Genomic DNA, 72089 nt, shown 5'->3' on the forward strand with positions numbered 1-72089 from the left:
CTTTTAGTTATGTCACTTCATTACATTGATGGAAATGCCATTTATTGAGTACATACCAAAACGACTTCTGAAAAAATTGTTGTGCGACGACTTTTAGCTCAGTCGGTGCCGTACTACAGACTCTCATAACTGGGTAAGAAAATTTTTGGTAAAAAAATTAAATACTCAGGACTAGTTTCAAACTTCAAGAAACGTGAAAATTTTTGCCGCCATATTCGTGATGGTCAAAAAAACGCTGGGTGATTTTTTCTAGCATAACGCTAATCGTTGTATTGTTTAATACACTGAATTACTTCTTTGCCCCTTTTGCCTCAACTGATATTTTTGGCCAATATTTTGGTGTGTTTATGAAGTTGTTTGTGGTTTTAGCCATTTCATTCTGAATGAATGTAAGAATATTTATTATGTGTGATCATTTATTTTTGTGCTGCAAGTCAGTGCCTCTAACAAGGCCTATTAGGAGTCTTGAAATAAATAAATTGATTGTGCTTGCACTGTTTTTTGCTCTGTACTCGTCTGGTGGGGTTGTGCTGACAATATGTTTTTCCTCTTTTTCAGAAAAGAAGTCTGCACAATACTGTTACGATAGGAAAACAAAACTGGTGCTTTGGGTATCTGGAAGTTGTGATATTCCTTCTCCGCATTTAAATTCCAGATACAAAGCCACTGAAACAAAATAAATTTTCTGACCATTTTCGTTCACACAATTTGTAGCATATCTGTGCTGTATTTTGTTTTATGATCACGGGAAAATAAAATTCAATTTCAGTGAATAGGAAACTTGTCCTCGTTGGTTTTTAATCATTTGAGTTCACTTCGTAAATTTTTTAGCATGTGCAGGTGGAGTCAAATGTTCCCAGGTGACGCTGCTACAGGACCAGTTGGAATAGTGGCCTGGGAAATTTTGATTGACCTTGTACTTCCAGAAGAAAAATATGCTGATTGCGTATGCCTCATGTTGAATCTTATTAAAACCCGTTTGTTATTTACGGGCATGTAGCAATGAATATTGTGCGAGAAATGGCCCTACAGAGCAGGTGTTCCGTAGCAGCCATTACTTCATTTCTTCATTGCGGAGATCCCCATGAAAGTTGAACGGGCTGTACGTTCTACGTGTTCTATGTGATCTCTGGTGTACAATTTTGTTTTTATAGAAGTGGTTGGCAGCATGTTACCTACGCCTTTTTACGTAATCAAGAGAAAATATTTTTTGCAGTGTAGAGCACAGATCTATACAAAAGTAGGTTTTAAGTACCTGCAATGGCAGAGTGGACACATCGGCTTTGCCTGCCGGATGCTGTTCTACCCTTTAGCTGGCCGGCATTCACTATGCTATTTTTCGTCATTCTACTGAGAAGCGCTGTATCCGCTAAACACTTGCAAAGAATTTCATGCCAATTTTTCCTGCAGTGGCTGACGACTACGAGGAATTGTGGATGAAGTGGGTATGCGCCGCAGAAAATAGGAAAAGAATAGTGAGACGATGCGTGATATGGCAGTGGCGCCGATCACGACAATCAGAAGTGATGACCACCCGATTTCAATTTCGTGTCCCCTCATTAAACGCACCAACTCTTCTTGTCCTCATCATCATCCTTCATCCCTCTTTTCTTCCCCTTTCCCTTATCCCCTTTGTAGAGTATAAGGCTAGGGCGACTAGCTCAGGCTGAGCTCTCTGCCTTCTAATAAATTCTCACTCACTAATCCATTGAAATTTGACTGGTACAGGGATGGTCTGACGGTATCACTCCTCTGCCAATTCTGCAGATAACTGGAAAATATCGCATATTACTTTTTGTCATGTGCAAGATACTAACATATCATAACTCGATTTCTAATTACTCCTTTTACGAAAAGAGGCTTGACCTTACTTAAGGGAAATATTTTAACCTTCGGTGCCTCAGGTTTGGGAAACTGCCACAAGAAGGCCTTTGATGCGGTGTTTAATTTCATTAAAAATGAACAACGAGTACCACTCTGATTTGGTATTTAAAATTTTTCGTCATATCGTTAGGTTAAAACTTTTTTTTTTCAAAAGTATTCCCGTCAGGTTATTACGGCAGTCTAGAATACACGCTCACAATCATATTACTTGTAGTAAATTGAATATTTTACGTAATAATGCCATTTAATTTTTATCCTTGGTTTTAAATTTTATAGCCTAACTAAAACAATATTTAAGTCTCTACGTTGCATCCTTGGCCACTCGGCCAAAGTGGGCACTTGCCATGTGTCTGGGAAAGCAAAGCAAAGCAAAGTGATACGGCACTAAAATGTTTAGACATTGTTTACTAGCACAATTTAAATTTGCAACAACAAATAGAATTAAACACCTGTAAAACAAAAAGCGCCCTAGGGTTGCTACTTCTTTTTTGCAGCAAGAATTCAGGAATGCGCAGGGATACGTTACTTATGATATACAAACTTTACGTACGCCCAATTGTAGAGCTTGGTTGCGTTCTGTTTTCCGGAAGTGCTGAGTACAAATTAAGACCTCTTATAATGCTAGAAAAGCAAGCTCTGCGGCTGTGTCTCGGGCTACCTATAGGTGTGTTGCGAATAGCGTGCTTTATAAAAAGCTCGAATCATTTCACTTGAAGCAAAATTTTCACAGCTTACCGAGCAAACATTTTTAAAACTCTAATATGCGCCTCTCTCGCGTTCACAGGCAGTTTTTATCAAATCTCCCGTTTCTTTCTTTAAGCGCCCGTGGTGTCGTTATCAAAGACACCAAGTCATTTTCGTTGAGTCTCTGTTATCAAATCTTCACGTTTTCCTCTAGCATCTGAATTCCCAAACCCTATGCTCAATGCCAGATGAATGAGTTTTCGATGACATTTTTCTAAAAATCGCTACGTTTCTTCCAAAGCATGTTCTTGAGGGCCTCCTTCAAGACCATGTCAGTCATTTTTCTAATTACGTAGTAGTTTCGATGTATGCAACACAAAATCTTCAGAAGGCCGGAGAAGGTACTTTTTCACGTCAGCTTAATTTGTTTTTTTTTTTTTGCGCTCTGATTGCCTGACATCACGCCAATTTATCTCGCAAATTCCTGGCTATTACATTGGCTCTTCGAAAACTATGTCCTCGGCAGTCAAAAGCTATTATTGTTTTGGATGCTTTGTCTGTTTGTAAACACTTACGTCCTCAAAGCAGGCTCCTCTTCTCAAGATATTTTGGTGTCTCATACCGCGTAGCCTATCAGAAGTTTGGTTTCTTTGAGTCCCCGGGCATGCTGGAATTGCACTAAATGAAACTGCTGACTCGCTGGTTTCGGCACCTTTAATTTTCCTAGTGGTGCTAGTAGCTCCACAGCTTTCTTTTATTACTGCCGAATGATTCAAACGCCTGTTAATCATAACATGCAACGAAACATTTATTCTACAGTCTGAAGAATTTCGGCCGTTGCAATTCACGTGGAACACCGCAAAACGGATTTCCCGTGAATGTGAGGTGACCCTTACAAGCTTTCGCTGTAAAGTTTCTCGTTTAAATTATTATCTCCACAAATCAAGATTTTCATTAACAAACCTATGTGCAGTATGCAATGAACCGGCAACAGTAGATCACTTTCTTTTCACATGCCGCCGCTTCGCCTCACTGTGCCGAATAATACTTGTGCGACCGATTGGTATGCTCGGATTGGCAATTAATACATGCACCCTTTTAACGTTTGGAGCCAGTTAGTTGGGTGTGTTCCACAGTGCTATTCTGTCAGCGCTACATAAATTCATTCAGGCAACCGGAAGGATACGCTGCTAGTGGTACTGCCAGACATAGCCAATTCTTTGTCCTTTTTCGTCATTTTTGCTCATTTGTTTTATACCTACTGGTTTCTCGAATTCTTCTGCCCTTTTCATTCTTTTAAAAAAAAGTTATTATTGTTCTTATCTAATTTCTTTATCTTTTAGCAAGCTCTGTTGAAAAGAAAATTACCATATAAGGTACAGTGCGGCCAATCCCGATTGCACAAAAGCACAAGCTTTTGTAATGTGTTTGAGCATCAGACGGCTCACTCGTTCCGCTGTTCGCATTGTGCGACGACTGGTTGTTCTGTCGCTGTTTTGAAACGCTTTATAAGTTGTAATAACACGATTGCTTTCCTGTATCAAGCCTGCCTAAGGCACGTTTGCCAACGTCACAAGCACTGGCGTATTTCAGTGCATGAATACTGGGCTGATACCCAGGAGACCCGGGTTTCGAGTGCCACAGTGTCCTTGGTGCTAGGTTTTTTTTTCTCTAATTTCGCGCGATGTGCTTACGGACATCGACGGCGTCGGCGGCAACACTTGCGCGCAACCCGAGTGGTGATATTTTAACAGCTGTCGCTGTGAAGAATACTTGCACATGCTGAGTAGCATGAGCTAATCATCTCTAAACTAAGGTATTTCAAAAATGAGAAGAGCTAAGCAATGGTTACACAAATTGCCACTGAACTGTTACAGCAAGTAAGTGTAAATTTGCAAATTTTTCTGTGCTTTAGGCATTGCAGAATAATTGAAACAGTGACGTCCATGCACTATCTCATAAAGCCTAAAGCGCGTTGTTTGCAGCGTTAATATGTAATTAGGCAAACACTAAAAAATGCGCTAAACTTTATATGTACACTGTCAACTTTTTTTTTTCAAGGAAACACGTAAACGCATGACTTGCACGCCTCAGCGGGAGCGAGGGCAAGCTTAGCCTCTTTTCGCGTCATCGACTTCGAAGTGAAACAAGCTGTCATTGTTCATATGGAACTAGTGGCTGGCTTGCCCTCTTGCGTAATCGCCTTGATTACGCAAGAGGCGGTTGCAATCTTGCCACCAGGTCGATATCACGAACGACTGGGTGTTTTGCTCGCCGCAAAGCAAGAAAAGGGTGTGGTTGCTTTAGCTCTCGCTAGAACGTGCTGCAATCAGCCGCTGAAGAACCCAGGCAACGCGCTTCCATCATAGAGAAGCATACTATATGAAGAGTGGCCACTCGACCCTTTTCGCGGCCCAGCAAAATAGGCTCTGACCAACCGCTAGATGGCACGCCCATGCTCGCTTCCACTCTTCTGTTACGGCATATAATAGCCACCTCAGAAGGTCAGTACAAACATAAGATTTGCACCAAATTTTTTAAAAGACAAAACTTTATTTATTTGTGCAATTTCCACATCCGCTTTACAACGTGTCCTACTGAGGACGTTGAATGCTTTACCACAAAAATCTGTAAAGTTTGAATAAAAAGTGTTGTTTTTCTGCATTTGTTTAGGCACAAAGGGTATAAATTGATATGGTTTAGATGTGCTGTAGATGTATTCCTTTCGTGCACGGATGTGTGTGTAGCCTAATGGTAAAGACACTCGTTTTCAGAGCATGAGGGTACGGCTGCAAATTACAGCATCAAAAAAATGAAATTCGTTATTTTGTTTATGCAAATGACATTATCGGGTCTGACCAGCCACTCGTGGCGCTTAAAGCAGCGTAGCAGCTGGGCCGCAGGGTCCTGCACGGGAGTGTCCTTTTTTTATGTAAATATGTTTCTCTAAGCATCGATGTTCTCTTTAAAAACTTTGACACTGTACAATCATAAGGATACAATAAGTGTAAACGCCAAAATAGTAATACTGCGATACATCAAATCACGCAAGTACAAATGCAAGTGTACGAATGTAGGAACTTGCGTATACTAGTGAAATGCAGTTGCTTGTAATTGGTAAAGCGAATTCAACATCATTATTTCTAATACTCGGCTTTTTCTTATTTCGGGTGTCCACGTAGAGGTATGCACATAGACTTCCACCATAGAACTGAAAAAAAAACCAGATTTGCTGAATCACACCATGTGTTCACGCTCACACACCTCACAGACCAATTACCACAGAATTAAAACTTAGGCTTGTTGGTTGTGCACGGTGTAACTGTGGTTCTAGCGTACAAAAAACACGAGAACAAAACGAACGCTTTTAAATCACTTCTTATGTGTTTTTTGTGTTTTTGTGTGCTATAACCACACCTGAACCTATGACCTGCACGCATAAGTCGGCAAATTCACGCATGAGTCAACTCTATTCGACTCAATCCGACTCAGATTTGGCCGTTAGTCTGAGTGTGAGCGAAACAGCGTAAGCACTATTATGGTGAGTCCGAGTGAGTCCGGCCGAAGAATCTTTTAGCAAATCGTAGTCTGAATGAGCCTTAAAAGCAGAATGTGTTTATTTTCGTGCTTCTGAGTGAGCTGCCCTTTTTCTTGCCCACCTACGATGCCCAAGTTTATACTCAAGTCACTTCACAGATATCTCAGCACGTTAGCGTTGAGGGACCATGTCTATATAGGTTGATCAGAGGTGTCAGTTATAAGACTCGCATCAAAGTGTTGGAAACTCTTTAATGCGATGTTTTTGATCTCGCGTAGGTCGTGTATTTCATAAAAATGGCCTTGCTGTATTCAAATAATCGATAAGCCGTATATGAAAATACAAGGTCGATATACGCATCCTAAGAGCATCAATGTTCTAACGTATATTAGCCTGATTGAGCATGCAGTCGCGCCATGATTGAAAAAGAAAAGGCTAATTTTATTTCGGTGGACACAGTAGTCGATCCCTGAGTTTGAGTGAGTCTTAAGAACAAAAGATTATCATTGAATCAGTCTGGGTGAGCTGCAACTTTTGCCGACTTATTGAGGCTATAAAGTCCTTTAATAGTAGGTCACGATAGCGCAAGCAGTTATCCTGTGCATCGCCTTTTGAACTGCTACCCTGCATTTGTTTTCGGTGCATGCCTCGACTCTGCCGTAAGGAAACGAGCCACAATGACCGTTTTGAAGTATCATTGAATGCCTATTGCAGGCACAGTTGTTAAGTGTCCACTACGTCATAAATTTTTCTTTGCGAATGAGTGAACGGCCCTCAACGCGTCCATAGGGCAACACGCGAATCTACGCAGCTGTTCCCTTTGTTGGTGGTTTTGCTGTGATGATAATAGAACGTGTCAAAGAGCTTGTAAGGGGTGGCATTTAAAACACTCACTTGCTACTGCATTCAAATGTTTGGAATTCTGATGCGAATCGCTTCTGTCGTGCTTTATATGATGGTTTAGGGAGACTCCGTCCACTATATGACATTCACATAAAGTGTTCTTTTTCAAAATGCTTTCAACAAACGTCTTACACTTTTTTGCCATAGTACAGTAATGGCAAACATTAGCTAAAAGGCCTTCTCTAGCATTGTCTACTTAATTGCTGCGCTCCCGTATCGTTTTCACTATCATTTACATCCTGAATTACTGTATTCTTTATGGAAAGAGCAACTTCAAGTTATTCGAAGAAATCTGTCACGTATCTCTGCAGCTTTTTTATCAGCGTTTGACTGGGGTTACTGCAACTTTGTTATTACTGTTTGTCTTTACAGATTCAGCCTGTATTGAGAACTTGGGTATGTCAAAAGTTGTTGCATGCTGCATTTTTACGAGCTGCAATGCAAAACTATTAGTGGTTCTCGTATGAAATATCAATTGACAGACTATAGGGTTAAGGGTCATTTCCATTGTTTTGCCAAATTATAAAGAGAACTAACAGATAATAATGCCAGACAAGTATTAAAGATGTTATTGGAAGCAATTAAATTGTAAATTTGAAGAAAAAAAGTGTATGAAAAGTTGACTTCCCGTGAGCAGGGACCAAACCTGTGATGTTGCAATAACTCTTTCGATTATCTACCAACTTAGCTAATGTGGCGCCTATCCCCCTGTTCAGCTAAAGGGGTATAAACGCGTCATAAACGTTGGTGCGTCAGTCAGCGCCGCCTCTTTCCATTGGCAGCTTTGGTTTCTGCCATCGGCAAGTTATCTTTAGTGCACAATTTATCCTCAAATTTAAATAGCAATTACTCCTGATAAAATCCCCTATACTTTCCCTGGGATTACCCTCTGCTAGTTCTCAATTATATGGTGCGCAACGAAAAACGAACCATTTAGGACGTTAAATTTCACAGGTCAATTAAATCCTTCTCACGGATAACTCTTGTTTAGATGTCATGGCAAGCCTGTGCCTCTTATCTTTAGGAATGTGTGGTGAACGAACTTGAGGAAGTGCAGCTTTCATGCAGTATCATGGTAGTGATCTTTATCGCAGCAAATCAGTGCCTCAAATATTTCGTTGTAAACTACATTGCATGGCTGCATGAATGCAAGTGAAATGCGTGATGGTACTATGTTTAGCAGCAGCGCAGAGCTGTGCAACTTTTCAACCAGCGCACTTGTTTTTGCTCAGTCATTATCACGGATAGCTGGACTGTTATTATAAGAGCCCTATAGTGATTCTGTTCAAATACAACCACTTACGGCCTTTTAACGTCACAGAAGCTATGTCAGCATTGCTGACATGATGCAATGAAATTAGCTCAGCCGTATTGTAGTTGAAGTAGGATTGAGGACACTTAATGAGGCAAAGAATTTCGCTCAACTGTATTGTAGTTAGCTATTTGCTTTCTCGGCATCTAAGTTGAACAATGTGATAGCATAAAACATTCATCAAGGGCTTCAACTCGGCAGTAAAATTTCCTGTAGATAAAATAGTCCTGTATTATGTACACAATATTCCTGCATATACCTGATAATGCTGAATGCAGAAGTCCAAATATAAAATAGAAAGCCGAAAAACATGTAAATATTTTAGCACTATCTTCTTTTTGCGTTCGACCATTCGCGCAATCGTTCGAAGCACTCTTCTGGTAATATGTTCGCAAAGCGTAGCAACACAGCCTGTTGTAACTTGAACACATAGGTGAAGTGCGCTCATTCAAAGAACATGTATCTTCAAGAAACCACCAATCTTGGAATTTTTGTTCACAACATAAGCCTCTTCTTGGCAACAAAGAACATTCTTATACAAAATTTTCAAAAGAATAACTTACAGAACAATGTACCCATTATTCAGAGAGGTCCAGAAACGTAAGTTCTGTGAAAAACACATAGAGCGAAAAGAATAAATGAGGTAATGTATGATGCACTTTGTAACGCCACAGCCTACCCTTCCGCACTATTCGAAGAAAGCTTAGCCATGCTAGTACGACAATTTGTGGCTGTGTTGAAGTTCCTTTGTTGCCTGGAGTACGGTTCGGGTAAGAGATTACATTTCGAGGTTGACGTTACTGCATGGAGCAATACCCTGTTTGAGATTTATCGCAAAATACTGGCAAAAAATCCAATATTCACCAACACTGTCACTTGGATGCACATCTATAAGCTCCGATAAGCATTTTATGCCGAAACGCTCAGCAGTGTGCTAAATTGCTGGATGGTCAATTCAAAAAGTAGACACACACACCGATGTTTGCAAATTAACTAAAAAAACTGAGGGCTATGCGAAGCACATACTCTCACTTCTTCCATCTTCGGTTTCTGTCAAATCAATTATATTTAATCTCGAGCTCTTATTTAAAGCAAAAGTTACCCAATCGACTGTATTCATTGCGGTAGGAAATGGCCAAACACAGAATGTTTCCATGCCACGTTTTAGCCCTTGAGCACTTTGGCTTTGAGAAGCGTGAGTGAATCGGGCAAAAAATAAATACGTCATATATATTCAGAATCTTAATCGCATATTACGTATTTCAATCATCGCATAATTTTTAAATACTATGAATAAGTACGCATTGATAGGGTAACGCCAACTTAAGGACACCTATGTTATTTTACTCATTAAACTGCCAGAAGAAATACACCTAAAGTTTGCGTGACAATTAATGCCCCATTTATTATCATCTAAAGGCTTTTTAAACAAAAATCTATTGTCACAGGAGCGATAGTGTCAATAATTCACCATCATTATCAGGACACTGAGGGCAATGTTAGCCGGACTATCAGTTAAAAATGGGAGCGCTAAGTAGGTGGCACAGTTATCTTGCTTTGATTTGTATTGAAAAGGGCGAATATTTGTTTTTTGTTCTAATTTTATATGTGTGCGTTCTCTCGCTGATGCACGTTTTAATGCGTCATGTGTTCTCTATGTTAGAAGACGGTACGATTCGGAGTTTTGGTACAACCTGTTTTCAAGTTCAAATCCGCGCAATCGACAGCGGAGGACCGGAGAGACGACACAAAGCGCTGAACATGCTCGCCTGCACACAAAACTTTGTGTTTTTTATGTCCTCTCTTGTCGGTTGCACTGATTGCAACCAGAATTACTATGTGAAATTTGTAGAGCAGCAGTCACTTACTGTGTTCATCTTGTCCAATGCTAACATAAAGCTTCAACTGAAGTGTTTTGTGTGTGTGAAATGGTGCGGCAGATAGGCTAATAAGCATTCATTTTAATCGGTTCTTAGAGCTAAAGTGAATGATGTAGCCATGGAGTAATTGAACTGAGGCTCACACACCTCCAAAAATTCTTTATATTACATGCCGTTATGTATGCGCACACGTAGCAAAGGGCACAGTCATAAATAAGAGTTGACTACCTAGCCCCTTTACAATAAACTTTTGGCAAATTTCAATGCATCGTGGGAGTGTAAATAACCCATTTCAATTGTTTTCTCAAGTATTGTGAATGAATGGCATCTGATTAAACATTGTGAAATTTTCGAGCCAGTTTTATTTTAGGCTTTCTTATATGAAAGCGCTTTTGACAGTGATGTCACTGTTGCATGCAAACCTCTAATAATGAAATGCCTCGGTTGCTCTATTCGCTTCTGTATAATAATTTACTTCGGATTAGAAGTTTGTGATAGTAGTGGTCGCCTAAAATTTTCCGTTAAAGTCAAGCTCAATAGCTTGAGAGAAAAATGTTTTATTCAATGAAACCACTCTGCGATTTTTTGCGTGTGGACAGTGTTTTTTTTACTATTTAGTATTTAAATAGAACAATTTCTACCTGCATTTGTATTTACATTTGGTTTGAAAGTTTTCTCTCCCAATTCTTCTGGTGCTTTCGTCGAAAGCGAAATATGTCTAATGTCAGATCGACAAAATACTTGGTCACTAATTTTTTTATATGTCAATACTGTTACGCTGCACCTTACAATAGATATTGAAGTCTCAAAATTAGTAGCACTTAATTATTGACAATTGAAATGCAGAAGGGCCTCATCATAGTCTTCGGGTATGACACTGCGCACAACTTTAGCCCCGCCGCGGTGGTCTAGTCGCTAAGGTACTCGGCTGCTGACCCGCAGGTCACGGAATCGAATCCTGGCTGTGGCGGCTGCATTTCCCATGGAGGCGGAAATGTTGTATGACCGTGTGCTCAGATTTGGGTGCACGTTAAAGAACCCCAGGTGGTTGAAAATTCTGGAACCCTCCCCTGCGGAGTCTCTCATAATCATATCATGGTTTTGGGACGTTAGACCCGAAAAGTCAATCAATCAATGTGCACAACTTTATTTTGACGAATGAAAACAGTTATTGTTATGTTTAGTTATACATGTTTGTCTTTACAGGAGCAGCACCCGAAGCGGAACGGGGTATGTGAGAATGCGGCACGTCATGTGGTATGGAGGCGTAGCGAGTAATAAAAAAAGACGTTTATCCAAATAGCTGTAAGTTAGGTATAATGTGGTCCTAGAGGGGCAGGAGGGGATTCGATTAGAAATTGGTTTCTCTGACAGGCTTTTATCAGGAAGCATAAGATAATTTTCCTTCTTTAAGGCGACAATAATGAGGACGCTCATGTGCAAATACGTGGCCACTAGACGCTTCAGAAATGGCTCCGCGAAGCACAAACAAGAATCTCTAAAATTATTACGTGGACAAGGCAGACTTTTTTTTTACTCAAGAAGACGTCAACACAAAATAAACGAGTATCACATTTCGGCAAAGATCCACATCAACAATAGGAAAGGAAACTCATCTATGGAAATAATGTGGTGCGTTACAATACATTAACTTCCTGGAGGAGAATGTATCACAGCACTCGTGGAATTTTCTGAGCAGTGATTTTGTAATGATTTTTATTGTCAAACATTTCGGAAATGTAAACACTACGGTTTACTATGGTAGGCTACGGCAGCTGCGTTACTCTGTGCGGCTGCATGAGGTACTAATATAGTGCCGTGGTACAACCTATTTTTAAACCAATTGCCTCAGTGACGTTATCAAACACAGTAATGGACCATTGTTCCGCGTCAGAACCCCAAAGCAGTGGCAGCAAGAACAGCTAAGCAAAATACATGTGAGAACTTACTTACGGTGATGACGTAGTAGTTAGAACACCCGCTTTGCACGCAAGAAGTCTGTGGTTTGAATCCCGGTGCCGCGCCGTTCCCCACCAGATTTTTAAGAATCCACATGGCGATATGAATGCATTAGGAGGCCTAGGGTAGGCCCTCACCGGTGTCCACCACGGTTAACGCACTCCCTCACCAGAGAAGGACCTTAGTGCAGTATCCGGCCACTACTACCCACATGCATACGTCAATTAACTCACGGCACTCAGTCCCAAACGACTGCGAAGCAACTTACCACGGTGGCGGTCAGATGTGCAATGCAGCAGAGGGTGCTAAGAATCTCTGGATTCGTACAGGCCGCCATGGAAACCTGAACTTTGCAACGTTTAACGCTGGAACCTTATCTAGTGAGGCAAGTCTAGCTGTACTATTTGAGGAGCGAGAGGGTGTCAAATAGGATATATTTGGGCTCAGTGAGGTTAGGAGGACATTTGAGACCTATACGATTCTACAGAATGGGCACGTCCTTTGCTATCAGGGATTAGCTCACAGAAGACAACTGTAAATGTAGTTCCTAATTCACAGAAACATAGTTAGCTACATACAGGAATACTATAGCATTGATAAAATAGAGGTAGGTATCGCAATTAAACCCAACAAGAGATACAGGATGAAGGTGGTACAGGCTTTGCGCCTACATCCAGCCAGGATGATGCATCAGTTGAAAGCTTCTATGAACACGTGGAATCGCCGATGAGTAAGTTAAAAACACAGTATACTATGCTGATGTGAGACTTCAATGCAAAGGTAGGGAAGAAGCAGGCTGGAGACCAGGCAGCAGGAACTTATGGCATCAGTAATAGAAATGCCAGAAGGGAGCTACCATTAGAATTCGCAGAAAGCAATTATTTACAGATTTTGAAAACCTTCTACCGAAAACGAAGGAACCGTAATTGGACCTGGAGGAGCCCTAAAGGCGAAAATAAGAATAAAGTAGAGTTTATATTAGGTGCACACCTAGGCAACCTGCAGGATATCGAAGTGCTTGACAAGGTATGATGCATTGAGCATAAAATGCTACTGTTTTGAATTCGCGTATACTTGAAGAAAGACCGACAGAAATTGATACGCAATGAGCTGATTATTGAGCTAGCACTGAAAGGGAAAGTACCGGAATTCAGAGTAACAATTCAGAACAGGCACTCGGCTCGTATTGAGGAAAGCCGCCTTAGCATTGACGCAATAAATGATAATCTGATGAATGTCATTACGGAGTGTGCAGTGGATGTTTGAGGTATGGTAGTTAGACAGAAGACTGGCGATCAGTCCAAGAAAACAAAAAAATCTTAATAAGAAACGTCAAAACCTAAAATCCTCAAGTACAACACACAAAATATTGGTGGTCGAGCTTTCGAAGTTGATTAATAAGCGTAAGGTATGCGATGTAGGAAGGTGTAGCACGGAGAGAATTGAGCAAGCTCAGATGAATGGACAAAGCGTCAAAGCAGTGAAGAGAAAACGTGGGATAGGTAAAAATCGAATGCATGCACTAAGAGATGAGGAAGGCAAAATAACAACCAACATGAATAGGATATCTAAAATAGCGGGGGAGTTTCAAAGAGACCTGAACAGTAGCCGACACAACCACGACCTTAAAACTATAAGAACTAGCAGTAACCCAGATGACACCCCACAAGGATTGATAGAAGAAGCCATTAAAGCCTTCGAGAGCACGCAAAGAGGCAAAACTGCAGGTGAGGATCAGGTACCATCAGATCTGCGAAATAATGAAGGAGAGATTGTGTTACAAAAACTACCCATGAAAGTAAATTTATTTATTTATATACAGGTTACTGCTAGCCTGGGTGCCAGGCTTTGAGCAGGTGTGGGCAATACAAAAGAAGAAAACAGGATAACATACAAGCATAACAATACACTTCTAAGGGTACACTTTGAACCGGAAAAAAACGGAACCGGAATATACTGTACAAGTGCAATCGGCAGGGTAACAACTACTATTGAAGACTAAATTATGCCGAATCCAACAGGGCACGAAGAAAGGATGACACATTAGAACATTGCACAACATTAGCAGGTAACAGATTCCACTTATGGCACGTACGGGGAAATATTCGACAGAAGTCTGTCTTGTTGGGTATGAAACTGGGAGATGTATTAGACTCCAACCAAAAGTTTTGAACAAAACCAACCTTTCGAAACCGACTTGGTTTTTCCTCAGGGGTCACTGCGGAGGCTACCTAGAAGCGTCGTCTTCAAAGCAATCGTGGGATGGCTCATGCACCCCCCCCCCTCTTTCTCTCTCTCTCTCGTTTTGCCGTGGAGCACAGTCCATGTGAATACTTTGAGGGAAGGGTTCCGAGGGAGCGGTTGATATTATGGGCTGTCCTCTGTAGGTGCCACGACTCGAGAAACAACCTTCTCCTTCAGTTCGGCTCGCTTTCAGAGATTGCCGCGGCTTAAAAATTTATTTTGTCATCCAATGTCTCAGCATGTTCGGCGACAGCACTGCGCTGTTTTTAGAACTTCCGCAAATCATTGGCGTGTTCCTTCAGTCGTTCCGGTAGGTTTTTTGTCTCCCCGATATGCGACAAAGGGCACTCGGCACACAGAATTTGGTAAACGACACCGGGGCGCCTGTCCACTGTTGGCCGGTCTTTCGGTCGGGGGAGGAGGTGGCCCAGCGTACACGAAGGCACGTGCGCGATGCGAACCCCTTCCTTCCTGAAGATCCGCGCTAATATCTCGCTGGTTCCCTGAACGTATGGAACCGGTATGCGTTTCTAGGGCTTGCCAATTGAGGTGGTATGGTGTTTTCGTATCTTCTGTTGCTCTGCGCGGCGGGTGGTCGCTCGAATGAAGTTTTTTGGGTATCCGTTTTTTTCTGAGGTCAGCAATTACGCGGGCCTCCTCTTTCTTTAGCTCGGTGTCATAGGAGCATAAGTTCTTAGCTCTCTGGAGTAGCATGGTGACAACCGAGGCCTTGTGAGAGGTGGGGTGGAAAGAATCAAATTGAAGGTAGCGGCCAGTGTGCATTGGCTTCCTATGAACAAAGAACTCCCGGCCATTACGCTTTCTTGTCACCTGGACGTCGAGAAAGGGAAGGCAGTGGTCGCTTTTACACTCGATCGTGAATTGTATGGCTGGGTGCAGAGTGTTTGGGTGTTGTCTGAAGTTTTCAACTTCAGCCGTCTTAGTGACGCAAAAGCAATCGTCTATATAACGCAGAAAAGCTTGGGTCACGGCGAGAAGGAGCTGAGTGCTTTCTCTTCTATTTACTCTATGGTCAGGTTTGCCATCATGACGGAGTTGGAAGCTCCCATCGCGGTTTCATTGTTCTGCCCGAAAATAGTTCTTTTGTGGGATAAATGCGTACTGAAGAGGCAGACCTCCTGTGGACGACAGAGCTCGTCAACCGCCAAAGGAGTCCTTTAACTCAAGCTTGCGTCCTCCTCAAGTGCAGCACCGGCAGCGGAGACAGCTAAGTGAAGCGGCACGTTGGTTTACAATGAAATGACGTCAAATGAGACCACGCTCTCATCATCGCCGATGCTCCCATTTCACGCTAGCTGCACGAAGTGGCTGGCGTCATGGACATGAGTTGGCGTCTTTCGGGTTAGTGGGGCGAAGACTTTGTGTACAAAATTCGAAAGGGCTCGGCATGGGGAGGAAGTCAAGTCTACAATCAGTCGGAGGGGGACGTCAGGCTTGTGAATTTTAGGTCGTCCATAAAAACTTGGTGCGGATCCGTTACAGCAGATTAGTCGCAGGTAAAGTGTTCTGAGATCCGGGTAATGCTCGTAAATTAGCGCGAGTAGCTTGTTTAGATGTGTGTGTGTTTGCTTCATTGGGTCCTTTACTGGCTGCGTGTATGCGTCCAAGAAATCGTGAAGGCGGCAAGAAAGCGTGACGGCCTGGAGTTCTCCGTTCATAAAAAGCCAACGACCACTGGCCACTACCTTTAATTCGATTCTTCCCACCGCGCCTGCCACAAGGCCTCGTTTTTAACCACGATACTCGAGAGAGCTAGGAACTTATGCTTTAATGACACCGAGCGAAAGAAAGAGGAGGCCCGCGTAATTGCTGACCTCAGAAAAAACGGATAACCAAAAAACTTCATTCGAGCCACCACCCGCCGCGCAGAGCAACAGAGGATACGAAAACACCAATCAACCTCAATTGACAGGCCCCAAAACGCATACCGGTTCCATACGTTCAGGGAACCAGCGAGATGTTAGCGCGGATCTTCAGCAAGGAAGGAGTTCGCATCGCGCACGTGCCTTCGTGTACGCTGGGCCGCCTTCTCCCCCGCCCGAAAGACCGGCCAACAATGGACACGTGCTGCGGTGTCGTTTACCTGATTCCGTGGGCCGAGTGCCCCTCGTAGTATATCGGCGAGACGAAAAGCCTGCCTGGACGACTAAAGCAACACGCCAACGATGTGCGGGTGTTCTACAAAGAGCGCAGCGCTGTCGCCGAACATGCTGAGACGTTGGATCACAAAATAAATTTTGAAGCGACGGCCATCCCTGATAGAGAGCCAAACTTGAGGAGAAGGTTGTTATACCCCTGTCACACGGGCACTCGTGAAGACCGTTTAACTTCCTCGTCCTTATGACAACGAAAATGCGGTCGGTGTCACACGGCCACCCTTACACAAACGAAGGTGAACGGAGCATTTCGTAAAGGACGTTCAACGATCTCCCTTCGCAGCGAAACGAGGTACTCTCGTCCTTAGCAGTCTAGAGGTCAGAGAAAAATTTCGAGCTATAAATGGCCGCAGTGGAAGAATAATACAATTTAGCAATATTAAACGTCCTTCCGTTGTAGTACTCATTCACAACGCGTGTTTGTTTACATATATTTACGCCCGCCAGAGTACACTTACTCTCAACACCGATGCCCTACACACCGTGCCTCGCGAGTCAGGCCGGCTGGCGCCAGATTATCAATGTCATTACAAGCGCAATATCGTACCACTTCCTCACGTCGTCCGCTGTGTCACTCATGGCTGAAGAACACAAAATGTGCGCTCACAAGGCAAGGAAGCATAAGAACTTTCGTACCGGGCATGTACACAGGCAACAAAACAACTAAAATCACAATGTGGCCAGCGTCACTAGCACCATTGCTACATTTAGCAAATGCCTTTTTCTTTGAAAATATTTTTAATAGTTTGTTAGTCGCATACCTACCTAATAGTGTTTTTTTGTGAAAACCGCATAACGAGCATTCACAAAAAATCTATAGGGATGAAATTAGAATACTTTTCCGAAAATCAAACAGCGCCAGCTGAGCCCCCTCACGGCAACTGTTACAACCTTGTCATTGCCGTGTGACACTGCAACAACTCCTTCTCCGTCGAACCCCCTAGGGGAGATTTACGTTGACGGTGTTCAACGGAGTTTGGTGGTGGCCGTGTGACAGGGGTAATACTCGAGCCGTGGCACATACAGAGGACAGCCCATTATATCAACCACTCCTTCGGAACCCTTCCCCCAGTGCATTCACACGGACTGCGCTCCACGGCAAAACGAGAGGGGGGGGGGGTCATGAGCCACCCCGCGAGTGCTTTGAATACGACGCTGCTACGTAGCTTCCGCAGTTTCACCTGAGGAATGAACCAATTCGGTTCTGAAACGTCTGGTTTCTTCAAAACTTTTGGTTGGAGTGTAAATGATCTCCCAAAAACTAGCCAGCCTGTTTACGAGGCGTCTCTTGATGAGAAGAGTACCAGAAAGTTGGAAGGATGGGAACATCATCCTAATACATAAGGAAGGATATGACAAGGACTTGATGAATTACAAGTTGATTACCCCGCTCTCCGTAGTATACAAGGTATTTATGAAGGTAATTGCTAAATGAGTTAGGAAAACATTAAGTTTAATCAATCAAAAGAACAAGTAGAATTTCGAACAGGCTACTCACAAAAGGAGCACATTCATACTATAAATCAAGCATTAGAAAAATGCTCAGAATATAGTCAACCAATATACGTAGCCTTGTGAGAAGGCGTTTGATTGAGTAGAAACATCAGCAGTTATGCAGACACTGCGCAATCAAGGCGTCGATGAAGCATATATAAACATCCTGGAAGAAATATACAGGGGATCAACTGCTGTCATAGTGCTTCATAAAGAAAGTAGCAGAATACCAATCAAGAAGGGTGTAAAGCAGGGAGATACAATCTCCCCAGCGCTATTTACCACGCACTTACAAAAGGTTAGCAGAGGCCTAGAATGGGAACAGTTAGAGATGAGAGTTAATGAAGAGTACCTTGGTAACCACGCTTCGCCGTTAAGATTGCATTGCTGAGTGACTCAGGGCACGAATCGAAACTCATGATTAGGGATATAGACAAGCAGAGCAGAAGTTATCCTGCAGAAAACGAAAGTATTGTAGACCACTTCAGAAGAGAGCAGCGCTTCGAGATAGGTGCTAGTGCACTGAAGTTCTAATATAGACTATGTCTACTTAGGACTGTTGTGTAGCCGAACCAGGGAATTGAAGTAACTAGAAAAATAAGAGTAGGGTTGATAACTTTTGGCACGAACTTTAAAATCATGACAGGTAGATTGCCACTATCTCCCAAGAGGAAGGTATATAACAGCTGAATCTTGCCGGTACTTAGCTAAGGAGCAGAAACCTGAAGACTTCCTAAGAGGGTTCAGCCTGAATTGAGGACGACGAGACGAGTGATGGAAAGAAAAATGGTAGGAATAAGCTTAAGAGACAAAAAGAGAGCAGAGTGGATTTGAGAACAAACAGGGGTTAAGGATATCACAGTTTAAATAAAGAAGAGGAAATAGACATGGGCCGGGCATGTAGCTGGTCATTAAGGGTGACTAACTCGATTCCCGGAGAAGGCAAGTGGGTTAGGGGGAAACAGATGGTTACGTGGGCAGATAAGATGAAGAAGTTCGCGGGTATAAATTGGCAGCAGCAACCACAGGATCGAATTGACTGGCGGAACATGCGAGAGGCCTTTGTTTCTGAGTGGACGTAGTCAGGCTTATGATAATGATGATGATGATGAACATCCTTGCATGAGGTCGTCGTAACGCCGTAGTTCACTAATATGTGCGAGGTCATAGCGCAGAAAAATATTGTACAGAAATTACCTGGTGAACATGGAGAGCAGCGTAGTCATTTCTTTTCGTGTTCTAGCACAGTGTATACAACTATGTGAGGTATCACCGTAGTAAAACCTTCTTTGCAACTTCCTATGGCACATCCTACTCGCTTGCCTGCATCACTATGCAAATAAGGAATTAAGTCCCGTGAATTCCTAAGCTGGCTACAACTCATGCGACATCACAACAATGAGTTGTAGTACGCCTAAATTGCTGGCAATATTATAGTTCCGGAATGTGAACTTGAAACACTTAATAATGCATGATATTGGAACAAATATACGTTATGAAGTCTAAAGATCATTTTACTAGGGGGTGCAGCTACGTGAAAGTAAATATCGAAGAAGGACCCTTATAATACAAATAAAGCGAAAAAGGATCAGCCTAGCAAACACTTGGTGCCCCGGGGCATGCTTTTCCGCGGCCGCTTTGCAGGCAGCCTTTGTACACACTCCATTGAACTACAGCACAACTACACTTTTCCGGAATTAGTTACCTATGTCCTAAAATGTCACACTCTGTTTTCTACGGCGCGGTTGGCTCATCTTTTTCAGGTGTAGGCATTCTGATCCCAATACGAGCATCTTCCCTGCAGAGGCATATGCGATCCTTCTTGATGATGCTCCGCCTTGAACTGCCACAAATCAGTGACGCCCCGTACCAACCTACATGCCGATTACAATGCAGAGACATTGTTCACCTGCTCTCCAAAACTGTGACGTACATCGAATTCCTGTGCTCACCAGCTGTGCCCAAAGGCGAACATTTCGCTACGCCTCTCACCGACGTATTCCTTGCGCACAATGTTGCAGCGCCCTACACGGTGCTCAGCATCACAGATAACAGAACTTGTATACCACTTGTATATTTTGGCTACATGATTCATGTGCTTCCACAACGCATTTCTGCGGCCCACCTGTGTCTGTTGCTCGATTCACAAACTGAAGTACTTGCCTTACACATCCTTGTTTCAACGCAGCGCACACCACTCGCAACACAATCGGGCAGCCGTCAAATTGTAGACATGACTGCCACTGATCTTCCGCCTCCGCAAGTTGAATGCCTACAGCATCTTCTCGAGGCCTACCAGTATGTTTTTGATTTTGGCGACCGACCTCTAGGGCAGACGTACTTTGTCCATCGTCGCATACACACAGGTGATGCCAACCCTGTTCCCCGCCGTCCCTACAGAGTGTCTGCTTTTGAGCGGATCATCATTCAGAAGGCGGTGAACAAGATGCTAGCGAAGGACATTATTGAACCATCCTCCAGTCCCTGGGCATCCCCTGTGGTATTAGTTAAAAAGAAGGACAAATCGTGGCGATTTTGTGTGGACTATCGCCACCTTAACAACATCAACAAGAAAGACGAATACCCTCTGCCCCGAATGGACGACGCCCTTGATTGCCTCCATGGTACCGCCTACTTTTCTTCCATCGATCTTCGTTCTGGTTATTGGCAGATTGCCGTGGACCCCATAGACCGAGAGAAGACGTGTTTTGCAACAACCGATGGCGTCTACCAATTCGAAGTCATGTCTTTCGGTTTATGTAATGCCGCCGCCACCTTTGAACAAATGATGGACTCTCTGCTCCGTGGATTCAAGTGGTCTACGTTCCTTTGTTATCTGGATGACGCGATTGTGTTTGCTCCCACTTTTGTAGCGTACCTTGAGAGACTGTTCAAAATTCTTCATTTATTCCGTTTCGCCGGCCTTCAGCTGAATTCATCCAAGTGCCGGTTTGGTCGCCGCCACATTACAATACTTGGACATACTGTTGATGCTTACGGCATACAGCCTGACCCAGAAAAAGTTCAAGCTGTGAAGGACTTTCTTGTGCCAAAAACAGCCAAAGATTTCCGCAGCTTTGTGGGGCTCTGATCCTACTTTCGGCGGTTCATCAAGAACTTCACGAAAATCGCTCGGCCCCTAACAGATTTACTCAAACCAGATGAGACGTTTACCTGGGGTCCCCCGCAAGCAGAAGCATTCTCCGACCTGACCACTTTGCTGACTTCCTCTCCTGTTCTGGCTCACTTCGACCCTACGGCACCGACTGAAGTCCGCACCGATGCCAGTGGGTACGGAATAAGCACTGTGTTAGCTCAGCGACAACGTAGGCAGTATCGCGAGATAGCTTATGGCAGCAGGCTGCTGTCCCCCTAGGAGCGTAATTATTCCATCACAGAGTGGGAATGCCTAGTGCTGGTGTGGGCAGTCGCGAAATTTCACCCTTACTTTTACGGCCGACACTTTATAGTTCTCACCGACCACCACGCTGTTTGCTGGCTCGCCTCCCTCAAAGATCCCACAGGTCGTCTCGCCCGCTGGGCACTCCGCATCCAAGAGTATTCTTACGCTGTTGTGTATAAATTAGGAAAACTGCACAGAGATGTGGATTGTCTGTCACGCTACACTGTGGCCGACTGTGATTCTACGAGCACTGATTCTTTCGGTTGCGTTCTTTCTATCTTTCAGCTGCTTCATATCGGAGACCAGCAGCGTCGCGATCCGAATATCAGCCGCCTAATACAACAGCTGAAATCTCCGGCGCAAGACGCTTAAGCTCGCATGTTTACCCTAAAGGCCCACACCTTATATCGGCGTAATTTATCGCCCAATGGTTACGACGTACTTCTAGTCATACCAAAGTACCTGGGCTCCACAGTCCTAAGCGAGCTCGATGACGCGCCAACCGTGGGTCACCTTGGTGTCTCTCTTACATATCACAGCGTGCGCCACCGCTTCTGCTGGCCTAGCCTTTCACGCTCTGTACGTCGTTATGTCAACTCTTGTGAAATTTGCCAGCGTCGCAAAAAGCCGTCGGGACTCCCGGGTATCTTCAGCCCATCGACATCCCATCGGAGCCAGTCTTTCGTGTTGGTTTGGACCTTCTCGGTCCCTTCCCAACAACCGCCTCCGGAAACAGGTGGGTTGCGGTTGCTACAGATTACGCGACAGGCTATGCAGTTACGCGAGCCATGCCAACAAGCTGCGCTGCAGATGTCGCGGATTTTCTACTACGCGTTCTCATTTTAGTGCATGGGGCCCCTCGTCAAGTGCTGACAGACCAAGGCCTTACGTTCCATTCGAAAGTGGTTGATAATATCCCACGTTCCTACTCTACCCAACATAAGCTCACGACATCGTACCATTCCCAGACAAACGGGCTTACAGAACGTTTAAACCGCACCCTGACAAACATGCTAACGAAATACGTCTCGGCCCACCATCGTGATTGGGACCTTGCACTACCCAACGGGACGTTCACATACAATTCCTTCCGGCATGACACTGCTCGGTACTCGCCATTTTACCTTCTGTTTGGACGCGCACAAACATTGCCGTTGGATACCTTCCTGCCAGCCGCTGCGCAGTCTACTTCTGAATATGCAAGTGACGCTATTACCCGAGCTGGCCATGCTCGTCAGCTTGACAGCAGCAGCTTGCCCCCAGCACTCCCAAGACTCGCAGAAGCATCGTTACGACGAGCGGCATCGCGACGAACACTTTCTGACTGGTTCCCTCTTTCTTCTTTGGTCCCCTAGGCGACTTACAGGCCTCTCAGAGACGCTTCTCTCTCGTTTCACGGGCCCATACCGCGTGCTTAGACGAGTGACTTACACTACATATGAAATTGTCCCTGATAATCCATCAGCCTCTTCTGCTCTGCTGTCCCGGGACATCGACCACGTATCAACGCTCAAGCGTTACCTCAGTGCTCCAGCTGTGGGCCCGTAAGCTCGCTGGGTCGGCGCTTTTGCCGCCGGGGGTTGTGTTACGTGATTGCGGCTGACAGAAACAGGGCATAGTGGGACATACCCAAGAAAGGTGCCTCAGACTAAGAGTGAAGAAGTGGACGTTGTCCGTGAGCTGCGTTGTGGCTGCGGACTCACTACTGTTATTTTCCACGTAAAAATATTAGCCATCAAACATATAAAAAATGGAAAACTGTCAAAAGGTGCCAAATACACTGGCTCTTTAAGCATGGTGACAGACATGAAAATGCTTAGGAAGCATACGGAACATATTCTCACCTCTGTCTACTCACTTTTATGAATGATCTGCGGAAAAAAGCAGCATGTCAATATTTCTGGGTGCCAGGGAACCATGAGACTCAAGGAAATATTGGTGGCTCAGCTAGCTGTTTCCGCCAATGAAAACGCCATTGCTAATACATATTAACTCTCCCCGCACTCGGCTCCAAACCCTTCCTTCCTTATCATGAATTATCGGCAGTGTTTATAGTATAGGGACACACAAAATGAAATTCCCCTCAATACGCCAACTTGCGAATGTGCTGCGAGTATCGAAGTCACGCTTCAGAAGTAACGCTTCGCAGGTATATAAAAGGACATACACACACTACACACTCACAACTCTTGTCAGATTGCGATCTAGTTGTTTGGAATTAGTGCGGTGAACCATGCACAGTGCTTTATGTTCGGATAGAGGACAAGGAATTGAATACAATTAAAAGAAACTGTCATTTTTCTCACCCTCAACAGAAGACTTTGCGGCCATTCATGTTTATAGGTAGAAAACCGCTATTAGGTTATAAATATGAATCAATGTTTGCGTGTTTAAAGGGGAAAATATTTTTTTCTCCATATCTTTAACCATCTCGTAGCACTAGCTTCCTGAATAGATGTTGCTGGTGCGTTGGCACATGAAAGTAGCACCTGTCTCGCAGCCCTTAATAAAACGGCTACAGATGAGACATTCTTGTTAATATCATATATTTCATCAGTGTGTTAATTCAACGACCACTGCGATTCATTCGTGCTACACATCATTTCCCGTCAGCTTCATGATCTTTAATAGTTACGTTATATTACCTGTTTTAGGTCGTGGAACGTCCGGCCCCTGTTTCGCCTTGTAACAGTATCATACTTCAGGTCTTCAACATAGTAACGCAAGCCAGAGATTATTGCTATTTTATTGTCAATTCTCAGGGCTCTTTTAACCATGTCTGGCTCTTGCACCAGTCAAATTAACATAGAATCATCAGCAAAAGTCAGGAATATGGCAGCAAAGATGAACAGTGGAAGGAAAAAACTGCAACGCCCATTTTGGCTATTATAGGAGATAATGTGTGCCTTAATGATGTTCAAGAAGAGATTGTTGGCCCAGGCTGGCTGCCTACCTTAATGAACGAGGGTTCTGAACAAGCACAGGGAAGTGCTGATTCTGACGACTGATACACACTTCGGACTCTATAGGTGAATTCGGTACAACGCCAGACCTCCGATTCGGCGACAATTCACTCCATTTGCCTCACAGTCGTGGCTGTTACCTGGTATTCAGGCACCTTTCTCTAAATTTTTGCTTGACCTACACTTTTCACTATCTGTAAATAGGATACTTGAAAAGACTTCAATCGATGGCAATTCGTTCTTTAGAAGGACTGCCTAATCAATTATTCAATAATTGAATTTCTCATGTAATATTCAGGCACGTTACTGCATTCTGCTCTAACCATGGCAAACAAAGTTGCTGCACAGCGGATCGCTACATGTTTTTTAAAGACGATGTCTACGCTATTTGAGCTAAAAAGAGCTCTAGTTAGAGATACGTTAGCTTCCAGAAAATCAGGACAATTGGCCCGAACAGGCCCATATTGGCTTTCTGGATGCACTGCATGCTTCTCATTCCTGCATATCGTTTTTTGTTAGGCATTTCGCTTAACTAAAGTGCTCTTATTCTCCAGACATGACTAGAGCATTGTTTGCAAATCTGATCAAGAACATTTTTATGTAAGCTATACTTGATTGAGTGGTGGCTCAAAATCTACTGCCTTGCGTACACCAGCATAACATCTCATTGCAATCGCTATTTAGCTAAACATAAAATTGTACTCAAATGCAGCATGATACTGCACGCATTCTCGTTCTCACTACACACGGGAAGTTTCATCTGTGCCTTTGCAATATTTAGCGTTGTCATAGGCCCTAATCCCGCGTATGTGCCATGTAGCGATGCAAATAAGGTGCCTGCAGTGATACGCATCACAGGTTGTTGACCAGACAATTTAAAATACGGAAGTCATTACTACTCGCTAGTCCTCCGAGGATATATATATATATATATATATATATATATATATATATATATATATATATATATATATATATATATATATATTCTGACGAAGGCCGGTCCCATGGCCGAAACGTAAAGAAACCTTTCCGTTTTTTGACGTGTGTCTTCTTTTTATTCATATATATATTTATATATATTTATATATATATATATATATATATATATATATATATATATATATATATATATATATATATATATATTGTGTCAAGCATGAAGAAACAAGCCCTTAAGTGCATACTTCTTTTCTTAATTCATTAACTAGGGTCTCGTACTGGCAAACTTCATACCTTTAGGACATATACGTACGAGGGACGTACGATTGGTCAGCTGCCTGCTCGTAATAAGTTTACGTGGTACGTGACGCCAAACAGACTCAAAAGAGTGTACTACACTCACCAGAATGTTTGCTGGTGGCATTGACTGAAACTCCCACGTGTAAATTCACATATAAACCCAATAAAGTAGCTCGGGCGATTGCTGCTGTCGTAGCTCAGTAGAAGAGCGAGCAATGCGTTATTCAAAGATCGCAGGTTTGGTTCCAGCCTACGGCAAGTTATCTTTCCACCCACTTTTCTTTCTTCATATTTGCATTACAATTCGGTTTATTACCTTCCTCTATACTTCCCTGGGCATTATTGTCAATTATATCTCATTATTAGTGTGTGAAACAAGCGATAATGAGCCCTTAAATATACACGTCTTTCCTTAGTTTCTTAACGAGGGTCTCGTACCGGCAGACTTGCAGACTTGGTACCTTTGGGTTGTATACGAGGGACTGTTGGTCAGCTGCCCACTCGTAATAAGTTCACACACTACGTGACGCCAAACAGGCACAAAAGAGTGGGCTACACTCGCCGCCATGGCTACTGGTGGCGCTGACTGACACTCCTACGTTTAATTCACATATATACCCTATGATGTGGCTCGGGGGATTGCCTTAGTGGTAGCTCAGTAGTAGAGCATGAAGCGCGTTATTCGAAGTTCACAGGTTCGGTTCCTGCGCACGGCAGGTTATCTTATCACTCACGTTTCTTTCTTCAGATTTACTTTACGATTCGGTTATATATATAATTTGTTTTGCAGTCATCAAGAGGCCAGTGGCCTGCTACATGGGCCCAGATTATGGTCTTGGCAAAGGACATCTGGAGCGTTTTTTCTACAATGACTCAAACAAGAGATGCAGAACATTCGACTATAGCGGAAGTGGCGGAAATGGTAACAATTTTGAGACGAAACGAGAATGCAGATACTTGTGTGGTTGTAAGTAGTGCTACTGTTTTATTCATACCTTCTAAACTGCTGCACAATGCCAGCTTGGAGTAAACACTACCATAGTAGAGACTACATAATAGCTTACTTCTACTGTTCTAGCTTTGTGCGTTTGTTCTCTTGTAATCAAAAATACTTCTATCAAAGGTGTAATAGTAACAAAATTTTTTTGGTTTTCATGAGAATGTATGTAGAGCTGAGCTCATTGGCTTCGTCAAGCTACCAACTTTTGGCAGAATCAAATTTAATTTTTAGAGCCGTTCACCTAGCTACAGACGCAAAGCGAAAGATATATGTGTAATTCCGTTTGTGTGAAACATCAGTACCTTTTGCGAAAAATGCTGTTCTTGCACATTCGTGCAATAAATATAGGAACTATCTGCATTGAAGCGAATATAAAGATTCATGTTTACTTCACCGTGAACTTGTGAAAGGGATCTTTGTTAGAAATACCATAAAATATGCATTGAAGCGTCAGTGGCCGTAATGGTTTTTGATCCAATGTTTGCTAAACAAAATGAAAAAAAACAAAAAAACAAAGCAAATATGTATTCATGACATCCTTGAAATCATACAGAAATTTAGCTGGTATTAGCACGACACCTATGAAAAAAGGAAAAGACGACACAGACTTCAAGAAAGGCAGGTGCCTACTTTTCCTGATGTCTGGATCGTCTTTTTTTTTCCTTTTTTAGATGTGCCCCGCTATCGTCTACTTTCTTTGACGTCTCAGTCGTCTTTTGTTTTTTGTTTTTTTTTGTTTTTTTATGTAGCACGCTAGTACTAGCAAGTACACAAATACCCAACTCGCCCGAGCCACCACAATTCCGCACTTCATATAACAATCTCAAACCGGCTCAAAAAGGTGCGTTCTGAACGACAGCAACTCTTCACTCCTATTCGAAACCAGTCTAGTATACAGCTCTACACCACGATGCTCTTTGTCAAAAGTCAGAGGCGTAAAAATGCTGTCTGAATACTCTAAACACGTGACTACTGCGTACTTCCAAACGCGACGGAATCAAGTATTCAGCTCACAGTACTCCTGCTGCCAGCTTATGGCGCAGTGTCAGCAGTTGTACTGTTGTATATACTGTTCCCACTGCTCGTTATCTCTTCTGCTACTTCGGGCAAACTGGCGAAGGGGTGTGTTTCCTTTCCCCATCATTGTGTTACCGTGGTAGAGATTGCCAGTTACGACTAGATGCTGCCGCATGAGCATCAAAAGGGGCATTGAAGTCTGCGTAAGCCAGTATGACTCTAAGAATTCGAAAGCCAAGTTATGACTCTCCTTCTATTTAGCTAACTCTTTTTTTTGCGCTCTCAGTTGTTTTTAATCCCTCTATTTGTTCCCCTCTATTTGTTTACAGTGATTTCTGTTGTCTGTTTGTTTCGCTCTTGACATTTTCTGCCCTATGCTTTCTCCCTTCTTAGCAACAAATTATTGACGTTGATGTAACTGGTAACGTGATTCGAATGCGAAGAAGTTAGACGCGTATTCCGGCAGAATGTAATTGAGTTCGCGCCCCGTCTTGCCACGAGAACACACATTTTATTGTTCCGATTTCTTCTCCTTCCCCTCCCCACTTCACTTATGATCGTATTCTTTGCGCTTCGCTGAGCAGATTATTTGGTTAACGTTCGCAAACCTACTTGTTAAAATGGCTAGCGGAGACCTCCTCCTCGAAGTTCGAGAAAAAGAACAGTTTGAACATCTACACAATCTGCCAACTTTTGTTGACACCACGACCACAGTAACACCACTCAGATCAATGAACACAACTCGTGGAGTAGTATGTGACGCTGATTTGCTTGGACTGTACGAGGCGGAACTTCTGGAGGGATGGAATAGTGAAATTGGGACCAATATACAAAGGAATATCATCAGAAGAGACAACGAGCAAACACCAACAAAACACCAAATACTCACGTTTGCTTCCAGTAATCCACCAGAAACTAGCCATACTGGGTATACGAAGACTTCGATCACGCCATACCTACCTAACTCACGTTGTTGTTTAAATGCCAAAGGTATCGCCACGGCTCCCAAAGCTGTCGGTTTCACCAAGTTTTTGCACAATGTGAAGTGTCAGGACACAATTCCGACAACTGCAAAAAAACCATCACACTTTGTGAACTGCTGCTGAAATCTTGCCACATACTCATGATCCTCTTTATTTTGGAAAAAAAAGAGATTATCACATTGAAGATAAAAGAAAAAATGACATTCAAAGAAGCAAGAAGAAGAGTATCGCCATTTTATGGCCCCACATATGCTGAATCGGCGCGTCAGGGTTCACCGCCCCACTAGCCCTCACCACTTCTTTGGCCAGCGCACAGCGAGCCGTCAGCATTGGCGCCTGCTTCCAAGGCAGCCGTAGTTCAATCTACTTCACCTCCTAGTGAATTGAGACCGGAGACTCCAGGGTCCTCTGGTCTAAAAGCCTCACCTGACCAGGCGAGGCCCAAAATCAAACTACAAGCTCAAACGTGTGGACAGTCAGCGCCTCTTAGGACGCAATGTATTCAATGGTACCCTTGGCACCGAAAAAGTGGCGTGGCTCTTTGGAGAGCATGAAGAGAAATAAAAAGCCAACAGTGGGGCCATACGACTGTGCTGCGACTTGAATCAACTAGTTCACTTCAGCACAGGATAGCCTCTGTACACACAGCAGCATCTCTACTTAATATGCACGCAGAAATATTACATTGGAACATCCGAGGCCTTCTTCGACACCTCAATGTCCTACAAGAAGTCCTCGAAGAACACAATCTAAAAGTGCTGTGTTTACGAGAGACACACTTAAAACGAACACACACAAACTTTCTAGGTAACTATGTCATCTTCCAAAAAGATAGGGATGATGCCTAATGCTTTCTTATACATCTTTTTTCTTTTCTTTCTTTGTAAGAAATATGCAGTTACCGCCTATAGTAAACTATAAGCTCTTTTGGCCAATCCCTCAAAGATGGTATGTGCCATGGATTCTAGGCTACAACCAAACAAACAAACAAACAAGTCATGTCAGGTAAATTCATAAGAGGCCCGGCGAGTTGTTCTTTTAGGTAATGAGAAATAAAAAAAGACAGTTTTTTGTTTTTGTGGCAGATATGCAGAATGGTAAAAAGCAGTATCATATCCTAAGGCAAGCAAATGATGGTACTTCAAAGCTAGAAAATTAAAATAAAAACATGATGCCATAAAACTCGAACGCATATATCGAACGAAAGCAGCGCGCCGGTATGTTCGTGTTACTTTTGATTCTCCCTGCATCCGTGAAGCCATCAAGAAGCACGACTGCAAATTGGATGGATGGATGGATGGATGGATGGATGGATGGATGGATGGATGGATGGATGGATGGATGGATGGATGGATGGATGGATGGATGGATGGATGGATGGATGGATGGATGGATGGATGGATGGATGGATGGATGGATGGATGGTTGGATGGATGGATGGATGGATGGATGGATGGATGGATGGATGGATGGATGGATGGATGGATGGATGGATGGATGGATGGATGGATGGATGGATTGATCTGGCTCTGTCCTTCAGATTGGGTGATAAATCACACCACCTAGCCATAAACCTAAGAACTATAACTGTGCGCACAAGGATTGAATTTCACTCACGCCTTGATTGTAGCCACTAATCAGCTAGCCTCCTCTTGGTTATTTCTACCAGTTCAAAGTCTATTTTGCCTTCACTGTCCCTAATTCCCAATGCTTTGAAAAATTGAGTGCCATTATATTCGACAATAGCGTGGAGCCCTTTACGTAACAATATCAAATGTTCAGCCGTCTCCTCCTCCTCTCCACACGCACTACATACCGTATCTGTGCCTTCGTATTTTGCTAAGTACGTCTTGGTCCGCAATACTCCTGTTCTAGCCTCGAAGAGCAGAAAACTACCCCGAGAATCATGGTAGATCTTCTTCTCTGTACTTTCACGTTTAAAAGTTCGGTAGGTCTCCAGTGATAATTTCGTAAGCATTTCTATCTTCCACAAGCCCCTCTCTGTCTCCTGCACCTTCTTCTTAAACAATGTTTCCTTTTGGCTTGGTATTCTGCTGTTATCTAAATACTTTCTTGGCATATTTTGAGCTTCTCCATCTCCGTCTCCTTCGTTTAGTATCCACAATCTTCATGCACCAGTAACTGAAACTTTACTACCCCAACGCTCCTCTCCCATTTTTCTCAATCGCTGCTCAAATTCTATCTTGCTACTAGCTTCCCTGCACTTGAACGATGTCCATCCATGTCTCCCTGTAACCCCTGATTTGCGTAATTACCGTGTGTTTTCAAAGTAAGTCCACCTATACCACGTTGTTTCATTTCCAATCTTGCATGAACTTCTAAATTTGTGCACAAGACCGCATAGCTGAACTTCAAACATGGAACCATGACACCTTTGCTAATCTCTCTCACAACGTCATACCTATTGTAGTTCCACGGTGCCCTAATTTTTATTGCAGCTGCATTCCTGGGGCCCTTAGTCATTGCGTATTTTTCGTGCTCCGTTAGATACACAACTCCTTTATTTATCCATACGCCCAAGTATTTGTATTTATCCACTTCTTCTAGCGTGACTTCCTGAATCTTATGCTTACTGTCTTTGTTATCGTTAAAAATTATGATTGCCGAATTCCCCCGTTGAACTTCAAATTTAAGCTACCTCTCTCATTACCATAGATATCAATCAATCCCTGCAGATCTTCCTTGTTGTCGGCTAATGATACTATATCACCTGCATGCATCAATGCTGGCAATGACTGTTCAATGTGTTTTCCTTGCTTAGCAGAAGAGAGGCGGAATGCGAGTTGACTCCCCGCTATTTGGCTTCTAGTCCCTGGAGATACAGAAAAAATAACAAAGGTGGCAAGGGACATCCCTGTCGAAGCCCGCGTTGTATTTCTATAGGCTCAGATACCTGTTCTTCCCATTTGATACCTACCTCGTTAATTTATAGATACCCTTTAGAAGATTACTTATTGCACATTTCACATCTAGTGTGTCTAGTATTCCCCACAAGTCTTGAATCACGCTATCGTAAACTCCCTGGATATCTAGAAATGCCAGCCACAGGGGCCTGTGTTCTTTTTCCGCTATTTCAATACACTGCATTTGTGAAAACAGATTGTCCTCCAACCTCCTTCGTTTACGAAACCCATTTTGTAGGTCTCCCAGCACCTCCTCATTCAACGCCTATTTCTGTACTACTTCATTTACTATCTGCATTGCCAGCCTGTAAAATACTGATGTCTCTGTTATAGGACGGTAGTTGATTACATCGGCTTTGTCCACCTTTTCTTTATAGTTTATGCTCATCTTGCCTATAGTTTCCGCCAATGGGCAGCTTAACCCTTCATTATTGCTTTGCTCCCTGCTTCTATTAATGTTTGCTTAGAGTTTGGTTTTAGTTCCTTTATTAGCATAACTGGGGTGCCGTTAGGGCCTGTTGATGTGCTATTAGGAGCCCTTTTCTCTGCCCTTTCTCACTCTCGCTGTCCCAGTGGAGCTACTAAGGTAATTGGTCCATGCTCAAATCGTACGGTGCATGCAGCACTTTCTTGGTGTTTGAATTTTTCTGGCATCACTGTTTTTATATATTTCGTTGCCTAATCCCATTTTAGTCTTACCTCTTGAACTGTAGTTATAAGCCTTTGTTTCATGCTTGTCTTGTTGCTCAGAGAATTGGGATGGTGGCAAAACTTTGCTGCTGCCTTTCTATTCTTTTTGTTTACTTCCGCCATCTATTGCGCTCCCTTTCTTCTAATCTGTTCACTGATCAAATCAAACGCTTTCCTTCTGCAGCTCAAAATGTAATCCAATTTTTTATATTATCTTCCGGTTCACCCCTCTGTTTAACATACTTGTGTTCTTTGAATGCTTCCTCACGTCTTACTATGGCTACCTTAACTTCCTAATTTTACCAGCTATTGGGTTTGTGTCTGCTTTTCCTGGTTTATTTGACTCGTACTTTAGCAAGCTCTAACTCAAACAATCGAGTTATAATTTTGTACGTCCACTCTGTTTTAGTAACCTTGTTGTATATTCTCTCAATCTCTTTATTGCTATTTCTATTTGCCTTTCTGTATACATATTACTGTCTGGTTGCTCGTAATGCCGTCTTTATAACTTCCTTTCTCTTTCAAAACTCCGATTGATACGTTTGTCATCACTACCTAAGCTTCTGGACCCATGTTCATCTATATTCATCACCCTCAGCCCATCATAGATCATATGTACATTATTGCGTATTCTGTTACCAGCAGCAGCCTTCCCACCTCCCATGTTGGGTAATCTATTGTCGAACGCAGCTTTCCCGACTCCCGTAGTCTACTCGCGTAGCGCCTCCAAGTGGCAGTGGCAAGCCGAGGAGTAGCGCGCTCGACGGCCTGAAGACAGCATTCGCTTGGGCACTGAAAAAAGAGAGGAGGCATTGGCCGAGCACGCACGCATCTGCTTCTCCTGAAACCTTACACATAGATATCCCACGGGTAACTTTAGAAGAGCGCCTAGAGAGGAAACGTGACAGAACTCTCATTCGCCGTATCAATGGTGCGGTCCGGGCACAAAACAGGTGTAGGAGGCCGAGTTTCGGCAGGAACTGCGACAATTGATCCGCTACCTTCCAAGCCGTGCTAATGGTGAACGGCAGTACAAGCACCTGTGGCGGGCAGAGTCTGTAAACCACGCCGCCAGGTTAACTCACGATGTCAAGCGCTTGCAAGAATGCCGCACCGAACAAGCGTCATCGCAGGAACGACAGAATCAACGTGACGACTACAGAAGCGCGTTCGCCGCTGCGGACGCCCTGTTTCGCCGGGAGTTTCTCTAGCGGCACTCTCGCTTCGGCTGTGACGTCTGTTACCACCTGTGGTTCGAAAACAACCAGTGTGATCAACGCAGTGTGAAACTCATTAGCATTCTCATTACACTAATCCATGACCATGATCATGCCAGACACAATGTCCGGGTGTGTGAAATGAACATTTTGGTAAACCCAAGCCAAAGCTTTGTTGTCCATAATTGTGAAAGGATTTAGTACCGCGCTGGGTTGAAGCCCAGTGAAAGGTTGCTCCCAAACGTTTCACCTTTCGCTGGTTAATCATTTGTACGGAGTGCTTGAGTGATCATTTTTAGAGATGGGGTGGGGGGAGAGAGATATCAATAAAACTAGGATGACACTAAAACAAAGAAGAATTTAGCGGGCTAGTTGGTACTGGAATACGCATGCACTAATTGTTTGTACACGTGTTTTTTTAAATACTGACCAAGGCATTGTTGTCCAAGTTGACAAAATATCGCTGCTATGAGCAATACTCATCCCCAATTAAAAGGCGAATGATTGTAGTCACCTCAGCACATTCATTTTCAAATTTTGCAAAAGACACTACTTGATATCCAACTAATGCTTCTTGAGGTTCACGATAAGAGGGCTGTGTAGCTATCGAATATTACGTCAATTACAGCTTACTTAGAAAACAACATATAAAGTTCTGATTATTAAAGAGTTATAAATACAACCTTCTCAATTATATCCTTTACTGCTCTTTGTTACCAGTGAGACGTTGACTTCCCCGTGCACCATTAGGCCGGGCATATGTCTGAGTTAATATATAAAATAAAACATTGAAGCGTGATAACTACTGCGCAGGTGTAAAACATATTGGATAATATAAGCCTTTCCAACGAAAAAATAGAAAGAAACACCGCAGCAACAAACGTATTTGCCAAACGTCAAAATACTGTTTGACCCACGAGAGGAATGTCACAACTTTAATTTCTTTTTTATATGCCAGTAACATAACGGCTGGGGGCGTTGATTCTAGATTTTACATCACTTCATCATGTAGCATGCCGTTTCACTTCAATAAATAATAATATTCGAGAAGTGGCGACAAAGAGCCACGGCTACCTGTATTGAAAAGGCCTCCCAACTAAGGGCTGAAGTGTAAAGAGCCTGGTCCAAAAAAAGTTCACTTCATTTATTTTTTATATGCCCTTGTTTCCAGCTTCAAGCAATGACGCGGTATTATTGCAGTGTACGAAATATGTATGTACACTTTTATTTCAAGAACTTTAAATATGTGTATCCTTGGTACAACGCACCCTCACAGGTATAAAAGAAAGAAAGCCGAGTGTGTTGCGGCACTCCTTTGAGATCACTGTAGACGCCTAAAGCGGTCTGCTTGATAATGTATAAGCACAATCCTGTCATTCAGAGCAGGTTATCACATTTATTGTTTTTTTATTCATATCTGATGGACAGTCAAACGTTATTTTTTACGGATCAATTTAAGATTGTGCTCACTCTCCTTTCTTCAGTGAAATACGACCCAGACAGGGATCCTTGTCTCAAACCTCCTAGCAATATATGGTGTCCCACGTGGCCGACGTACGTCGAAATGTGGACGTTCGACAAGAAAACAGAAAAATGTATCCCTTTTCTTTATCACCAATGTGCCATAGATCGAAATGTGTTTCCAACATGTCAACTGTGCATGAAAGAATGTCAACGTAAGTTTAAAGTCGAAGACTATTCTTTTTTCTGGGAGATAAAAACTACAAGTGTCATTACGAAACCAGAAGCATGAATTACTGCATCACTGTGCATGATGATGCTGGAAATGCATGCATGTTTCGGACTTCTCAGAAGACAACCGCTCCGACAAAAAGAAAAGGCCTGTTGCACGTGACAGAACAGATTATTTATGGGCGGCACAATAAGCCTGACTTAGGAGACCACAACAATCGGAACGTTGCCCCTGCGTCATTGTATTCTTTGTTCTTTCGTTTATTTTCTATTTCAATGAAAAAAACAGTCATGTTAACGTGGTAGCACTGAATAGGTCGTATTGTACAAAGGGCGATGCCTCGGCAATGGCATCATTATTCGTGAGCCGCAAATAATGGCTGAGCGTATATACTAGATAAAAAAATATTTGGGTTAAGCGACAATGAAACCTTGGCTGTCTTCGTAGCATGCAGCTGTTTTACACAGTGTGGCAGTAATACTTCTAACAGATTTGAAAACAAAATCATATGAATATATGAATGGCACATTATGCAAGGAATTGCCTTTAGGAGACAGTAAAGAGCAAAACAGTTTTTCGCAATACCGCAGAGCCCACTCTTACAATAACGCGATGCCTGGTAATCGTGAAAACACGCGAAAAGTAAATACAGTTGGAGACGAAACCATGATATTTCCCGCATGACGCCATAGCAAACAGCAGGACGCCATAGATTCTGAAGGTGTCTACTAAGCCCTACGTAATTCAAATCAGTGAAAACAAAATACATTGTCATCTGTGGGTGGCATAGACCTGTCACACCAAGTTTCAAAGAATTTATGACAGCCAATCTTGCGACATTACCAAAAAACGCATGCTCAAATTTTTGTCTTCACGCAGGGAGACTTTTGCACGTAATTTCAAAATAAAACCAGTACATTAGTTTCCTCTAATATTAATAATGGAAAAAATAGATGATCTCACGTACAGAGGTAATCGATGATATGCGCAGCACAAATGGGAAATGTTGATATGTCGCTTTCATATCAGCACAACGTCACGAAGTGGAGGCACATGATGCCCTACACGACTTCCGTGCCATAATTATCATGTTTGGATGTGCCGTTTACCTTCGTAATGTATTTACTTCACGTGATACCAAATTTAGTATATGTGGAGCTAGCGAAACAGCCGTGAGGACGCGATGAGCGTGGTATGTTTTCATGTTCTTACATGACATGCGTGTCAGGATTATCAAGTTTCCAGTATTCATATATTTCGTCACCATTTACCACAGGTAACACCAAATTTGCTTTATGTGAAGCTAGCAAAACGGCCGCGAGCGCATCGTCAAGGGCTCAATATACTCCAATGCGCGTTGACACGCACGCCCGCTGGGCACAGCGACGCTACGTTAGCAAAACGCGATCACTGTATAGTCTGACGCCAGTCACGACCAGCGTCCGTCGATGCAGCCCGACGGCAACCAGCACGAATTGACACATGCTGCATTTTGCGCCGATGCGTTACCCAGACAACACTGCGCCTCCCTCTTTTCGTGACGGAGGGACGCCGGACACGCTGAAACGTGCATGCGTCAAAGCGACGCAGCGCGTGTCTGCGAGTAAATGGCACGGCCGGTGCGTGGCGTGGCAACGCCGGCGTGACACGACAATATGAACGCCGGCAAGCTCGCACATCACGTCACGTCGAAATGTATTGGCGTCTTTACTGTGGCATGTAGTCATGTTCTCGCATGACACGCATCTCATGATTACCATGTTTGCACTAGTCACATACCATCATCATCCATTGGCGTCACGTAATACCAAATTTGGCATATGTGAAGCTGCCGAAACAGCCACGAGCACACCATTAGTGTGGCATGTAGTCATGCGCTTACATGACACGCATGTCATGATTATCATGTTTGAATGTGTCATTTACCTATGTCGTTCGTTCGCGTCGCGTAATATCGAATTTCTATATCTGAAACTAGCGAAACGGCAGTGAGAGCACCATGAGCGTAGCATGTAGTTATGTTGTTACATGACATGCATCTCATGATTATCATGTTTGTAGCGGTCACATACTTTTGTCTTCCATTCATGTACCGTAATGCCTAATCTGGTATATGTGAAATTAGCGCAACATCCGCGAGCACATCATGAGAGTGGCATGTAGAAAGTCATGTTGTTACATGGCACGCATGTCGAGATTTTTATGTTAGGGTCTGTCGCTTGTATTCGACATGCAAACATGCCATACCACACCACCTTTGCAACATGCCATGTGAACAAAATCACCACAAAAGCTCGAGGACCATGAAATGTAAATCATGACATTCATAATCTAAGTGTCAAGATTTTGATGTTATGACTAATGAAATGTGTTCTTCATATAGTCATGTTATTGTATATCAAGTTTGGTACTGATACCATTATCAAAACGGCCAGGAGCCCTAAAAGTCGTAGGCAGTGAGATAGAGAGATATATACGCTCAACGTCACTGAAATTCGCTAAGAAAAGCTTCCCTTTATTAATGACAGTGAAAAATGTCTGTATCAGAGTGCTCAGTGTGTAGTTCGTCAATATTAACGAAGTCAGTCTTTTCTTCAGGGTCCGCTTAGTGCACGCTCATCGAAACTTTGACATAGCTGAATCACGGCCGTTACGGTCTGTGGGTCTTTAGCCACAAGCATGTGAAAAGCGTCGTCATCAACTCCTTTCAATATATTCTTTATTCTGTCAGCCACCGTCATCCTCGCATCAACTCGCCTACAGAGGCTGATCACATCCTCAATGTAGCTCGTGAAGCCCTCATCGTTTCGCTGAAATCGTCCCAGCAGGCCCAGTTCAGTGCGAAACTTGCGCATGGCTGGACGACCGAAAAACGAGGTCACGGCCTCTTTGAAAACCGACCAGGTGAGGATGTCGGCTTGGTGGTTGGTGAACCATAGGTTGTCCAAATCCGTCATTTAGAAGATGACGTGAGTCAGCTTCGCAGGGTCATCCCACTTGTTAATAGCGCTGGCACGCTCGATCTCTGCCAGCCAGTCCTCAACATCAAGATCTTCCGTGCCGTTGTATACTACTGGGTCACGCAGAAGAAGTACACAAGGGCACATAACAGGCGGCAGGGTGGAAGAGGCTTGTGGGTGATACACGCGCTTGGTCATCGCGGACTCAGATGATAGCGTACGCCTGCAGAGCTCCAGCACATTACCCAGCACGTTTCCACCAAATGCACCAATGCAAAAAACGAGGTTACGTAAAAACACAGGTTATTATTCGAGAAGCGTTAGCCGCAACAAGCTGGTACAGGCAGGAACCCGGCAAGCATTAGCCACAAACAGATGTCAACGACTTCTTTCACGCTGGCACAGAGCTGGCGCCACTATGCCCCGGTACAATATATATATATATATATAGATATATATATATATATATATATATATATATATATATATATATATATATATATATATATATATATATATATATATATATACATATATATATATATATATATATATATATATATATATATATATATACATATATATATATATATATATATATATATATATATATATATATATATATATATATTGGTGGGAAAGATTTATGGGTGGAAAAGTGGGTGAAAAGCGTTATTCGAAGGTTGCAGGTTCCGATCCTGCCCGCGGCAAGTTATCTTTTCACCCACATTTATATTTTTTCTCATTTACATTACAATTGGCCTAATAACTTCCCCTATTCTTCCTTGGCTATATTGTCTGTTAGATCTCATTAATATTGTGTAAAACACGGAAATTGAGCCCTTAAGTATACAAGTGTTCCCTAATTCATTAACGAGGGCCTCGTACTGGTGGACTTGGTGCCTCTAGGTTGTATAAGAGGTACCATTGCTCAGCTGAAAGTTAGTAATAAGTTCACGTGCTACGTGACGTCAACAGGCTTATAAAGAGTGTGCCACACTCGCCGCCATGGCTACAAGTGGCGCTGACTGACACTGCCACGTTTAAATTGACATAGATACCCAATAAACTGGCTGGGGGGATTGCTGTCGTGGTAGCTCAAGTGGCAGAGCATCGAACGCGTTATTCGAAGGTCGCAGGTTTGGATCCTGCCCATGGCAAGTTCTCTTTTCACCCACTTTTCTTTCTTCTCAAATAAATTACAATTGGCCTAATAATTCCCCTATGACTTCCTTGGCATTATTGTCTGTTAGATCTCATTATTATTGTGTAAAACACGAAAAACGAGCCCTTAAGTATACACTTGTTTCCCTTATTCATTCATGAGGGTCTCGTACTGGCAGACTTGGTGCCTTAAGTTTGTATACGAGGGACTAATTCTCAGCTGCCAGTTAGTAATAAGTTCACGTGCTACGTGACACCAAACAGGCTAATAAAGAGTGTGCCACACTCGCCGCCATGGCTACAAGTGGCGCTGACTGACACTGCCACGTTTAAATTGACATAGATACCCAATAAACTGGCTGGGGGGATTGCTGTCGTGGTAGCTCAAGTGGCAGAGCATCGAACGCGTTATTCGAAGGTCGCAGGTTTGGATCCTGCCCATGGCAAGTTCTCTTTTCACCCACTTTTCTTTCTTCTCAAATAAATTACAATTGGCCTAATAATTCCCCTATGACTTCCTTGGCATTATTGTCTGTTAGATCTCATTAATATTGTGTAAAACACGAAAAACGAGCCCTTAAGTATGCACTTGTTTCCCTTATTCATTCATGAGGGTCTCGTACTGGCAGACTTGGTGCCTTAAGTTTGTATACGAGGGACTAATTCTCAGCTGCCAGTTAGTAATAAGTTCACGTGCTACGTGACACCAAACAGGCTAATAAAGAGTGTGCCACAATCGCCACCATGGCTACTAGTGGCGCTGACTGACACTCCCACGTTTATACTGACATAGATACCCAATAAAGTGGCTGGGGGGATAACTGTCGTGGTAGCTCAAGTGGTAGAGCATCGAACGCGTTATTCGAAGGTTGCAGGTTCGGATCCTGCCCATGGCAAGTTATCTTTTCACCCACTTTTCTTTCTTCTCACATACATTACAGTTGGAATTATCACTTCCCCTATACCTTCCTTGGCAATATTGTCTGTTAGATCTCGTTATTATTGTGTAAAACACAAAAAACGAGCCCTTAACTATACACTGGTTTGCCTTATTTATTACCGAGGGTCTCGTACTGGCAGACTTGGTGCCGTTAGGTTGTATACGAGAGACTATTGCTCAGCTGCCAGTTAGTAATTAGTTCACTCACTCAAAGTCCAGCGTTGTTGTCGTTCCGCTGCCCCCGAAGTTTATCTTCCAGGAAACCTCGCGTCTTCAATTGGCCGCTCTCCAGGCTCCAAACTTCTTCGACGGAAACACGTCGGCTTCATACACGCAGCTGTTGCCATGCGTCTTGCCTGTAACTCGAGTCTTCACCCCTCAGGTGGATATCCTCTTCTCCTCCTTCGCCACAAAAGACAAAAGGCTTCGTCCACAAGGCGGAACACCCTACGCACTCTGGCGCATACTTTCTTCTTCTTTTGCTTTGTCACAAAAGGCAAAACCTTCACCGACAGACGCGGCGAAATAACCCCACGCACGCTGGCGCTAACTTCCTTCTTCTCCTGATCTCCCACCTCGGCTGCTCGATTAAATACCTTCCGCGCGAGATTCCAGAAAGTTCTCATCGTATCGTCGGCGCGATACGCAGCGAAGGCTGGGGAAAGGGCGAGATGGTACGAGGGCCATCCGCGAAAGATGACGCAACCCTGCATCACCACGCCCCTTTCTATGAAGAACTCTCTAGGACTTGCTCGGCCGCCGATTTGAGGAGGTTCGTTGGCGAACCTACGCTTCCGAGGGAGAAGGACGCGCGCCCAGGGAGTCTTTGGATGCTTGTTTTTTTTTATCGTTGACCTCTCAGAGCTTCGTCGCGAGAATTTGGCGGCGCGCCCTTTTTTGAGCGCTCGGTTTGAGACACTGCCCCCCACAATAAGAATATTATCTCATAATATCGTCGAAGGGTCGTGACGTGGCCGAAGACAGGAGACTTCGCGTTGGGATTTAACTGTTTATTTGAGCGAACCTGTGCCCGGTAAAAGGAAAGTCCAATTACAGCAGCAGTCTCGCACAGATAGCAGTCTCGGACTGATAGCGGCGAACGGAGCGTCGGCCTTCGATCAGCAACTGACAAGCGGCGAAGCGCGTCGGTATTTATACTCTTGCCGTCGAACGTTCTAGCGTTATCGCTGGCAGTGGCGTAGGTTCCAGAACAATCTGTACCATTCGCACAGTGAGCGTGATCATATCAAAATGATCTACTACAGTCCGGAACCTTCTCGCAAACTGCAGGCGCGGTTTGCGCTGAGAATCGTGTGGTGTTTTGGGACGATAACAAAAACTCGGGAAAGGGAACGTGGCCTTGCCCCCCTCTGAAAAAAGGCATCGTCCCAATTCTTTAACTAAAGATGAAGGTACAATAATAATGAAAGAAAGTACAATGAATACATTACGATACAAAAAACACTGTTTCAGTTTGTTAACGCGCATGAAACGGCTTGAGGCGCGCGACATGGACGGCTTCAGGTCGCGATCGGCGTCGTTGAGAGTTCGTGATGCCGTCGGGGACAACCTCGTAATCAAGTGGGCCGAGACGTCGAACCACCCTATACGGTCCGATGTACCGTCGCAGAAGCTTTTCACTTAGTCCACGTCGGCGTATCGGCGTCCACACCCAAACGCGTTCACCGGGCTGGTATTCCACGAAGCGTCGTCGAAGGTTGTAACGGTGGCTGTCGGTCGTCTGTTGATTTTTGATACGGAGACGCGCAAGTTGTCGGGCATCTTCGGCGCGTTGAAGGTACTCGCTCACATCGACGTTTTCTTCGTCGGTGACGTTGGGTAACATGGCATCGAGCGTCGTTGCCGGGCTCCTTCCGTAGACCAATTTGTATGGAGATATCTGCGTCGTCTCCTGCACCGCCGTGTTGTATGCGAAGGTCACATACGGAAGAATGGCGTCCCACGTCTTGTGTTCGACATCGACGTACATTGACAGCATGTCGGCGATCGTCTTGTTAAGCCGCTCGGTGAGGCCGTTGGTCTGTGGGTGGTACACTGTCGTCCGTCGGTGGTTTGTTTGGCTGTATGCGAAGATCGCTTGAGTTAAGTCGGCAGTGAATGCCATTTCTCTGTCGGTGATAAGGACCTCCGGGGTGCCGTGACGTAGGACGATATTTTCGACGAAGAACTTAGCTACCTCGGATGCACTGCCTTTTGGCAGGGCTTTTGTCTCGGCGTAGCGGGTGAGGCAGTCGGTAGCTACTACGATCCACTTGTTTCCGAAAGCCGACGTCGGGAACGGCCCCAGTAGGTCCATACCAATCTGCTGGAAAGGTCGGCAAGGTGGATCAATTGGCTGCAGAAGTCCCGCTGGCCTTGTCGGCGGTGTCTTGCGTCGCTGACAGTACCGGCATGTTCTCACATAACGAGTGACGTCGGTGGTAAGACGTGGCCAGTAGTACCTCTCTTGTATCCTCGCGAGCGTGCGAGAAACACCGAGGTGCCCTACCGTCGGATCGTCGTGCAGGGCCTGCAGGAGTTCTGGTCGCAGAGCTGATGGCACCGCAAGGAGGTACTTAGCTCGAAGCGGTGAAATGTTTTTCTTTTGTAGAAGACCGTTTCGTAGAAATAACGACGCAAGTGCGCGCTTGAATACCTTCGGGACTTCGGCGGTCCAGCCTTCGAGGTAATCATTTAGGGCCTTAAGTTCCGGGTCAGCCCGCTGTCGTTCAGCGAAGTCGTCAGTAGTTATCGTTCCCAAGAAGTAGTCGTCATCCGGGTCGTCGGGTAGCGGTTGGTCGACAGGCACACGAGAGAGACAGTCGGCGTCGGAGTGTTTTTGCCAGACTTGTAAATGACAGTAATGTCATATTATTGAAGTCTCAGGCTCCATCGTGCGAGGCGACCTGAATGGTCCTTCAAGGTGGCTAGCCAACACAAGGCGTGGTGGTCGCTCACAACATTGAAGGGCCTGCCGTAGAGGTAAGGGCGAAATTTCGACGTAGCCCAGATGATGGCGAGGCACTCCATTTCTGTTGTGGAGTAATTTGCTTCTCCTTTGGATAGCGATCGGCTGGCGTAACTAATAACCCTTTCAAGTCCGTCAGCCATCTGCACAAGAACGGCGCCAAGGCCTACGCTGCTTGCGTCAGTATGTATTTCTGTCTCGGCCAATTCGTCGAAATGGGCAAGTAACGGAAGCGTCTGTAGGCGATGTTTAAGCTCCTGGAAAGCGTGTTCCTGTGGCGTTTCCCACTTGAACTCCACGTCGGCCTTGGTAAGGTTAGTGAGAGGATCGGCGATGCGGGCGAAGTTTTTCACGAACCGCCTATACTAGGCGCACAGGCCCAGAAATCGGCGCACGGTTTTCTTGTCAGTGGGCGGCGGGAAGTCGGCGATGGCGGCTGTTTTCCGTGGATCGGGACGAACTCCAGACTTGCTGATAACGTGCCCCAGAAACAAGAGCTCCACATACGCAAATCTGCGCTTATCTGGCTTCAGTGTGAGTCCGGAAGTCTTGATGGCTTGAAGTACAGCTTCAAGGCGCCGAAGATGCTCGTCGAAACTCGAGGAAAACACGACGACGTCGTCCAAGTACACAAGGCAGGTCTGCCACTTCAATCCTGCCAGTACTGTATCCATAAAGCGTTAAAAGTTGCAGGCGCTGAGCAAAGGCCGAAGGGCATCACCTTAGGCTCGAAGAGGCCGTCCGGTGTTATACACGCCATTTTCTCTCGGTCTCTTTCGTCGACTTCGATTTGCCAATAGCCAGTCTTGAGATCCATTGACGAAAAGTACTTGGCGTTATGGAGCCGATCAAGGGCATCGTCTATTCGTGGGAGAGGATACACGTCCTTCCTTGTGATTTTGTTCAGGCGGCGGTAATCGACGCAGAAACGTAGGGTCCCATCCTTTTTCTTCACTAACACCACGGGGGATGCCCATGGACTCTTGGACGGCTGAATAATGTCATCCCGCAGCATTTCATCAACTTGTCTCTTCATGGCATCACGTTCTCGCGTCGAAACCCTGTACGGACTCTGACGGAGTGGTCTGGCATTTTCTTCGGTTATGATGCGATGTTTCGTGATTGGGGTCTGCCGAATTTTCGATGACGACAAAAAGCAATTTCGTATTGCAGGAGCATGGCCTTGAGCTGTTCTGGCTTATCGTTCGGAAGTCTGGGATTGACGTCGAAAGCTATGGGAGGGGCTTAGTTCCTCTGAGCAGCTTCCGAAGAATCGGCGAGGGTGAAAGCACTGGTGGCTTCGACAATTTCTTCGATGTATGCGACCGTTGTTCCTTTGTTAACATGTTTGTACTCATTGCTGAAATTCGTGAGCATAACCGTTGCTTTGCCTCCCCGCAGCTCTGCGATTCCTCTTGCGACGCAAATATTTCGGGTGACCAACAGATGCTGACTGCCTTCAACGACGCCTTCCAAGTCAGGTGATTTAGGAGCGCCGACCGAAATAATGACGCTTGAGCGAGGCGGAATGGTGACTTGTTCTTCCAGAACATTCAAGGCATGGTGTCCTGACGGCGTGCGCGGCGGTAGTGCTTCTTCTGTGGATAACGTTATCGACTTTGTTTTTAGGTTGATGACAGCACCATGGAGGCATAAGAAGTCCATGCCAAGGATGACAACTCTCGAGCAACGCTGTAGGACTACGAAGTCTGTAAGATAAATACGGCCGTTAATGGTGACTCTCGCTGTGCAGATTCCTGCAGGCGTTACGAGATGACCTCCGGCTGTGCGGATCTCAGGGCCTTTCCAAGCTGTCCTAACTTTCTTTAACTTCGCGGCGAATGACCCACTGATGACAGAATAGTCGGCTCCAGTATCGACGAGAGCGGTCACACTGTGGCCGTCGATAAGAACGTCGAGGTCGCTAGTTCGCCGTCTCGCATTACAGTTAGGGCGTGGCGTCGGGTCACGGCTGCGTCGGCTTGTTCCGCTGCTTCCATGTTGCGTCGTCGGGCCACCTTCGGTAAGTGAGCTTTCGCCGTCAGGGCTTTGCCTGTTTGGCGTTGTGTTCGGAAAGCTCCGTCGTGGCGTCGTCGTCGTCGAAGGATCTTCGGTAGTTCATCGCACAGCAACCGCACCTCCACCGGTTGCTGCCCTTAGTTTCCCGGAAACGGGCTAGGAGACCGGCCCCGCGTTGGGCCAGAGTACTACCGGTGGTGCGGTGACGTGCGGCGGCTGGGCGACGGCGAACGCGAAGGGCTTCGTGGTGTCCACCGAGTTCCTGTCGGGTAGTCGGCGATGTCACGTGGTCGTTCTCCTGGCTGTGGACGCGGTGCATTGACGGCGAAGCCACGCAGTCCCATCTGTCGGTACTGGCAACGGCGGTATGTGTGTCCGGCCTCGCCGCAGTGGTAGCAGAGCGGGCGATGGTCAGGGGTGCGCCAGACGTCAGTCTTCCTCGGTGCACTGCGCTGGGCCGCTGGCGAACGGTATGACGTCGGTGGGGGTGGTGGCGGCGGTGGCGTCTGTCGACGGAAGTGCGATGGGGCGGCGTTTTGGCGTGGACGGGGAGGAGCGTTGTGGCGCAGTGCAGTGGCGTAGCTCATAGCTTCCGGCTCGGGCAGCGGTGCGTGGGGAATTTGAAGCGATTGCCGAACTTCTTCTCGCACAATGTCGGCGATTGAATCCACTTGAGGCTGTGCCGAAAGCAACAGCTTGCGCAGCTCTTCCCGCACAATCATTCGGATCGTTTCACGCAGGTCTTCGGAGTTACTGGCTTGAGCAACAGCGCAGTCTGCAGTCAGGCGACAATTATACTGTCTGGTGCGCATGTCCAGGGTCTTTTCAATAGTGGTCGCTTCGGCTAGGAATTCTTGGACGGTTTTCGGTGGGTTGCTCATCAGTCCTCCGAAGAGGTCCTGTTTGATCCCTCGCATGCGGAAACGAACTTTTTTTTTCCTCAGGCATGTCTGGGTCAGCGTGACGGAATAGTCGGGTCATTTCTTCTGTGAAAATGGCGACATTTTCATTTGGTAGCTGAACCCGGGCCTCTAATAAAGCAGCGGCCCTCTCTTTGCGAGCGACGCTCGAGAAAGTTTGCAGGAATGCGCCGCAGAAAGCATCCCACGTTCGGAGCGTGGACTCCCGATTTTCGAGCCAGGTCCTTGCGGTGTCTTCCAAATAGAAGAGCACACGATGCAGCTTTTCGTCATGGTCCCAGTGGTTGAGGGCGGCCACACGGTCGTATGTTTCTAGCCAGGACTCCGGGTCTTCGAACGATGACCCATGAAAAATTGGTGGTTCCCTGGGTTGATGCATGACAATCGTGGGCTGGGACGCTGCGGTTGTCATTGTCGCTGCAGTCGTGGTCATGGCCTTGGTCTTCCGCGCCTTGTCTTGTAGAAGCCCGTACTCAGGTGGTAGCCCTTGCTGTCGGCGGCTTGTTCGCTGCTCCTGGTTGGCGTCGGTGTCTTCTCCGCGACGTGGGCTGGGTTCACGGCTTGACGGGGGCGTCCGGTACATGAACGACGCAGCACCTCCACCAGATGTCACGGGGTCGTGACGTGGCCGAAGACAGGAGACTTCGTGTTGGAATTTAACTGTTTATTTCGGCGAACCTGTGCCCGGTAAAAGGAAAGTCCAATTACAGCAGCAGTCTCACACAGATAGCAGTCTCGGACTGATAGCGGCGAACGGAGCGTCGGCCTTCGATCAGCAACTGTCAAGCGGCGAAGCGCGTCGGCATTTATACTCTTGCCGTCGAACGTTTTAGCGTTATCGCTGGCGGTGGCGTAGGTTCCAGAACAATCTGTATTGTTCGCACAGTGAGCGAGATCATATCGAAATGATCTACTACAGTCCGGAACCTTCTCGAAAACTGCAGGCGCGGTTTGCGCCGAGAATCGTGTGGTGTTTTGGGACGATAACAAAAGTTTGGGAAATGGAACGTGGCAATATTCAAAACCACACAAACGAGCGCGAACAGTCCCCGCACTCTCAAAGACTGTAACATTGTCCGTCGCTAATCACACGTCACCTTCACAATAGATCACTCAATACAATTGTACATTGTAATTCAATGTCACAACACATCAAATATAAGCACAGGTACATGAGTACAACACTCCATCACATATTCCAAACAATACAAATGTACAAAGTTCTCTCATTACAACAATTGTACAATACTATACATCACATCACCGTAACAAACATTTTGACTCGCTCGACATAAAGTTGTTACACAGGATAACACCCACATTAACACAAAAATTGCACTCAGTACTGCCAAACACATTCCGATTCGACCTCAGCACCTATCTTGAGTACTTCGAGCTGCGCTTGCGCCCTTTCTTGTGGTGCTCTCTCGATCTCTTCTTATTCTTCTTGTTTCTGTTCCAATGAGCCCTTTCCAACGACGGTATCTGAGGCGGCGTCTCAGCCATCATTGTCCCCTTCGACACCATTAACGGGTCATAACGTTCAACCGATCCTGTCACCCGCTTGTTTATGTCACGACATTGGGTCTGGCTAGCCGACTCCGTCACCTTTACATTGTCGGTCAGTAAAAGTCGAGCCGACGTAAGTCCAGCTGCCCAGCACGTAAACTCATTCAATACGATCATGTTCTGATTCACTATCTCTTGCGCCCAGGCTTCACCTTGGGCTCGAGTGAAATCCTTGACAGGATTCTTCTCCGCTGAATCTCGCGGTCCCTGTGTCAGCGGAAGCTCCATATTCGGGTCTTCCCCCAAACATTCTGGATCATTCCGCCCTCGCGCCCCGTCGATGTTTCCGATGACGAGGTCGTACAGGGGGTTCGTCATGCATAGAGCCGTAAGCTTCCCGCTGAAGTACGGGTTTTCAACCTCAATCTCTGCTTCGGGAAGCATGCGAACCGTACTGTCAATTAGGCAAACCGGTTTAGTTTTACCTGTTAACTCACTTTCTCACGCCAAATTTCTTCGCACGATAACAGTGGAGTTACACGTATCTCTTAACACCTTAACGTTTTTGCCCACAACTTTTCCAGGCAGCGTTGGCATTCCCTTTGTAACACTGCTCGGCTGTTTTGTCATTACAGCACCCGCAATAGGAAGTTGCTCCCCGTTTTTCAACTCTACGAATCCGTCGGTGACGGCATTATCATCGGATTTTGGTGCTGCTAGCACGCAGGATACCTGGTGAGTTTAACTCGCTCCGTTACTACATGCGTCTGCTTTGCGCCCAGTCTGGCCACACTTGAAACATTTCACAACCGTAGGGTTCGTGAAGTTAGTTCGACAGTTGTTCGCACGATGACCCATTCGGTTAACAGAAAACATCGCGGAACACTCTCCGGTGCACGCTTCTTTTGTTCGGGTGCCGAATTTTTCGAACCTTCGGGACACTCCTTCTTGACCTTGGCCAAAATAGTTCCACCTTGCGCTTCCGAGAATTGATCAGCCAATTCAAGCATGTCTTCAAATGACTTAGCACTCCTCTCTTTCAAGTACAGCGACAGGCTTGGGGGGCAACTAGTAAGAAATTGTTATCTAATTAGGAGCTCTCTAAGCTCATCATACCCCTGCGCTGTCCCTGAAAGTTCAATCCATCTGTCGAAATAATGGCCAAGTCGGGCGGCGTACTACGTGGCCGTCTCACCATCAGCTGGCTTTCCTGTTCGAAATTTGTCCTGGCATCCTTCCACAGTAAATCTAAATCGCTTCAGTAAAGCAGTTTTCACCTTTGCATAGTTGGCTGCATCGGTCAGCGTCAGCCTGCCGTACACACTGAGTGCTTCACCACTCAAGCAAGTACTCAAAGCAGTTGCCCATTGATGTTCCGGCTAATTATGGCTCCTCGCAATCGTCTCAAATCGGTGAAGGTACGCGTCAAGGTCGTCCTTCCTTTCATCAAACGCTACGAGCAGCTTGCTTGCGTTCAAGCGGAAGCCGTGGTCCTGCCGTTCGCTGCTTTCAACTCTAGCTTGGATCGGAGTTTCACTTCGCTGTTGCAAACAGAGCCGCTCGAGTTTCATCTCGTGCTGCCGCTGCCTTTTCCTTCCAGCCATCTCCTCTTCTCTTTCTTCTTTCGCCCTCTCAGCAGCCAGCTTTTCTCTCTCCAGCTCCAACTTCAACTGCTCCTCTCTTTCTTCCTTCGCCCTTTCAGCGGCCAGCCTTTCTCTCTCCAACTCAGCTGCTTTTTCTTCCTTGGCTCTTTCAGCTGCCAACCTCTCCCTCTCCAACTCAGCTGATTTTTCTACCTTGGCTCTCTCAGCTGCCAACCTCTCTCTTTCCACCACCTCTTTCTCCTTCTGGCTAACCCACTTCCGTAGTTCGGCGCCAGAAAGACCCATCTTCTCACCAAGAGCTACTAACTTTTCGAGATCCATTGTGTCTCGCAAATGAAGTCTCGCCGCGTGTAAAATGTGTCTGCCTAAATCAGTCTATCGGAACACTCCCCTGCACTCGTTAACGAGAACACTGAGCAACACACAAAATCGTTCGAATAGCACTATCAACAACTCGAGGCTCTTTCTCACTACTTTGGACACACTGTGCACCAAAAGGTTCTTGTCGCGGACGCCAGATTAATTGTCATGGGTCCGGTTAATTCGGGAGGCGATCGCCAGGCTAATTCCAAGGGCCGAAGTATCGGCCCCCCGAACCGCACCACGAAAGCGCGGACAATTTAGAAGTGGTCCTATTTGGTGCGCCAGCGGACGCCAGCTGTGGCCCACAGAACAGGTCAGAGCAGAGAGTTGATAAAAAAACTAAGTTATATTTTGAATTATGGCAGATCAAAACGATACACAAGTATGCACACTCGACAATAGTTGAATACAATATGTCACCTATCAAACAACGTACTACGCAGTACAATCAGCCACACTCGAAACAATGGACACAGACAACAATATGCACTACAATGCAGTCGCATGCATCGAACAACCACGACACTTAAAGACTAAAGAGTTAGGAAACCTATTCAGTCCAAAGTCCTTGGAACAAAAGTCTGGAAGATACTCTTCCGACAATCACTCACTCAAAGTCCAGCGTTGTTGTCGTTCCGCTGCCCGCGAAGTTTCTCCCCCAGGAAACCTCGCGTCTTCAATTGGCCGCTCTCCAGGCTCCGAACTTCTTCACCGGAAACACGTCGGCTTCACACACGCAGCTGTTGCCACGCGTCTTCACTCGATAGCGGTAGACACACACTCTTGCCTGTAGCTCGAGTCTTCACCCCTCAGGTGGAAATCCTCTTCTACTCCTCCTTCGTCACGAAAGACAAAAGGCTTCGCCCTCAAGGCGGAACACCCTACGCATTCTGGCGCATACTTTCTTCTTCTCTTGCTTTGTGACTACGGACAAAACCTTCACGGACAGACGCGGCGGAATAACCCCACGCACGCTGTCGCTAACTTCCTTCTTCTCCTGATCTCACATCTCGGCTGCTCGATTAAATACCTTCCGCGCGAGATTCCAGAAAGTTCTCATTATTAGGTCGGCGCGATACGCAGCGAAGGCTGGGGAAAGGGCGAGATGGTACGAGGGCCGTTCGCGAAAGATGACGCAACCCTGCATCACCACGCCCCTTTCCATCGAGAATTCTCTAGGGCTAGCTCGGCCGCCGATGCGAGGAGCTTCGTTGGCGAACCAACGCTTCCGAGGGGAGAGGGACGCGTGCCCGGGGAGTCTTTGGATGCTTGTTTTTTTTATCGTTGACCTCTCGGAGCTTCGTCGCGAGAATTCGGCGGCGCGCCTTTTTTTGAGCACTCCGTTTGTGACAGCATTATTGTCTGTTAGATCTCATAATTATTGTGTAAAACACGAAAAACGAGCCCTTAAGTATAAACTTGTTTCCCTTATTCATTCACGAGGGTCTCGTACTGGCAGACTTGGTGCCGTTTGGTTGTATACGAGAGACTATTTCTCAGCTGCCAGTTAGTAATAAGTGCACGTGCTACGTGACGCCAAACAGGCTCATAAAGAGTGTGCCACACTCGCCGTTATAGCTACTAGTGGCGCTGACTGACACTCCCACGTTTAAATTGACATAGATACCCAATAATGTGGCTGTAGTACAGCTGTCGTGGTAGCTCAAGTGGTAGAGCATCGAACGCGTTATTCGAAGGTCGCAGGTTCGGATCCTGCCCATGGCAAGTTATCTTTTCACCCACTTTTTTTCTTCTCATTTACATAACAATTGGCCTAATAACTTCCCCTATACCTTCCTTGGCATTATTGTCTGTTAGATCTCATTATATATATATATATATATATATATATATATATATATATATATAAACGTGTGTAGATAGATAGATAGATAGATAGATAGATAGATAGATAGATAGATAGATAGATAGATAGATAGATAGATAGATAGATAGACTTCACTATGTGCATAAGATTTTTTATAAAACTTGAGTTTACTCACGTTGAAAAAGACTAGAAAATCATTACCAGCCACTGTTTGAAGCGGAAATGCATGTATATAGTATGGTAATTTTGTATTTCTGGAGTTAAACCTTTTTTGCAGCAATTTTTGTTTATATGATATTCTTGTCTTCTACAAAACTGAAGAAAGTGACCCTTCTTTTCGTATATCAGTATGTGGGAAAATCCGCTGTCTAATGGTTTAAAGGCGCATCTTATTAGCTTCTCAGCCTAAAACATGCATAAATATGATGAGAATTGGCTATAAGTGGTCAATGTAGAATATAGCTGACGAAGATGGTGTCTTCGTTTAACGCGAAAATTACATTCGGGTGTATCGTGTATCTTCGCAACTGTCAGACAAAGCCTCGCTCGGTAATACGTGCTGATTAAACTTAAAAGCCCTGAATTCAATCGTCAGGGTTTCTCAAAAAAACCCCCAAAATTTGCATAGAGTGTGCGCTCTGCGTTTTACATTACCTGCACGTAGACATTTTTATTATTTAGATTTTTTCTTTTCAGGCCACATGCATAAGTTACAACACTGCCCGGAGTAGCATGCTACTTCGCCTCTAACATTTCAGGGATGTGAAACTTTTCCTTGAGCTCAATTGAGTGGTTCCTTTTCCGAGCACGAGCAGTTTGAAAGATTTGAAAAGAAAACTACAAAATATTATGTGTCTCTGTAGTAAAATAAAATCGTTATTTAAACATCTTTTCTTTGTCATTTTTCATATTGTCACGCTGTACATTTCTTGCGTTTGTTTTAATTAAGGCTCCGTGCAAATATGTGTCGCATAAACTTTCTTTTTTTTGCAAATATTTTACAAACACTCACGAATCATGCTCAGACCGGCGATGAGCTTGTATTGGGAAGAATACAAGTGTAGGCCTAACGGTTTAACTATTACTTACAATATGTCCGTGCGACTGTGGAGCACGATGCGCACGAGTTTTTTCTCTTCGTCTCTGAGGTGTGTGGATTTTTCTGCGATCTCGAATGTAACTTGCTGTCGCTTTTAATTTACACGCTCCCTTCAAAACCATACCAAAACTACTCGTGGTGTCCAGGTGTATTAGATGAATCCTAAAATTGCCGAACCTGCACTACGCTTCCATTGCTCGTGATAGGTGAGTCTAACATACTAGACGTATATTGCCAGCAGGAGAATTTGTGCACCATCAGTCTTATCGGTGATCACCCCCTTATCTTGAAACTGAAGTTGTCATTCGAAAAACATGAAGTGTGCGTTCTTAAATGCCTATGGAAAAGACGTCTTTATGCGAAACGCTCTAAATACATAAGGATCAACAACACTTCCTTTGTATATTATCAGTGTTCAACAATATGAAGAGGTTTTTTGAGACACTATCACCTAGAAAGTTAAGCATTAGTAATTTAGCGATGAGCTCCGAGCCAAATGTTGTGAGGCGCAATGACCACTTTTCTTAACTCTTCTAGTTGCGTGCGAATAGTGGACTTACCAAGTACGCTGACCACACTGGCGTTTAAGGTGTAACCTATGGCGTCACGTAACGTCAGCACTCTTGTTAGAGCAGCGGTGTCTTTATTATTTGACGGAAGAATTTTCACTTTACGTTGATATGATGTTTATACCATATGTAATTACTGTTGGCGTGTTTCTCCACTATAAAGCAACATTCGCCTATAGCTTCCTAATTACAGGAATGCGCTTGTAAAGCTTAGTGGACAGCTTAAAACAGAGTCACCATGGGAACCACATATGGCGTTAAATCCACACGACACGTACATCATAGCAGTATTATCTGTCGTGTTTATTCCTTCATTACGAAATTAGATAGCTATCATTGCAGCCACAATCATCGTTGCACGGACAGTATGACTGCATATGAGCGTTTAGGCGCACAGCAATTTAGGTGGCCATACTACCTTAGGAGTCGTATGCTGCTGTCACTTAGCTTAGGACACACAAATTCTCATAAATCAGAGCCATCTGCAGTACATTGAGCCCGTTCTTGCGGCATAGACAAGTATGCTTGCTCCAGTTAGCTAGGAGCCAAACTACGACCATAAAACTTGACAGTAATAGCTGGAGGATGTAGTCAGAAAACGGCATTCAACTGTCAATAAAACCCACCTTTTCGGGGGGGGGGGGGGGGCAGCGTAGCGTCGGCTGAAGTTGAGGAAAGAATGGTGTACGCAGTTACAACCACCTTCACCCCAAGCACAGCAGTAAATAACCATGACCAAATAACGCGAAAATACAGGCGCAGTTATAACAGAGAAAATTTAGCTAACGTTAATAAGCTGCTAGTCGATTTCTTGACTGAGAAAAAAGTGTTTCGTCGGTGAGGAAACAAAAACTCAAAGGCAACTGCCTGACGCTGTGAGAAGCTTGCAAATGGCAATAAACAAACGCTCTAACTCGGCGTCCGCTAGGAATAGCAAGCAACCTAAAGAAAATAGGGATGACGCGGAAGCACCCATACATCATGGCGAAAAATAACCAGAGATCTGCCAATGGAGTTGCCGAACTTTTCACAAACGCGCCGCAGCACTCCAGAGTTATATCAGTGAGGCACCAATTGAACCCAACGGTATATGCTTGCCAGAAATTGATGTCAGAATAGTGATGCTTCAGGGTTATTATGCTTTTCAGAACCCAAATGCTCCCCGTGTAGCGACGCTGGTGAGCACGATGATTGCAGCAAATGATGAGTAGATAGCAACGCTACACATCAATCACCAAGTTATCAGTTTCTTCTCCCAAAAGAGAGGGAAAGTGAAGACTATAATAGCCAACCTATACGATCCTCCAAAAGACAAAGCCAAAGACTTTAATGAGCTGCCTGCTGAGACAGTTAAAATCGCAGGCAACAAGGACCGCCTATTGGTTTTGGATAATTTTGACGCACCCAGCACCACTTGAGGTTACCGAAAAAAGTAACCAAAGGGAACGCGTCTCTAACGTGCGGCATGCGTGCTGGGCCTGAGTTTAACAATTCTCCCGATTGCGCCCACGAGAGTAGGCAACAGCGTTGTGGAGACACGTTTCCGGACTTCACTTCTCCTTCAATCTTAAATACGCACCCTGGACAATCCTGGACAAAAATCTGGAAGCGAACATTACATTATAAGCGTCTCATATCGGCTCCCACACTGCACAAATTGATAGGTGACGCGGAGATCACAAATTGAACAGAGTTCAGGAAACGAGATCCTCCACCCAACTTCGTAGCATATTCAATAGAGGCATGGTCGGAGTACATAAAATGAGTACACGCAAGCACTGCCAAGAAAGTAGCCAAAGCCGTAGAGATGCAAGCAGTAGACAGCTGTCTGCTACACCTATGGGAGAGCAGGCGCAGCCTACTAACGCGTTGAAAATTTCAACGCCTGAATAGGACACTACTGCGTGGGATCGTTGCTCTTGCAGAGGAAGCAAATGACTATGCAAGCGAATGGGCTAACGAGGGATGGGTCAGGTTCTGCAGTTCGATACAGAACACGCTGAGCACCGCGACAACCTAGTCCATCCTAAGGAATATTATTGATCCAAATGAGTCGATATCCAACACAAGCAGAGCACTGAAGAAAATTGCGGACAATTTTACGGGGTTTCAGACGACGACCTCGGGAAAGCCCTCAAGGAGAGATACATTGGCTATAGTCCACCAAGTATTTCTGCTAATCACATGAGTTAAACTAAAGCTAGGATTGAGAAACTAGACGAGCTGACAACACAAAAGAATGTCTTTGCGGCAGCCCAGGCAGCCAAGAGGAATACGGCCCCCGGTGAAGATTAAATTACGAATGCAATGATAAGAAACCTTTGCGACGAAGCCATCGGAGGCCTGACAAAGCAATTCAAAGAGCACTATTGGCTCAAAGGGAAGGTCCCTGCGAAAATTACAACCACTCTAAAATCCAGAAAAAAGCCCTCCCTGCAGACGCTCATGCCTATATCACTTCCGTCATGCACGGGGAAGCTTTTCAAAGAGATCGTTGACAGCAGACTTCAGAATTTCATAGAGGACAGGGGGCCACCATGCTGGGCTTTCGCAGTGGCTTCTCGACACAGGACGCTTTCCTCCTGATACAAGAAGAGGTCTTCAAAGGTGTTCCCAAGGGTGGAGAGCATTTGCTGCTTGCTCTAGACTTTAAGAAAGCTTTTGACAATATCTGTCATGAAGCTATACTCTCAGAGCTAAATATAATTGGTTGCGGGGAAATATTACATAAACATATAAAAGACTTCATTACCGAGAAAGAATCGACAATTGGTCTCTCAAGCGTTAGGTCTGAATCATTCCGGAATGCCAATCAAGGGAACGCCTCAAAGAGCCATCACATCCCCCTTGCTGTTTTATATCGTCATGCGTCGACTCGCTGTAGCCTTGAACTATGTACCACAGCTAGGTTATACCCTCTACGTGGACGTCATTACTCTGTGGGCCACACGGGTTTCTCTGGCAGCAAAGAGCAGACTTTGCAAGAGCCGGCGCTGGCCATAGAAAACTGCCAGAACCAGTGGCCTCAGCTGCGCACCCGAAAAATCGAAGGGGATCAAAATAAACATACACAGCAAACGCTACGAAAGTATTGGAAGAATAAAAATCAAAATCGAAAAGAAAAATGTAAAGAAGTCACAATCACCCGGTTCTTGGGTTCAAAGCAATGATAGGGCAAATCACACTATCGGTCTTCCTAAATCGGCAACAAAACAAGCGGCTAGAATGAATCCTAGGATCACCTTCCTAAAAAAGGGCATAAAGAAAATTGATACTGTGCGTTTAGTGCAGGCGCTCTTAATGAGCAAATCGACATACAGCTGGCCTTTCCACACGCTGAACAAGAGCGAGGAAGAGCAAGTAGATTTTATCATCAGAGGGGCATACAAAACAGCATTAGACATCGATAAGCACTCCAACACACAGGCTTCTCGAGATCAGCGTGCATAACAAAAACGCCGAACTAAAAGCAGTCGCATTATTCTCTCAGCGCGACCACTTCAGCCAGACAAAGTCGTGAAGGAAGATATTGATCAGGGAATGTATACCACCACGACTTTAAAACTTGGACGAGGAGCTGGTAAACGCACCAGACTCAATTCTACGCCGTATTTCGATCAATCTATCCCTAGGAATATGGCTAAGAAGCGGCATTACAAAAGGGGAAAGGAGCGCGTAAAATGGATTAGAAAATTATGCAGGGGCAATGACAACCTGCTATACATTGACGCTTTCAGGTCTGCATCGCTGCATCGACACAATGGTAAGCAGCGACGCGAGAAGCATGGTGTCCAGCGCATCGCTGTACACTATCTTGATCATCAAGGCCGAGTGTTGCGCCATTGCATTGGCGATTAAAAGTCGAGAGCGCAACAACGGCCAGACGTACATCACCATATTCTCAGCTTCGCAAGAGGCGTGCCGGCTATAAACGAAAGGCCACCTCCCACCAAACCTTTTCAAAACTTTAGGCGGCAAATTGAGCAACACTTATAGGTTGGTCTGGTGCCCGTAACATACAAGCCTAGAGGGTAACGAGTGGGCGGACGCTCTAGCTCGAGTGCTCACGAACAGAGCGGAGCATGCAGCAGCCTGTTTTCTCGCTGTTACCACCACCCAGCAGTACGCACGATAGATTTCGCGAGGAGGAAAAAAACGAACAAGCTCAGTTGGCTCCACGAGAGCATCTTGCTACCCACCGATGCACGCGGCAGAAATGCGGTGCCCCTCACATATCTCTCAAAGGTGAAGACGCCATAGACATGAATAAAATTCAAACGGCAGTTCATCCAAATTTATTACGACTGCACAAAATTAATCCTACTTTGTTTGGCATGATTGTCTGTGGCGTCGCGACTGGCCACCGACCCTATACCATATCTCGTGGAGTTGTGTTCAATGGCCAAAAAACTCGATCGCTTACAGCGTATGTATAGCATAGAAAACACTGGAGCAGTGGGAGGCACTCCTCGCTAGCTCGGACCCGGATGTGAAACTAGCACTCCTGGACCGCGTTCGGCGGGTGGCACAAGCCAGTGAAGCCTTGCACATGGGGCCTAACTCATATAGTTCCTAACCTCTTCTTTCTCAACCCAATAATGTTATTTCTCTCTTTCTCTCTGTTGCTTCTGTTTTGCGAGCGCTTTCATAAAGATATTGAGGCAAGCAAAACTACTGTAGCATACGCAGCACGTAGTCATGTCGAATAGAAGTCTTCTACATGTTACTCGAGTTTCTTGATGATAATCACGAATAAATAAAGTTGGTACATTGCTACTATGTCTGCAGAAACAAGGCAACACAAACCATGTTTAAATACGGCAAGAGGGATCAAGCGAGCAATGGAAAGTCGATTGGAAGGGAAAAATTTTGAAGTAAAAAGAGGCAAACGCAGAATCAACTGCAGTAGAGAGCGAGAATAAAAAGGAGGAAGAAAGAAATAGAAAAAGAAAGGAAACAAAGATGGTTGCCCGGTTGCGCACTTCTTTCAGTCTTGGCACGCCTAGTGCGAAGCTGGCTTAATTTTTGTTTATTACGAAGCCACCTCGACGTATCGGGTGGTACAGTGGAGCAATACATGACTGTATGAAGAATGCTTGGTGTTGGTTCATGATAAAGGGCCTGTAGGAAGACTTTTTTTAATTAGAGAGGGAGGGGCGCTTGCTGAATACCTTGAATATTTATAACACCCACCATCGTTACGGCCCTCCCTGCTGCGCTCTCAAAGAAGGAGGACTTTCGGCGCCCGGTCTGTCATTTGTCGTTGTCACTCTCTTGACATAACGCAGACAAAATCCAAAATACTAGCCCAAGTAAAACAAATGGCTCTCCAATGTAGCTCAAAATCATTTTAAATGCCATTGCATTTCTTAGTCGGGCTATGTCAGGCATCCATCCGGATTCGTTTGCGGGCCTTTCTCAACAAATGCGGGCGCGTGCCCCCCTAGCAACCAGAGCCGCCACCATGTTACGCTTCGGCGCCGGCAGCTGTCAGCACCAGCTGCGGGCGCGCGCGTTTGTCCTCGCCCCTCGCAACCAGAGCCCTACCTCTTGACTTGACCATGACTTGCTCACACCTAATGCAGGGCGTTTGAAACGCGTTTGTAGCGCTTTTTCTGTCTGCACTTGTGTAGTATTGGTGTCGATAAGACGCTGACATCATGACCGTCAGGTAGAACGATAGGCATGCAGTGCTTCGCCATTCCTCTCGCCGTCTGCTCTCTCAAATCCCTGCGCCCCAATTTCCAACGTCGGCGTTGCAATTTCTCGTCCGCTCACGCCTCACTCTCGACCATTTGTTGTCAGGGCGCCTCTCCAGAACACCCGGAAATGTGTGCTTGAGACGCTGCAGTGAAATGTCGACGCCTAGCTGAGAACGCTCTTTGTTTTATTCACTTCATAGTCACTTCATAGTATTTTTAACCGTGCATGCTGTCTACTAGAGTTGGAAACGCATACCGCGTTTCTCGCGACAGAATAACACCGAGTGTGGTGAACGGCGCTATCAGCAGTCACAGAGTGACCAGGTGAAGCTACGTTAATTACACTGGCCCATCTCAAAATCTATAGCATTCGCGGTTAAGAGCACGCAGAAAACAGACGCGTACTAGCGTCCCCCATGTATTCCAGCCAAGATCCGCTGACAGATGCAGGGCGCGAAACGCACGCGTCGCGTTGCATTTTCATCGAGCCCGTCTCAAGGTGGCTTGTTTTCTTCGCTAGGCTATGTATTCTGGCGCCGCAGTCTGACTCGAAAACTCGACTGAACGGTGCCGGGTTCTCACGTGTGAAACGCCGTTACAAACTCTACGCAATGCGTTTGCATTTTGTCACGATTATCTTCGGAGAGGTGGGGGCATTTTTTTTATTGCCGAATGCATGCGGCTGGGCATTCTTCTGAACGTGGTTAAACGAGCCAACCGAAATCCTCTCACTAGCTGAAAACGAGCATTACTACCTGAGATACTGGATCATAATCCTGTGAAGTCTCTCTCACTTGCTGGCATCCCTCGCAAAGACACTGAGTGCGCCTGCCAGAGACTCTGGGTGCATTCTCCAAGACGCTGGATGCGTCTCAATTGCGGAGCTGTATCCTGCTCTTCGATCGTATCGACGCCTACAAAAGGCAAGAGCATCGAACATCGGCGGCTTGGTCGTCCACATTTTGTTTCCAACGTTGCAAATAAAGTTTTGAGGGGCGAAGCTCCTAAAAACGGCACCAATCATCCCTTTTAGTAGTCGTAGTCGTAGTAGTGTGTAAACAGTCTTACATTTTTTACCTCCAAGGTGGTGCCAGTGAGAGATTTTTCCTGTGCGTTGTTGAATAAAAAATACGCAGCGTGCGCGTTAACTAAAAGCCGTATCCTCCTCCTGTCTCTCATTCCCCATTAGCAGCCATTGGCATGTACATTGAGCTCTATCTGACAAGAAAGGGTTGCTACGTTATACTCGCTCGGCGTAACCTCTTTGGTTTTAGCAAGGTTTAGCGAGCGTTGGGCCGCAGTGCCAGAGAGAGAGAGAGATAAAGATCCAAGGGAGGTTAACCAGACACACATCCGGTTTGCTACCCTGCACTGGAGAAGGGATGAAGGGGAGAAAAGAGGTTGCAGAGAGATGAGAAGGTACACACAATCGCGAGCACACTCGGGGAGTACAAACAGTCTACAGGCGGTCGCTCAGGTTGGTTGATTTTAAGTAAAGTAGCAGTGCTTTAGTCGCTTTCTGCGCAACTGAGGCAGATACCCAAGGTCCTAGTATCTTCTGCACACAAAATGGTCCGGGGTCAAGTTGATTCAAAACCATCCTGAGTTGGCATCGCTGTGTGTCGTAGCAAGTGCAGCTGCACAGGACGTGTTCGATGGTCTCTTCAGCTCCGCAGTAGTCGCATGTAGGAGTGTCTGCCATACCAATTGGAAAGGAGTACACCTTTGTAAATGCAACACCCAACCAAAGGCGGCATAACAGTGTCACATCGGAGCGGGAAAGTTGTGGTGGTAGCTTTAGCTTGAGCGAAGGATCAAGTTCATAAAATTGACACCTTCGGAAGCTGGTAGACGACCAGAACGTGCCTGTGAGATCTCGAGCCAGCAGGTAAAGTTGTCTTGCTGCATCATTCCTTGATAGAGGAATCGGGACTACACTGGTTCCTTCATGGGCTGAGCGGGCTGCATCATCGGCAAATTGATTTCCGGTAATACCGATATGTCTAGGCAGCCATTGATATATAATATCATGCCCTCGTGCTAGAGCTTCATGATGGCAATGTCTTATTTCTTGTACCAATTGTTCATGACTCCTCCTACGCATGGCAGACTGCCAACTCTGAAGCGCTGCCTTCGAATTACAGAATATGACCCATTTTCCTGGACGTTCTTGAACGAGATATTGTAAAGCAGCCCTTATAGAAGCAAGCTCTGATGCCGTAGATGTCATATGCGACAACGTAAACTTGAGTGTTATTGCTGCAGCCGGAATTACAGCGGCACCTTATGAGCTGCTGGAGGAGACGGACCCATCAGTGTATATCTCCTGTCGGTCCAAGTACAACTCATGTAATAATAGCAGTGTTGCTTGCTTCAATGCTACTCTGGAGTGATTGCTTTTCTTTTTGATACCTGGAATTTCTAGACGTACTTGCGGCTGGTGGAGGCACCACAATGGACATGCCATTCTCGCAGCTGGCGTATATCCTGATGGAATGCAGTTTAGGTGCTTGGCTATGACGTCTGAAATCGTAGCACGTGGTCTTCGGGAAGATAGAAGGGCCAAGTGGTGGTCGGGGACACGGCTAGCATGTTGAATGTGCGCTCTGAGGCAATCCACAACTCCATATGTCCTGACCGGATGGTCTTTGACAGGCATGATTGTGACATAAGTAGAAGCGCATCGGGGCAGTCCTTGGCAGATACGCAGAGCCTGACCCTGCAAACCCTCCAATGCATGAGTATTGGATTTGCAAGTGTTAGTCAGTACCGGCAAGCTGTAGCGCAATAGACCCTGTAGCGCAATAGGGCCCTGTACAGCTGGAGGCCACAGAATCATGGAGGCCGCAGAAGTTCCCCATGCTTTCCCGCACAGGAATTTCATTATATGCACAATAGATAGCAGTCTCTTCTTCAAGTACGCACAATGCGGGCTCCACGAAAGACTTCTGTCGATTATTATGCCCAAGAAACGATGCGTTCGTGCATGTTTGACACGCTTCAAATTGATGTAAACAGGGTATGGCGTCATTGGTTTGCGTGTAAACGCCATCAACGCGCACGTCAGAGTTGATATAGTTAGGCCTCGTTTCTGAAGGTAGGCTGTTGTGAGGGTTGCTGCCCGCTATATTCGTGCACGCACCTGAGGGCGAGTAACTGCAGCACTCCAGAGGCAAATATCATCGGCGTATATGGATAGGCACACCGACTTTGGCAGAACCTTCACCAGACCAATGAGGGCAACATTGAACAATGTGAGGCTTAAAACACCTCCCTGAGTTACTCCGCAGTAGGTGTAATGTTCAGCAGTTGTAACCTCATATGTTTGCACAAAGAAACCTCTGCCAGTTATATAATCGTTTATCCATTGAAACATTCGTCCACCAATTCCCATTGCTGCGGGAGAAGTGAGGATGGCATCGTGAGCTACATTATCATATGCACCCTTCACGTCTAGAAAGAGTGCCACTGATACAGTGCAGTGCCATAAATACCATGCAGTGCCATGAATACAGTAAACTAGTATATATCATGAGCTCGAGGTGGTTAAAGGTGGGAAGTAGACACGAAGTGCAAGCCGTAAGAAAGTGTGTGTGTGCCACCTCTCATTTAGTCTTTGGAATGTCCACTAGATGGCGGTGCTTCTATATGTGGAATATATGATGAAAAGATGCGATATGGTGGTACTTTGAGTGTTGAATTGATGGACGAATGGACACACAGGCAGATGCATGGACGGACGCATTGATAACTGCACGGACGGATGTACGCTTCGACGGACGCAGGGCCAGATGCATGGACAAACGCAGGAATGGACGCACAGATGGACGGGCGGACGCACGAGCAGACGCACGCACGGACGGTCGGATAGACGCATGGTCGGTCACACAGATGGACGCATGGATGGACTGAAGCAAGAACGAATGAACTTATGGATGCTTCACCCCACTCTCCATCATTCACCCCATGGATATGCTGCATTTTTTTTTCATCTGGCTGCTTTGTGCCTTGCCAATGCCTAGATGCTTTAGGCCGTGCCGGTTCGCTTTCACGTCACGCCACCCATGAGACCAAGGGGCCTCTCCTAACTGCATGCATGTTGTTAGCTGCAGCAAACGCGGTGACTTCATTTAAAAAATGGCAGCACATCCACGGAGTGAATGATGGAGAGTGCGGAGAAGCATCCTTCCGTTCATTCGTTCTTGCTTCCGTCCGTCCATGCGTGCGTCTGTGTGGGCGCCCGTGCGTCCATCCGCCCGTCCATGCGTACGTCTGTTCGTGCGTCCGCACGTCCATCTGTGCGTCGGTCTCTGCGTCCATTCATGCGTATCCGTCCATGCGACCATCCGTGCGTCCGTCCATGCATCTGTCTGTGGGTCCGTTCGTCCACCTATTCAACACTTCAAGTACCACCATCTCCCATCTTTTCATCATATATTGTTCATATAGAAGCACCGCCATCCAGTGGTCATTACAAGGACTGAACAAGAGGAGGCACCCGCACACTTTCTTACAGCTTGCGCCTCGTGTCTACTTCCCACCTTGAATAACCTCGAGTTCATGGTATATACTAGTTCGCTGTATTCATGGCACTGCGCCCCAATGCTCGCTAAATTTTTAAACCAAGGAGGTTACGCCCAGCGAGTATAGCGTAGCAAGCCTTTCTTGTAAGATAAAGCTCAATGTAGATTCCAATGGCTGCTAAGGGCAAATAAGAGACAAGAGAATTCGGCTTTTAGTTAACGCGCACGCTGCGATTTTTTTATTGTTCAACAACGCACAGAAGAAATCTCCCACCCGCACCACCTTGGAGGTCAAAATGTATGACTGGTTACACACTACGACTACTACTACTACGAGGGATGAACGGGTGCCGCTTTAAGAAGCTTCGCCCCTAAAACGCCACGTGCGGCGAACGATGCTGCTGGCTGCATAGTGTAATGAAAAAAGCAGTATTCTTCTGACGCCAGGTTCTCACCTGCGAAACGCTGGTATGATTGCTACACAATGCAATGCATTCGGTTTACTCACGGTTTCTTTCGGGGAGGCTGGGGCATTCTTTGACTGTGTTCCCTCTACATAAGCGTGTATGTCAAGGTAGTAAAAATTCAATGTCCTTTAACAGTCCGTTGCAGTGGTGTAACAAAGCTAGATGTCAGGAGTAGATCTTTTCAATTAGGAACCAGGGGCATCAATCAGGGCCCAGTGCTTTCCCCTTTCTTATTGAACGTTACTATGCAAGCTTTCTCTCCTTTACTGGCAAGACTTCCACGCATACAGCACTCTATTTACCCTGATGAAATCGCCATCTGGACCAACAGTGGTTCATATGGTGAGATCACAGTCGCCCTACAGGAAGCCGCAGACGGGGTACAAAATTTAGTTAAGCGAAACAGTCTTGCGTGCTGTCCCCACAAACCTGAACTTCTAGTAATCCAAAAATTTATAGCTGCAGAAAACTCTGCTCCTCCTGTTTGGTTTGCGTGAATATGAAAGATGGACTGGCCCAAGCTGTGTTAACGATACGAGTGCTGGGAATGTTCATACAACACAAAAAGCATAATTTACTTCAGCTGCGTTACTATGTGGCGTGCTCTGGCGCGTAGCCACGCGACATAAAGGCATGAAGGAGACAGACTAATGACGGCTGTCCAAAGCCTTCCTCATAAGCCACATTGTGTACTTCTATCCTTACTATCATCTCTGGCTCTATGACGAAGATAAAATAATAGTGTGATTCGCATGGCCTACAAATCGGTCATAGGACTTCCTAGATTTGCATGGTCCGACCAATATCTAGACTCTGGAATTTATAACACTCTCTGAGCTTATTCAGGTGCACCAAATTGTGCAAGTAGCCCATCTGTCAAGTACTGATGCGGGTAGAGGTTTTCTTGACAGACTATAGCATAAACGCCGTAATGAACTCGGTGGGGAGGATGTTACTACTACAGGCGATAAGACGCCTGTTAGGGGTGAAGCTTCTGCCTAAGAACATGCTACCGGGAAGACATGAATAAAGGTGGTCTGCCAGAGCAACGCCCTTTCATTAGAAGTACAAAAACTACCACTGCGTCACGTACGAGTATGCGGCCAAACAAGATGACCAATAGTATACCGTGAGTGTAGTGACCAAAAGGGGACAGATTACTAACACAGCTGCGGTGTGTCAGTATTCAACCATCATTGATTTAGTCATGACAAGCGCCTCCACCCGAATGATATTAGGTGACTCGAAGAGAGCCATAAATATTCTCTTCAAAGGTAACATCAACAACCGAGAAGCCAGAATTATGAGGAAACTGTCTGCCTGACAAGCCAATTGAATTAGTGTGGGTCCCTGCCCAATCGGAGAACCCTGGGAACGAGGAGCAGCACCACGTAGCCCGATGTCTAACAAACCGGAAGGCACGTCTCTCGGACCCAGTCTTCGCTGGTGAGGCACCGACTTTTTTCAATGACATCACAAACTTTTACAAAAGTGATCGGCGTATCTACCCATCACCAGATGAACACCTTACGAGAGTGCAGGCCATGATACTCCACAGCATTGAAACTTACTTTTTGCTTAGTTATCCTCGGTTGGCGCCTATTGCATGCGGATCGGGCAACCCCATCTGCCAAAACTGTAGCGCGCAAGAATTGGCCGAACAAAAACACGTATTGTGGAGCTAAGATAGCTCCCTCCCCCCCCCCCCCCCCCCCCGTAATGCTCAGGCAAGCACGCTCACGGTCAACGTGGCAGGAGCTTGTTAAAACTCACATCAAGAAGAAGCAGCTCGCTATTGCTGCCTGGGCCTAAAGGATGGCTGCCCACGTGGAGCCACTTTGAGGACCGCACCTTCTGTGTCAATAAAATTTCTTCCTCCTCACGAAGAGGGTGGGGCGCGGTAATCTTGCTCCACTGTCTTCAGATGCTACACGTGGGGTGATTACTATTACCATATGTGATCCTGACTCATATATCTTATCCAATTATGCTGATTAAATTGCTATTTCTGGCTTCTGATGAATCCAATATTTATGAGGGTTAGTGCAGTGAAGCAGGAACTGACGCATGCGCTTTTTTGGTCTGCTATTTGAAAGGTTTTACCAAGTTTGCGTGTAGCCTTGTTTTTCTTTATGTCGCCATAACTGTATTTCTTTTCAGACATTGGGCTGCACCCACATTCCCTGCAGTGCATGAAAACGTTGCCTTTGGTCTAACGTGTGACAAGGAATACGTTATGCAATCAGAAAGATGCATCATTAAGCGGCTTAAGAAGCATCGCCATGCATGCCGAGCCCAGTAGGAGGTGTGAAACCAGAATTGCTTAGAACTCCTACAGAGCGTCGAACGCATCTGAAAGCATATTATCACTAGTATTGTGTTGTTCTTTTTCATCGATACGCTACAGGGGTTCCCGAATATCCGACCCAAAGCTGTTGCCTCTCTCTACAATTGCTTAGTCGCTAGGTCTAAAACAGCAGATGAGGTGGCAAAAGCTTCTGAGAGGGGCAGTCAGAGTGCTTGATGAATAGGTGATCTTAATGAAACAATAGAATAGTTATTGTGAAACTGAAGCGCGCTAACATTCGCACAAAAAACACCATGAAAGAACGTGTGTTTTCAAAGAGCCAATATTTGCATATTTGTCTTCAGTAGCTTCAACAAGTTTGAGGTCAACAAATTATTCAGTTAATCCTGAAAGCCACCGATAGTGATTTTTGAAGGGTAATTCGTTGCTAATTTATGAATTTCAATTCTACAATGCTACGGGGCTTGATTGTGGCTGTGCTTGTGCCTTTTGCCGGCGTATACTACGGCTTGGGTAAGCCCATGTTTTACCGCAGTCGGTTCATACTATTTAGTGTTATAGGCTATGTTCAACTAAAGGAAACTATCGGTTATGATTTAAAGGTTTCGTCAGCATGGCAAAGAATTTCTTACTGCCTAAGTCTCATGCCTTACTATGTTCGTACAATGTTGAACCTAATATTTCAGTATAGGGAACTAAAACTAGAGCTAGAATTTCTGAGCAAATAATTCTGCTGACACTTCACACATAATCTGGCGACATAATCTGGCAACTTTGGCGACTTTGATCGTATATATATATATATATATATATATATATATAGCCGCCTACGACATTTAGCTGTCCTGGCGTTTCGATAATGGTATCAATACAATACCAAACTTTCTACGGATTAACTTTACTGCATGACGAGCATATTTTACTAGTCATGGCATGAAAATTATGTCATGTTTGTCATGAATGTCAGGATATACATATCATGGTCCTGCAGCTTTAGCGGTGATTTCGTTCACATGGCATGTTGCAAAACGGGTATGGTAAGACATGATTGCATGACGAACAAAAGCGACAGACCCTAACATGAAAATCATGAGAAGCATGTCATGTAAAAACATGCTATGCGCCACGCTCATGATGTGCTGGCGGTCTTTTCACTGGCGTCACATATACTGAATTCTGTATTATGGTACGTGAATGGTCAACAAAGGTATGCGACTGGGGCAAAAAAGATAATCATTAAATACGTGTCTTGTAACAACGTGACTACATGCCACGCGCATGATGTGCTGGCGGCCGTTCGCTAGTTTCTCCCATAACAAATTTGGTATTACGGTACGTGAATGGAAGACAAACGTAAGATAATGATGCAAGCATGATAAACTTAAGGTGCGTGTCGCGTAACAACATGACTACATGCTACGCTCATGAAGCGCTCACGGCCATTTCGCTTGCTTGACATGCACCAAACTCGGTATTGCGTGACGCGAATGGACGACGTATATAAATGACTCCTCCAAACATCATAATCACAACATGCGTGTCATGTAACAATATGACAACATGCTACACTGGTGATGCGCTCATGGCCGTTTCGCTAGCTTTACTTATACCAAGTTTGGTATTACGTGATGCCGATGGATGGCGAAGGCATAAGACTTGTGCAAACATGACAATTCTGAAATGCGTGTCATGTGAAAACATGACTACATGCCGCAGTCAAGACGCCAATACACTTCGACGTGACGCGGTGTGCGTGCTCGACTGCGTTCATTTTGTCGCATCACGCCGGCGTCCATTGCAGGCACGGTCTTACCAAATACTCGCAGAAGCGCCGCGCTGCGTTGCTGTGACGCATGCACGTTTCAGCGCGTCCGGCTTCCCTCCGTCACGAAAAGAGGGTGTCAGATCATGGAGCACTCGTGTTTTGACAACGTAGCGTCACTGTGTCTTGCGTGCGCCCACGTCAACGTTAAGTATTAGGCCCTCATGATGCTCACGCGGCCGTTTTGCTAGTTCACGTATATTAAAATTTGGTGTTCCGTGACGACAATGGATGACGAAATGTATTATTGGTGCAAACATGATAATCCTGACATGCGTGTCATGCAAGAACATGACAACAAAGCACGCTAATAGCGTGCTCGCGGTCGTTTTGCTAGCTCCGCCTATACTAAATTTGGTACCACTTAACTTGAATGGATGACAAAAGTAAACGACACACCCAAACACAATAATTGATTGATATGTGGGGTTTAACGTCCCAAAACCACCATATGATTATGAGAGACGCCGTAGTGGAGGGCTCTGGAAATTTTGACCACCTGGGGTTCTTTAACGTGCACCCAAATTTGAGCACACGGGCCTACAACATTTCCGCCTCCATCGGAAATGCAGCCGCCGCCACCGGGATTCGATCTCGTGACCTGCGAGTCAGCAGCCGAGTATCTTAGCCACTAGACCACCGCGGCGGGCCCAAACACAATAATCATGACACGCAAGTTGTGTACGGCATTATTTACCTCCACCTCGTAACGTTGTGCTGAATTTAAAGTGACATATCAACTTTTCTTATTCGTGCTTCGCATATCATCAATTTTCACTGTACGTGGGATCTCCCAATTGTTTCACAATGATGCCTTGTCTCTAAGACTGCTTTTTGAATGCCGTGGGATGTCATTTGCACCTGAAAGGTCGCTAATTTGAGAATGTTTTATTTCCTGATATGCTCACGTATCATTGTGTTTGGTGTTGTTGCAGCTCGTGCAACACCAGCAGAAAAATTTGGTAAGTGAAAATGGCGCATTCTTATGAACATGCTGCTAACTAGAAAGGGCAAGGCAAAAGCATCGCAGGACTGACATTGGAGTTTAACAGGCAATTTCAATGACAATATTAAGGGCAAAGTACAAATCTGGCAGAAGCAACTTGTGAAGCGCTTGAAACTGAAACAAAACGTACTATCGGGTGCACTTCATTGTAACGTCCCTCAGAAAATGGGTTTCTTTTTCACAATTTTTGGGAAGTGGCGCTCACATGCTGCACTTGTCTGTACCACCTCGTTGCGGGCCTTCAGTGGACAGCTGCGTGTGGTTAAAGGGAGTCTATAGTATTGCTCGTGTTTCTCGTTCACTAATAAGTACGGACAAAATTGATTATGTGTAGTTTTTCCCAGCGCCCCTGCCGCTTCTACTTATCACGTGGAAGCATAGCTACAAAGTACATGCATGCATATACCCCGAGAGCGGTAGATTGCAAAATTATCTATACTGTTTTCTCCAAAAACATAACGTAATTTCTTAAAATTTTCTCAGTGAGTTGTCAACTGAGGTTTCTAAATGATGCGTGCTTCAGCATGTCCTTAAATGAATTCCTCAACTTTCCATTTGCGGTCAAAAAAGCACAAAAATGAATTTTTTTGAACTTTTGTTATAATAAGCATCTCAAACTATTATCAGTGTAAAGTACCAATTATTTTCAATACAGTAAATGTGTTACTACAGCATTTCATTTTCCGCAAAAAACTCAAGAAAGACTATCGTCTTTAAAACTTCTACAATAAAGACTATCGTCTTTAAAAACATAGACGATGCTGTTCGCGCTGGAATAATGCGGGATTGTGAAGGCCCCGACGGGCCACACAAACGAAACGTCGCCGACGTCGCTGGCCTGGGAAGTTTTCGCCAACGCTAGTGGTACGCGGCGACGCCCACTGGAATACTTGCTTTGTGGGTTGCTAATGTAGCGGTAATTAACGGGAACAGTTTTTACCAGCAAGGCGAGCTGTGTAGAGCATTATATACACGGAAGCACGCAATGCCTGTAACAGTAACGCAATGAACAACAACCGTCCCATCGTCCAGCGGGAATGAGCGACTGGCGTTATGTGCCTTGAACTTCGGATATCTGAAGACACGCGACGGTTAGATAAAAATCACCCAAGTGATCATGAGACTAATTATGATATCGCCGCTGATCAAGACCTATTGTGTATCTTAGGTGTTGTTTCTTATGATGACAGCGCTTGCTTTTTCTGTCGTCAGTTTTATTATTCTACTTTCGGCAATGGGCTCCTACTCAGGATCACTCCTTATCGGAACCTCAACTACGACATACTGGGCTTCATTTTCTACTTGTCTGGAGGATTGACGCATGTCTGTAATGCATCACAATATGTTGGTTTGGGCAGCATCATATCTGCTAGGGTGCTTCGTCTCATAGCATCAGCCCTACATGCAGTCGGTGTCGTTCTCACCGTCCGAGCACGAGTGTGAACCTTTAGTGCCACATGCCTAAATTTACACCTGAAACGCTCCCTGCTTAGCTCCGTGCCCATGGCATCGACCTTTTGTACAGGTGGTGGTATAAGGCGTCTCAACAGGCGCTGTAATATATTTTTCGGTGTATCTCTATTTACTAAAGGAAATAAAGTTGCAAAAAGGTTGCGAGTGTTGGTTACTGCGTCATGGTTGCGATACAATGTGTTTCTCTGCTTAACAGCAATCAGACAGGAAACACCTTATGTGTGATAAAGTCTACCTGTGTGTATGCGTGCTTCATGCCTAGAATGAAAAGGGGAGATTTTTTAAACGTGTCATATACCTAAGCAGTGATAGTGTTCGAAGTTCCACGAAGAAGGTTTTCTTTCATTAGGCTACAGGTAAGCTGTAGACCTTTTTCAAGCATATAAGTGCCCTCAACAGGCCGGCATGTGCTCATAGGAAAACTGTACGCCACTACGTGCACGCGTTAGCTTCCTGCTTGCGTTGTGCCAGTGCACTTCTCAAACAAAGTGAATTGAGCAAGGTGCATTTTATTGCAGCACAATTCAATGACGAACCTCAGTGCTTAGCTACGACTAATTCTCTGCGATTTTCATCAGTCTCACTGTTGCATCAGCTAAGTGGCTGAGAATTGTCACCTATTATTATATTTTTTTTTTTCAGATCAGGACGCCATAAAGCATAAATTAAATTTAAAAAGACATAACACGGTTGCCTACGTGGTTGCCAATAAATTAAATTTAAGAAAGACATAACTTGGTTGCTTATGCAGTGCGTAAGCTTATTTTATGTAAGAAGCCTACCATCTTTCGAAGGGCAAAAGTTTGTTTTAGCTTAATTTAACAAGAAGGATTTTTCTGACAACATGCTATAAGCACCACTGTTTCGTGCTTTGCGAAAAAAAATTATACCCAGCTTGCAGTACTGAAATGTCCTTTTATTCAGCACAAGATGTTTTGGAGAAGGACTTTCTGGTTTAGGTTGTTTGTCCTACATTGGTAAAAATACTAGTATTTCTTGCGTTAATACAACGCAGAAATTTTGATCAGTTTCATTGTCTATCGGGAATTCTATCGAATGATTTGGCAACCTGGCGCGAGTTTAGCCCCTTGCTCAACAATCACGTCTGTTGATTTGGTGGCTGCGTTCATACTTTTGAACATGTCAATTGAAAAGCAGATATTGCTCATACAAGAAGCTCAACGTCAATAATTAGGTAACGTACCTTATTGAGTAATTGCATGAGTACGTACTTTTAAAGGTCCGCAGAGTGTATTACTCTGCGCTGACAATGTGATTATATGAAGGCGAGACCTGGTGTTTTCTATGCTTCGCGAGAAGGATGCTTAAGTTCAATCTACTTTTACATCAAGCAATAGCTTCTCCCTCTGCTCTTTGCTGTGCTTAAAGCAGTGACGTGGTAGGAAGAAGCGTATACGACGTGCACACTGACGCACTTTCTATTCAGAATGCCGTGGGACTGTTCTCGCCCGTGATTGTAGCGAAGCAAAATACGTTTTCACCATGGATGTCCACTAATCAGCGCATCTTGGTGCTCTTTAGCCCTCAATAGTTTGCCATTGCCCGTGTTCTATACGACAGCTTTAGAAGACGGGCGCACAACCAAGTCATTGTCACTAAACTTACTTGCGGGTTGAA

The 72089-nt window shown here is 45.2% G+C and overlaps 1 protein-coding gene across 2 annotated transcripts; it reads left to right on the forward strand.

The window, feature by feature from the left end:
- Positions 1 to 9001: 9001 nt before the first annotated feature.
- On the forward strand, positions 9002 to 52371 carry LOC119168052 (kunitz-type serine protease inhibitor 2-like). 2 transcript variants are annotated; one of them, XM_075865379.1, is made up of 5 exons: positions 9002 to 9091; positions 11408 to 11431; positions 26474 to 26650; positions 34999 to 35190; positions 52179 to 52371. In XM_075865379.1, the coding sequence occupies exons 1-5, from the start codon at positions 9031 to 9033 to the stop codon at positions 52211 to 52213; spliced, it is 489 nt and encodes a 162-aa protein (XP_075721494.1). In that variant the 5' UTR covers positions 9002 to 9030; the 3' UTR covers positions 52214 to 52371. The 2 variants fall into 2 exon arrangements, with proteins under 2 accessions (XP_075721494.1, XP_075721495.1); XM_075865380.1 differs by lacking the exon at positions 34999 to 35190.
- The last annotated feature ends 19718 nt before the right edge of the window (positions 52372 to 72089 follow it).

The sequence above is a fragment of the Rhipicephalus microplus genome, chromosome 6 (assembly GCF_043290135.1).
Source record: "Rhipicephalus microplus isolate Deutch F79 chromosome 6, USDA_Rmic, whole genome shotgun sequence".
Lineage (NCBI taxonomy): Eukaryota > Metazoa > Arthropoda > Arachnida > Ixodida > Ixodidae > Rhipicephalus > Rhipicephalus microplus.

What these genes read in the sequence shown, in the direction of transcription:
- LOC119168052 (XM_075865379.1), top strand. Translation starts at nt 9,031, where the DNA reads ATGCTAGTACGACAATTTGTGGCTGTGTTGAAGTTCCTTTGTTGCCTG. An exon ending in ATGCAGATACTTGTGTGGTT is followed by an intron (nt 26,651 to 34,998) that starts GTAAGTAGTGCT and finishes TCCTTTCTTCAG; the next exon opens with TGAAATACGACCCAGACAGG. An exon ending in GTGCATGAAAGAATGTCAAC is followed by an intron (nt 35,191 to 52,178) that starts GTAAGTTTAAAG and finishes TTTTCTTTTCAG; the next exon opens with GCCACATGCATAAGTTACAA.